General features: G+C 41.6%; 3 protein-coding genes across 3 annotated transcripts; 2 read left to right on the top strand and 1 right to left on the bottom strand.

The window, feature by feature from the left end:
• The first annotated feature begins 16,856 nt into the window (after positions 1 to 16,856).
• On the top strand, positions 16,857 to 26,399 carry LOC132899463 (E3 ubiquitin-protein ligase MARCHF2). Its single transcript, XM_060941346.1, has 6 exons — positions 16,857 to 17,040; positions 17,651 to 17,891; positions 18,300 to 18,495; positions 20,253 to 20,462; positions 24,972 to 25,168; positions 25,832 to 26,399. The coding sequence occupies exons 2-6, from the start codon at positions 17,716 to 17,718 to the stop codon at positions 25,833 to 25,835; spliced, it is 783 nt and encodes a 260-aa protein (XP_060797329.1). The 5' UTR covers positions 16,857 to 17,040; positions 17,651 to 17,715; the 3' UTR covers positions 25,836 to 26,399.
• A 4,542-nt stretch (positions 26,400 to 30,941) lies between these two features.
• Positions 30,942 to 64,399, bottom strand: tdrd5 (tudor domain containing 5). The gene is made up of 16 exons (XM_060941345.1): positions 64,171 to 64,399; positions 61,553 to 62,020; positions 58,511 to 58,656; positions 53,974 to 54,057; positions 53,819 to 53,875; positions 52,370 to 52,526; positions 48,076 to 48,206; positions 47,595 to 47,809; positions 46,927 to 47,136; positions 46,685 to 46,751; positions 45,984 to 46,181; positions 44,784 to 44,930; positions 37,105 to 37,194; positions 36,877 to 37,017; positions 34,659 to 34,809; positions 30,942 to 31,140 (listed from the first exon to the last, which is right to left on the bottom strand). Exons 1-16 carry the CDS (start codon positions 64,397 to 64,399, stop codon positions 30,956 to 30,958), a joined length of 2,676 nt encoding a protein of 891 aa, XP_060797328.1. The 3' UTR covers positions 30,942 to 30,955.
• Positions 64,400 to 68,318: 3,919 nt separating this feature from the next.
• nphs2 (NPHS2 stomatin family member, podocin) lies at positions 68,319 to 71,819 on the top strand. The gene is made up of 8 exons (XM_060940530.1): positions 68,319 to 68,640; positions 68,742 to 68,845; positions 68,925 to 68,997; positions 69,329 to 69,411; positions 70,519 to 70,722; positions 70,966 to 71,021; positions 71,136 to 71,214; positions 71,553 to 71,819. Exons 1-8 carry the CDS (start codon positions 68,319 to 68,321, stop codon positions 71,817 to 71,819), a joined length of 1,188 nt encoding a protein of 395 aa, XP_060796513.1.
• Positions 71,820 to 72,089: the final 270 nt, after the last annotated feature.

Raw genomic sequence — 72,089 nt, 5'->3', positions numbered from 1 at the left:
TGCATGTTCTCTTCATGCCTATGTGTGGGTGCTCTGGTTTCCTCCTGCGGTCCAAAGATATGTGGATTAGGTCAAGTGGCTACTCTAAATAACCTAGAGATGTGAGTGTGAAGGGTTGTTTGTCTCTGTATTAGCCCTGCAATAGACTGGCCACCTGTCTAGACTGTCCCCCACCTCTTGCCCAGTGTCAGCTGGGATTGGCTCCAGCTCACCTATGACTTACAATGGATAAGCAGTTTGGAAAATGAATATCTCATCTCATCTCATCTCATTATCTCTAGCCGCTTTATCCTTCTACAGGGTCGCAGGCAAGCTGGAGCCTATCCCAGCTGACTACGGGCGAAAGGCGGGGTACACCCTGGACAAGTTGCCAGGTCATCGCAGGGCTCACACATAGACACAGACAACCATTCACACTCACATTCACACCTACGGTCAATTTAGAGTCACCAGTTAACCTAAACTGCATGTCTTTGGACTGTGAGGGAAACCGGAGCACCCGGAGGAAACCCACGCAGACACGGGGAGAACATGCAAACTCCACACAGAAAGGCCCTCGCCGGCCACAGGGCTCGAACCCGGACCTTCTTGCTGTGAGGCAACAGCGCTAACCATTACACCACCGTGCCGCCCGAAAATGAATATAATAAACAAATTTAAAATGTTTTGTGATCTAATGAATAAAAACATCAAGTCATGGTTTTCTGTAAGGAGACATTTATATAGCATTTGTGGAAGGATGATCAGTGTTACAGTCAGTTTTCTGCTGAAGAAATCTTCAGGACAGGACATTGTGCTGTCTAATTTCTTGCAAATGCAACAAGCTGTGTTTTCTCATCTCATCTCATTATCTCTAGCTGCTTATCCTGTCCTACAAGGTTGCAGGCAAGCTGGAGCCTATCACAGCTGACTATGGGTGAAAGGCGGGGTACACCCTGGACAAGTCGCCAGGTCATCACAGGGCTGACACATAGACACAGACAACCATTCACACTCACACCTACGGTCAATTTAGAGTCGCCAGTTAACCTAACCTGCATGTCTTTGGACTGTGAGGGAAACCGGAGCACCCGGAGGAAACCCATGCGGACACGGGGAGAACATGCAAACTCCACACAGAAAGGCCCTCGCCGGCCACGGGGCTCGAACCCGGACCTTCTTCCTGTGAGGCGACAGCGCTAACCACTACACCACCGTGCCGCCCGAAAATCTCATCTCTCATCTCATTATCTCTAGCCACTTTATCCTTCTACAGGGTCGCAGGCAAGCTGGAGCCTATCCCAGCTGACTACGGGCGAAAGGCGGGGTACACCCTGGACAAGTCGCCAGGTCATCGCAGGGCTGACACATAGACACAGACAACCATTCACACTCACATTCACACCTATGGTCAATTTAGAGTCACCAGTTAACCTAACCTGCATGTCTTTGGACTGTGGGGGAAACCGGAGTATCCGGAGGAAACCCACGTGGACACTGGGAGAACATGCAAACTCCATACAGAAAGGCCCTCGCCGGCCACGGGGCTCGAACCCGGACCTTCTTGCTGTGAGGCGACAGCGCTAACCACTACACCAACGTGCTGCCCTGCCGCCTGAAAATGAATATAATAAACAAATTTAAAATGTTCTGTGATCTAATGAATAAAAACATCAAGTCATGGTTTTCTGTAAGGAGACATTTATATAACATTTGTGGAAGGAGGATCAGTGTAACAGTCAGTTTTCTGCTGAAGAAATCTTCAGGACAGGACATTGTGCTGTCTAATTTCTTGCAAACGCAACAAGCTGTGTTTTTTGTCTTATTATCTTCAAGAAAAAGAGAAAAAAGTGGCTGAGGGAACGACTGTTTATAGCTTCTGTAAATGATAACAGGAACTAACTTATCTGATGGAACATTTCACAATATTTAATAAAACTACACCGCCTGGCAGAGCATTTTTTAAGGATTTTCCACTAGGAGACCGACTGGTCTGGGCAATACAATCACAGGCCCCAGAGTCCATGCGGCTGCACCGCTGCGGCATATTCTGTGATGCAAAATGGTTCACCAATCACCATACAGACAAACACACTACAGTGACTACACAGCTATCAAGAGCAATTACCAAGCACAAATGTTATGTCAAAGACACTCAAAGTTACACAGTAATGACATCGGATTCTGACATCAGCCATCTCAGCAACCAAATTTTAGTTTTGTTTTTCTTAACCAACATGATCTTGTGTGTATATCTTATAACATAGATCTTTGTTTTCCTTGTTAAATGTATACTTACATGGTACTTGGTTAATAGGGTGCATCAGTTGCCCCCTAAAAATGAAAAGTTCCTCCGATCATGATGCATTTTTGTTTTTATGTTCCTTTTGGTGGCAGCACGGTGGTGTAGTGGTTAGCACTGTCGCCTCACAGCAAGAAGGTCCGGGTTCGAGCCCCGTGGCCGGCGAGGGCCTTTCTGTGCGGAGTTTGCATGTTCTCCCCGTGTCCGCGTGGGTTTCCTCCGGGTGCTCTGGTTTCCCCCACAGTCCAAAGACATGCAGGTTAGGTTAACTGGTGACTCTAAATTGACCCTAGGTGTGAATGTGAGTGTGAATGGTTGTCTGTGTCTATGTGTCAGCCCTGTGATGACCTGGTGACTTGTCCAGGGTGTACCCCGCCTTTCGCCCGTAGTCAGCTGGGATAGGCTCCAGCTTGCCTGCGACCCTGTAGAACAGGATAAGCGGCTAGAGATAATGAGATGAGATGAGATGTTCCTTTTGGTAAGAAAACACACTGGGTGAAATATTTTGACAAAATTCAAAAGTTTAATGGTGGCACCAGGAGCTCAAAGTTATGGAAAAAGCTGCTATTTTATGACTTTTATGACAAAATTTCGATCACTTTTCATGAAACATTATGGCACCTTATAGAGTATAGCAAATATCTTAGATACACATTTTTAGTACATATTCTAAATATATTATCCAGCACAGTTTGAGTTTTAGCTGTTCATTGAATCATTGTTCAACTACTTTTAAACAATACAAATGTATTATGAATCACATTAATGCTTCTCAATCCCTTGCAAAGGTTCTTAACATGATCTCTGGCTCACAAGAAATCAATAAATGGAGTCCAACATTGTGATTCAAACCTTACGCAAAAACATAAAATAAGCGTTTTTTGGCAAAAAATGAACCTCATGGTGCCACCATTAGACTTTTGAATATGATCAAAAAATTGTACAGGATGTCTTTATTGGTGAAAAGGAACACCCAAACAAAAATGCATCAGATTTTATGAAAGTGAGGGCAACTGATGCACCCTATTGTTTAATTAATTGCAACTGATTGAACCAAATGATAAGATATAACTTGGTTTAAAATTTGGTCTCCCAGTGAAGCTGGTTTGGCATTGACTAGGAGACCAAATCTGCCCACTTGGTCTCCCAGTAACTACCGTAAAATACCAAATAATAGCCCGGGCGATTATTTGTCTCAATCACGTAAGAGACCCAGCGCGTAGGCGGCTATTTGGAACAGGCGATTAATTCCTTCTTCACAAATACCTTCCCCAAAATCTACCTCAAAACGGGGGAAAAAATCATTCTCAGATAGGCCTACTTTTAACCAGTATAACTTACAGTTTGTTTAGAGTTAGATTACAGATAGCACGGTGCCGACTTCGGGGAATTTTGAAGACGCAGAATGCATCTTCGCATGGCACAGTCGGGGTGGATAAAGGATAAATCACACACCTTTTCCTGTTAATGACTAGTTAAGCGCATGCTTTACAAAATAATCAAGAAACCACACCATTGTCTGTGCGCAGCACTGTGATTTAATTACTCTGCAAAGTTATGGTCACTTGCTATCACCCTCACCCATGCAGCCTCCACCCTTTGCGCTTCGCGATGTCTGTCAATCTGAAATTGCATGGAGGGCGCGACGTTGAAGCAACATAATTAGGGTGCGAAGTGTCAAACCAAAGGGTTTTTTCTTATGCTGAAAAATAAGTGACCTGCAGTGGCTACATACTGTCATCTTGCATCACGTTTCTCTCCAAGACGTCTCCCTATTTGGCCGATATGAGCCTATTCCCCGAGTGAGTTGGTACGGTGGCTCGACCCCGTAGAAAACTTAAAGTTCGGATGAAAGTTAGTTGAATAGGTTACTGACTTGTAGGCCTACATGTTGCCTGCCTGACGCGTGCTTCTGCCCAACTTGCACGACAGATTACTTGTTGAAAAGGCCCCTTGGATTAGATTGGCCGCGAGCAGACTGAAATGCATGTTAGAACGCTCTCACCTTTTTTGTAAAGCGTCTTCCAGATCCGAATGGGTAAGGGCAAGTGAAATGGTATAAGGTCTTTAATAAAACTCAGTGTGTGCTTTGACGCATGCATTCGGCAATTTAGGTCGTTTAACAGAAGCAGCAGTCCAACCTTGGAAACCCGCAGTCCTCAATGTCACCACACACGCTGGCTTTCGTTGGGTATACCCAAAGGGGTGGCTAAGACATCTGTCAAAAGTTACGGAGTTGCATTCCTCAAGAAATATTACGGTAGACCAAGATTATAACATTGAAATGGCATGTTTATTATCACGTAACAAAATGTTGTAAACAGTATTATAGAAATAATTTCATTCATTCATTCATTCATTCATTCATTCATTCATTCATTCATATTGTTTCGGTAGAAAACTATGCAATGCAAAATCGTTTAAACACCAGAAAACCAGAAAAGTGCTGGGCCTCAAGATTCTAGATAGAACGTTCGGACGCTTTTTTTTTTTTTTAGACCCCGGCGAGTATTCGGAACCGGCCTTTATTTGTCACAACACACGCGTACACCCGGCCGTTAAAGGGAACTCGGCGGTTAATTGGAACTCGGCTATTATTTGGTATTTTACGGTATGTTAAAAAATGCTCTGCCGCCTGGCCAAAAAAGAGCGCTGTTTGGATTTAAATAAGCAAACACTTAAGAGCCTTTAACTGGAGAATCACTGCGATGGTTTACAAAATGCGGATCACGGACTGCAGATTACGGAAACAGAGGTCTAAAAAAAAAAAGAATACGGAGTGGTTGCGGATTTTAATACGGATGCCAGTAATTTACAGATTGGTCAGGGACGTTTCAGTATATTACGGATTGGTTACGGATTTCAGACGGATGGCGCATCACGTGGTTAATTTTACGGAACAATGACACAGACGTCACAAAGACTGTCTCCATGGTGACGGTACATGATGGAGGCAGAAGCGCCAGATAAAGTTGAACCAGTACTCACTAATCGGCAGACGAGTCTTTCCATAAGAGATGTGGGACAGCTAATAACATACAGAGGACACAACTCTGAAATGCAGTTTTTGCCAAACGGAGGTGAAGTTTACAGATTTCACACAAATTCTGATGTAGAAAAGTAGTTTGAAAAGAAGTTTACGTCCCGGTGTCGACAAACTTTAAGAACATCACAGAGTATACAGTGGTGCTTGGAGGTTTGTGAACCCTTTAGAATTTTCTATATTTCTGCATAAATATGACCTAAAACATCATCAGATTTTCACACAAGTCCTAAAAGTAAATAAAGAGAACCCAGTTAAACAAATGAGACAAAAATATTATACTTGGTCATTTATTTATTGAGGAAAATGATCCAATATTACATATCTGTGAGTGGCAAAAGTATGTGAACCTCTAGGATTAGCAGTTAATTTGAAGGTGAAATTAGAGTCAGGTGTTTTCAATCAATGGGATGACAATCAGGTGTGAGTGGGCGCTCTCATCTCATCTCATTATCTCTAGCCGCTTTATCCTGTTCTACAGGGTCGCAGGCAAGCTGGAGCCTATCCCAGCTGACTACGGGCAAAAGGCGGGGTACACCCTGGACAAGTGAGTGGGCGCCCTGTTTTATTTAAAGAACAGGGATCTATCAAAGTCTGATCTTCACAACACATGTTTGTGGAAGTGTATCATGGCACGAACAAAGGAGATTTCTGAGGACCTCAGAAAAAGCATTGTTGATGCCCGTCAGGCTGGAAAAGGTTACAAAACCATCTCTAAAGAGTTTGGAGTCCACCAATCCACAGTCAGACAAATTGTGTACAAATGGAGGAAATTCAAGACCATTGTTACCCTCCCCAGGAGTGGTCGACCAACAAAGATCATTCCAAGTGCAAGGCGTGTAATAGTCGGCCAGGTCACAAAGGACCCCAGGGTAACTTCTAAGCAACTGAAGGCCTCTCTCACATTGGCTAATGTTCATAAGTCCACCATCAGGAGAACACTGAACAACAATGGTGTGCATGGCAGGGTTGCAAGGAGAAAGCCACTGCTCTCCAAAAAGAACATTGCTGCTTGTCTGCAGTCTGCTAAAAATCACGTGGACAAGCCAGAAGGCTATTGGAAAAATGTTTTGTGGACGGATGAGACCAAAATAGAACTTTTTGGTTTGAATGAGAAGCATTATGTTTGGAGAAAGGAAAACACTGCATTCCAGCATAAGAACCTTGTCCAATCTGTGAAACATGGTGGTGGTAGTATCATAGTTTGGGCCTGTTTTGCTGCATCTGGGCCAGGACGGCTTGCCATCAGTGATGGAACAATGAATTCTGAATTATACCAGCAAATTCTAAAGGAAAATGTCAGGACATCTGTCCGTGAACTGAATCTCAAGAGAAGGTGGGTCATGCAGCAAGACAACGACCCTAAGTACACAAGTCATTCTACCAAAGAATGGTTAAAGAAGAATAAAGTTAATGTTTTGGAATGGCTATGTCAAAGTCCTGACCTTAATCCAATCGAAATGTTGTGGAAGGACCTGAAGCGAGCAGTTCATGTGAGGAAACTCACCAACATCCCAGAGTTGAAGCTGTTCTGTATGGAGGAATTGGCTAAAATTCCTCTAAGCTGGTGTGCAGGACTGATCAACAGTTACCGGAAACATTTCGTTGCAGTTATTGCTGCACAAGGGGGTCACACCAGATACTGAAAGCAAGGTTCACATACTTTTGCCACTCACAGATATGTAATATTGGATTATTTTCCTCAATAAACAAATGACCAACTATAATATTTTTATCTCATTTGTTTAACTGGGTTCTCTTTATCTACTTTTAGGACTTGTGTGAAAATCTGATGCCGTTTTAGGTCATATTTATGCAGAAATATAGAAAATTCTAAAGGTTTCACAAACTTCCAAGCACCGCTGTCCATTACATCGGTGATGAATCTGTATCTAAACCGAAGGCACATGGAAATAGCATAAAGCAAACAAAAATATCCGTAAGACCAAGGCCTTCTGTCATTAAAAAGATGGAGAAGATGGTAAAATGTAACACAGACTGAACTACTAATAAATTATACAAAGCGTCTGTAGCCACAGAAAAGAAAGCAGAAATCACGGACATGCCACGGACTGTCCATCAAATTAATTTTCTCAAAGAGACGAACAAAACAAGGCCGATGAAAGATGCCCTAATACATTTGCAAGCAATTGCATAAAGAATTTGTTAATTTCATTGCAACTTTTCCGGATCTTATTGTAATTTTAGGCATGGAAGACATGTTGAACGAATTAAACCAAAGTCTTCAACTTCAACTTCTTAAAACAAGAAGTCTAAAACAATTAAATGTTTGGACTGCCGCAGTTCATAATTAAAATATCTTATCTGCATTTAAATGTTTATTAATTTACTATTGATATTTCACAGAAAATAGGGTGGCACGGTGGTGTAGTGGTTAGCGCTGTCGCCTCACAGCAAGAAGGTCCGGGTTCGAGCCCTGTGGCCGACGAGGGCCTTTCTGTGTGGAGTTTGCATGTTCTCCCCGTGTCCGCATGGGTTTCCTCCGGGTGCTCCAGTTTCCCCCACAGTCCAAAGACATGCAGGTTAGGTTAACTGGTGACTCTAAATTGACCGTAGGTGTGAATGTGAGTGTGAATGGTTGTCTGTGTCTATGTGTCAGCTCTGTGATGACCTGGCGACTTGTCCAGGGTGTACCCTGCCTTTCGCCCGTAGTCAGCTGGGATAGGTTCCAGCTCGGCTGCGACCCTGTAGAACAGGATAAAGCGGCTACAGATAATGAGATGAGATGAGATTTCACAGAAAATATCACATATCCGTGAATAAAAGATCCATACTTTGTATTATCCATCCATCCATTATCTGCAGCAGCTTATCCTGTTTTACAGGGTCGCAGGCAAGCTGGAGCCTATCCCAGCTGACTGTGGGTGAGAGGCGGGGTACACCCTGGACAAGTCGTCAGGTTATCGCAGGGCTGACACGGAGACAAACAACCATTCCCACTCACATTCACACCTACGGTCAATTTAGAGCCACCAGTTAACCTAACCTGCATGTCTTTGGACTGTGGGGGAAACTGGAGCACCCGGAGGAAACCCACGCGGACATGGGGAGAACATGGAAACTCCACACAGAAAGGCCCTCGCCGGCTGCTGGGCTCAAACCCGGACCTTCTTGCTGTGTGGCGACAGTGCTAACCACTACACCACCATGCCGCCTACTTTGTGTTATATATTTTTTTATTTTCCATGAATCCGTATTCTGTGACTTGTCTGTATTTTGTAAACGGTGAATTACTTCAGCGATTCATATGTTTCAGCTGGCAGCAGTTATTTTAAGCCTACCTGATGCAGTGAGTAGCTTCTTATTTTTTAAACAGCCATGTTCAAAGATGTATCCTGTGCTCATGGAAAAGATGTTTCAGAAGGGTCAAATAATTGGCCTGCAGCAAGCAAAGAAAACAACTAAGGAGATTTGCTGAAATTACTGCAACTGGGTTAAGAACTGTCCAAAGCATTAAAACCTGGAAGGATAGTGGTGAACCGTCAACTTTGCTGAAAAAATGTGGTCTGAAAAAATCTTGACTGAGCATGATCAGAGATCGCTTAAATGCTTGGTGAAGTCGAATTGAACTCATGATTATGTTTAATAGTGAAAGTAAGAGATAGCATTGTCACACAAACAATATGATGATGAGAACTTGTAGGATTGGGACTAAACAGCTTTGTGTCCATAAGAAAATCACTTGTTAGTGAAGCTAATTGGAAGAAAGGGCTTCAGTTTGCTAGGAAGCATAAAGACTGAACTCTGGAGCAATGGAAAAAAAGTCATGTGATCTGATGAGCCCAGATTTACCCTATTCCTGAGTGATGGGCGTGTCAGGGTAAGGAGGGAAGCACATGAAGCGATGTACTCTGTGCATTGTGCATGCATAGTGGCCACTGTACAAGCCTCTGGAGGCAGTGTTATGATCTGGGGTTACTTCAGTTGGTCAGGTCAAGGCTCAGCAATGCTATGTGTCAAAAAAATGTAGTCAGCTGATGACCTGAATGTACGGAATGACCAGGTTATCACATCAATAGATTTTTTTTCTTCCCTGATGGCACAGGCATAAAATTAGGATTCAAATTGTAAACGAGTTGTTCAGGAGCATGAGGACTCCTTTTCATACATGAATTGGCCACCACAGAGTCCTGACCTTAACCCCAGTGAAAGTTTTTGGGATGTGCTGGAGAAGAGTTTGGAGCGCAGGTGGCCAAGTGGTTAGAGCGCTTGACCGCTAAGCGAATGGTCCCTGGTTCGAGCCTCGGCTCGACGGGGATCTGGGGCTCGCTCCCTGTCCACCCAGCAGTGAATGGGGACCTGGTGGAAACACTGGGGAAGTTAAAGGCGGCGAGGAAAGGAACTGGCCACCCTACCTCACTATGCCGATGGCCCAGGACAAGTGCGCTCTCTAACAGGCACTCCCCCAATGTACGAATTGTATATGGGACTCCCCTTTTTTTTTTTGGAGAAGAGTTTACAGAGTGGTTTGATGCTCCCTTCATCAAGATGATGTCATGCTCCGCCCCGGAGATTACGGTTCTCCCACGTCAGCGCCGATCCGGATCCGGGACGGGAATTCCATCCTGCCTGCTTCCCTGTTCAGCGAGTACTCATCTGAACTCACTTCCTGGTTTTCACCTCTGCATATTTAAAGACCGTTCTCAGACTCTGACTTTGCCAGAACGTCTCATTTGCTACTCTAGCCGTTTCTGTGCCTCTATAGAGATCTTGCAGTCACGTGACCGGAAAGTACACAGCCGCCATCTTGTCGGTAAAAAACACAGCTGAATACTGCTGCACTCGTGTACAGAATGGATAAATTTCAACCGACGGACTACACAGCTCATTTTTCTAATGAACAGATAACTAGATATAGGTCTAAAATAAACGATCTACAGATTAGTGACCCTTATGGCTTACCGGACGTAGTTTTCACAACTGTGTCAGTGGATATTGAACTGCCAGAGGTGGAATACCCAGACGTGTATAATTACCTCATTAACTTTCCCTCGCTGTTCAGTGGTGAAGCACTGCGTGCTTATAAATCTCTGGACAGTTATCTTTACAGAAATTCAGGATTTGTCAGCGACTCAGATGTGGCATCTTGTAAACAAGAAAAAAACAATCCTCACTGGACGGGTAAGTCACTTAAGTATTGAGTATAGCACTGACCTGCCGATTATAGAATAGAATAAGGTAATTCCAGCTGTAATTCCAAATCGTCTGTCTTGTTTACCATGGATCTGGCGTTGGAGAGATAGAGGCTTAGCAGTGGAGATTTGAGTGGCTGTTTTCTGAGCTTAGTCAACAGGCCAGCTCTGCAGCCTCGCTTTTGCTTCCGCTCCCGACGCCGCCTCCTTCGCTTTGCTTCCGATAACAATCCACGGAGACCCTGCTGGTCTCGTTATCTCGTCTGGAATGTTGTGCATGCGATGGAAATTGCTACAAACCGTCATTTTCTGCTGGAAACCAATGTCCAGTAAGTCCATACGGTTGTAGTGGATATTGAAGTCCGGTACAGACGAACAACACGCAAAAATGCACACAAAAAAACATAAAAAACATGCACAGGTAGGGAGAGCTTGTAGCCGCAGCCATTGTAGTAGAATTGTATATAGTAGGGTTTTCCAGAAGAAAAGGTAGAAGTAAAAGCAGAAGTAGAACCAGAAGTAAAAGTAGAAGGCGGAATATGGCGTTTGACCGACAAGATGGCGTCTGTCACAATCTGGATCAGCTGTGACGTCACATGCAAGTGCTCCATTGGGTCTCATGGTTTTTTGCTCAAGCTATTTTTCTTGTTCATGGTTTTTTGCACTAGCGTTTTTGTCTTCGCCTGTCTCGTGTTTTTGTCAATTTTTTTGTCTCTTTTTACCCGGACTATTTTTGCCATTTGTTTTTTTTGTCCTGTTTGTTTACCTTTTGCCACGCCCTTTTTTCCCTGGATTAAATCACCTTATTTATTGGATTACTGTCTGTGTTCTGCTTTTGGATCCTTATCTCACCACACCTCCACCACCCCTAACAGTACGTTCTGGCCAACATGGATCCAGCGGAACTCACCCATCTGAGAATGGCCATCCAGTAACAAGGGACTCTCCTTGGGACCCACCAGCAAGACCTCCAACAGATTACCCAGAACCTCGCCACCCTGTCCAACTCACTCAACCTCCTCACCACACAGATGCAGCACTATCAAGCCATGCCTACCCCTGCCCAGCCATCTCCAACTTCAGCTCCTGCCACTGCTTTTCTCCACGAGCCGAGACTTCCAGCGCTTCAGCCCTACAATGGAGAGCCAGGTACTTGCAGATCATTCTTATCTCAATGTTCATTGATCATGAAGCTGGAACCTCTGACCTTCCCCACAGAATGCTCCCGGGTGGCATATATCATCACGCTCCTCACCGGCAAGGCCAGGGAGTGGGGGACAGTGGTCTGGGACGCCGATGCTCCCTTTTGCTCCTGTTTGAAAGATTTCTCCGAAGAGATGAGGCGAACATTCGACCATTCTCTTTCCGGCCAGGAGGCGGCTAGGGAACTCATGGAGCTGCGGCAGGGGTCCCGATCTACCTTGGACTACGCCATCGAGTTCCAGACGTTGGCGGCATTGTGCAGTTGGAATGAGAGCGCCCTGGTCGACACGTTCCTGCATGGCTTGTCCGACGCCATTAAGGATGAGCTGGTATCGCGGGAACTGCTGTCAGACCTCTCCAGTCTCATGGACCTTGCCAACCGCATCGACACCTGGATCCTGCAATGGAGGAGAGAGAAGACCCACCCCACCTTCACCTCCTCTCCACCTCCCGCCTCGTCCGTCGAACCCATGCAGGTAGACCGGGTACGGGTGTCAGTGGAGGAACGACAACGCCGGCCGAGCACAGGGCCTGCTTCTACTGCAGTCAGCGAGGACACATCTGCCGAGCCTGCCCACTAAAAGGACGAGCCCACCAGTGACTCGAGGTGCCCTGGTGGGCAACGCTCGGAACCAGCCCTCCGCTGATCGTCCGTTACTCCCTGTAATCATCATCCACGGCAACCATCATCACCATCTCCAGGCCCTCGTTGACTCGGGGCGGACAGGGACATGATCTACTCCGCCACCGCCAAGCGTCTGAGAATCCCGCTATTCGCCCTCGACGTCCCTCTCACTGTCCTGACACTCAATGGCACCAGCTTGACCAGCATCACCCACCTTACCACCCGGCTCACCCTGAGGATTTCCAGTAACCACTCAGAAACCATCCAACTCCATGTCATGAATGACCCCCACATACCCATCATCCTAGGATTACCCTGGTTAACACAGCACAACTCCCACCTTAACCGGGCCGACAACACCATCCTAGACTGGAGCCATTCCTGCTTAGTTTCCTGCCTGAACTCTGCTCTGCCTTCCGCCAAACCACTGCAGCCTTCAGCCAGCGAGTTTCCCGACCTCTCTCACGTGCCTCCGGAATATCTGGACTTAAGACTCATGTTCAGCAAGACCCAAGCAGTGTCCCTCCCTCCTCACAGACCCTATGACTGTGGAATCGACCTCCTGCCCAGGACGGTGCCACCCAAAGGGTGACTCTACTCTCTCTCTCTCGTCGAAAGGCAAGCCATGGAGAAGTACATCTCTGAGTCTCTGGCAGCTGGGATCATCCACCCTTCCTCCTCCCCAGCAGGGGCGGGATTCTTCTTCATGGAAAAGGACAAGTCGCTCCGCCCCTGCATTGACTATCAAGGTCTCAACGCCATCATGGTCAAGAACCGCTACCCACTACCACTCATGACCACAGCCTTTTAACTGCTCCAGGGAGCCAAGATATTTACTAAGTTGGATTTACACAATGTCTACCATCTCGTGAGGATCAGGGAGGGGGACGAGTGGAAGACGGCCTTTAACACCACCACGGGCCACTATGAGTACCTCGTGGTCCCTTTCGGCCTGACCAACGCGCCCGCAGTCTTCCAGGCACTCGTCAACGATGTCTTAAGGGACTTTCTTAACATCTTTGTGTACCTGGATGACATCCTGATCTTCTCTCACTCCCTGGAGGAACATCGGGGCCACGTCCTGCAGGTCCTCCAGCGCCTGCTAGAGAATAAATTGTTTGTCAAGGCAGAGAAGAGCGAATTCCACCAGAGCTCTGTCTTGTTTCTGGGGTTCATCATCTCCCCAGCTAGGATCCAGATGGACCCCCTCAAGCTTGAGGCAGTCGCTGACTGGCCTACCCCATCCTCGCGACGAGAGCTCCAGCATTTCCTGGGGTTCCCCAATTTCTACAGGCACTTCATCCGTGACTTCAGCATGGTGGCCAGACTTCTCATGGCGTTGACCTCGATTAAGACCCCATTCAAGTGGGGGGAGGAAGCAGAGAAAGCCTTCTCCATGCTCAAGCGCAAGTTCACCACAGCACCCATTCTCACCATACCCGATCCAACCAAACAGTTCATCGTGGAGGTCGACACTTCCGAGTCCGGGGTCGGAGCCATTCTCTCCCAGAGGGCCAATGATAACAAGGTCCACCCCTGTTCCTTCTTCTCTCGACGGCTGTCCCCTGCTGAACGAAATTACGACATCGGCGACAGAGAGCTGTTGGCCTTCAGGCTAGCCTTGGAGGAGTGGAGGCACTGGCTCGAGGGGTCGGCTCTCCCCTTCCTTGTCTGGACTGACCACAAAAACCTAGAATATCTCAAGTCCACCAAACGCCTTAATTCACGGCAAGCCCGATGGTCTCTCTTCTTCTCCCGGTTCTGATTCACACTGTCCTACTGCCCAGGCTCCAAGAACGGTAAACCCAACGCCCTGTCCAGGATATTCTCTGCCCGCCAGGAGTAGTCTAGTACACCCGAAACCATCCTACCTCCACGCTGTCTGGTGGGGGCCGCCCTGCTTGAGGTAGAGACATTAGTGCAGAAGGCCCTGGAGCAGGACCCCGGAGAAGGTAACTCAAACAACATACCACCTAACCATCTGTTTGTTCCCTGTTCTGGTCGAACCCAGGTGCTGCAGTGGGGTCATGGCTCCAAGTTGGCTTGTCACCCGGGAGCTGCTCGAACCCTGGCACTCATCCAACAGCGCTTCTGGTGGCCCTCCATCAAGGAAGATGTCCAGGAGTTCGTGGCAGCCTGCGACACATGTGTCCAGAACAAGACAGCCAATTGACCCCCTGCTGGCTTACTAAGACCGCTCCTGACTCCTCACGGACCCTGGCCTCACATCGCTCTGGACTTCGTCACAGGACTCCCCAACTCAGGTGGCAACACATGCATCCTCACAGTTATTGACCATTTCTCCAATACAGTCCATTTCATCCCTCTGCCCAAGCTTCCCACAGTTAAAGAAACCACCGAATTACTCATCCTTCACACTTTCCGCCTACACTGACATCGTCTCCGACCGGGGTCCTCAGTTCACTCCGCAGTTCTGGAGGGCCTTCTGCAAACTCATTGGGGCCACCTGTAGTCTCTCCTCAGGTTTTCATCCTCAAACCAACGGCCAGGCGGAACGGGCCAATCAGGATTTGGAGATGGCACTCAGGTGCATGGCGTCCAGGGATGCCGGTTCTTGGAGTAAGTACTTACCTTGGGTTGAGTACGCTCACAACACTCTCCCTTCATCTGCCACAGGTCTCTCGTCCTTCCAGTGTTCCCTAGGTTACCAACCACCACTCTTCCCCAACCAAGAGGAGGAGGTTGCCGTATCCTCAGCCCAGACCTTCATACGCCGCTGCAGGAGGACGTGGGTGTTGGCCCGGAGAAAACTCATTCGTTCCGCCCTAGCATCCAAGAGGCAGGCCGACAAACGCCGCTCTAAGGCACCCGCCTACCGGGTGGGGCAGCAAGTCATGCTCTCCACACGCCATCTGCCACTCAGAACTGTCTCCTGTAAGCTGGCCCCTAGATATCTAGGACCCTTCCTCATTAGCAAGGTAATCAATCCATGTTCCATCAGACTGGCATTACCACTCACCATGCGACGTATTCACCCCACTTTCCATGTGTCACAGCTTAAACTTCTGGTTTCTAGTTCTTTGCATGTAGCTAGTGGCACGGTGGTGTAGTGGTTAGCACTGTGGCCTCACAGCAAGAAGGTTCTGGGTTCGAGCCCAGTGGCCGATGGAGGCCTTTCTGTGTAGAGTTTGTGTGTTCTTCCGGTGCTCCGGTTCAAAGCTCCCCCACAGTTCAAAGACATGCGGTTAGGTTAACATGGGGCAGCCTTGGGCTGAAGTGCCCTTGAGCAAAGGCCTCTGCATGCTCTTGCGACAAGGCTTTCGCAGTTAGCTTTTCGCAGACAGTTGTAATTTATCGTTGAACGGGGAGTATAGGCGTGTATAGGCGTGCGCGATGTTATTCACCGCCACAACTCAAGGGGTTGCGAAGTCGCGAAATCGCTAGGAGTAGTTGGTGGGTGTGGTTAGTGGAGTGTTTATCTTCCGGTTACTGAGCAACAGGTCATTCAACACCGCTGTCCTTATAATGCGCTGTCCTTATAATGACTTGAACTGGAGTCATATAGATGTACGTACTTCCTCACTTCCTCGATCAACCGCTCTTCGTGCTGCTCCATCTTTGCTCGTGTTTTTAAAAATGGCGGTTGTGAAAACAAACCAAACCGGGGAAGTAGGGAAGTGGAAGTGTGTGTACAGCGGATGTAGAGTGGACCAATCAGAGCCCTCTTGTCTGCGACGCTGTCTGCGAGGCTGTCTGCGGTGGTCACAAATTTTGGGAGGTGCGCGCAGAGCATCTGCGAAGGGGAGGGGCTTCACAGACGCCATCTGCGAGGACTGGGTTGTCAGCATAAATTGGCCCCAAGGCACCTAACCCCTGGGTGCTGCAGTATAGCTGCCCACTGTTCTGGGTATGTGTGTGTGCTCATTGCTCACTTGTGTGTGTACATGCGTGTGTTCACTGCTTCAGATGGGTTAATGCAGAGGACGAATTTCACTGTGCTTGAGTGTGCGTGTGAGAAATAAAGGCTTAAAAAGATTGTGTGACTTTTTTTTGTCTGGGCATTTAATGGACCACATCATTCGTGAATAAATTAAATATTATAATGGTTGGCAAATTGCTGTGGTATAAAGGAAATAAAGCACTTTGGGACACTTATTGGAAATAATCAATTTTGGGGTAGTGACAGTAACTCCGTTTTGCATCAGGTCACATCATACGACCACACTATGACATCACACATCAACTGTCATTGATTATTTTCCATAAGAGCCTGACCTCAAGTGTTTTATTCTTTACTTTATAGTCTTTGTTTTAGCTCTCATCTGTGAAACCCTTCGCTATATGAATTATTATTACATTGTTATTATTCATTAATAATTGAAATAAGTTCGCCAACAAAAATATAATATATGGGAATAGTATTTTTTCGGTGTAGCGCTTTTCAGACCAGCCAGAGTGAATTGTAGTTCATGTTCAGCATTCTTGGACATACGAACTACACTTCCCATATTACTGCAATTCACAAAGAGGATTAACGCACTCGCCGTGAGTAAAGTAGAACAAAAAATGTTCCCCTTTACGCTTTTTGCGTACGCTGAGCAGAAATTGGAACCGTCGGAGGAGGCCGACGGTCCGTCTGTCAGACTGGAAAATAACTCAGTCTGGAGGATAGCCAGGCCAAAACAAGAGGAGTTATTTGTAACCTTACAGCTCATTGTTTTTATTTTAAGGAATTAAGGGCTTGACAGGATAAACAAATATGAAACTACAAAAGGTGAGAGGTTGAATTTTTACGAGCTGTTATGGTGGTAAAAAGTGTAGTATTATTTCAGGTAGCGTATTAAGCTAAGCTAAGCTAAGCTAAGCTAGCTAGCGGTGCCGGCTAGTCTTAGACTGTTTTATAGCTGTGAACACCAAGCATAACGAATTTTGCATCGACGTTTACATTTCTTGTTCGGTTATTTGGCATTCAAATGTACGTGGTCTTAATCTGTAGTTAGGAAGATGGTATTAGCTGATTTAGCTAACTAGCTCTGCTTCTCCTTGTTTTGGTATGACTGCCTTGCAAAACTAATTGGCCTTGTTTAGCTTATGTGGCTAAATAACGTTATTTCTTTAATGATCATTTATTTAGGTCACTTTAATATACGATGTTTACTATATGCTGAGAAAGTCTTCATTTCTGTCCCTCACAAATAATGCTTGATTGAGTCAGTGAGAGGTTTTAGTAACCACTGTGTGTGTGTGTGTGTCTGTCTCTCTGTCTGTGTTTCTTAGATAAAGCAAACGGGATGAGCAGTTATGATCCAGGAAGTCTCAGAATAATGTAAACTATAAGTGCCTTTTTTATTCAAATGCCACTCTTGTTGGGTTTCTCTGTGAAGCTCTAGGACCCGAGTCACCTGATTTGAGGGAGCAGAGGTCCTCTGTCCCCCTGGACGGATCAGACATGACAACAGGGGAGTGTTGCCACCTGCCAGGCTCGCTGTGCGACTGCTCTGGCAATGCTGCCCTGTCCAAAACCGTGGAGGAGTCAGATGATCGCAGGGCGCAGTACGTCACACAGGTCACGGCTAAAGACGGACGCCTGCTCTCCACTGTCATTAAAGCCCTGGGCACACAGAGGTGAGCTGAGTGGCATGTGTCTGAGCTCGAGGTGATCTAAAGGGATGGTTTGAAAAGGATCTATTGTGTAGGAACATGCACAACCAAAACCACACCAACAAACCATGACTGCTGCTGAAGAGCTTTAGGACATGTTTGTTATTGAGGACATTTAGTTAGATGAGCACACGACTAATCCAGGTTGAGTCATCAAAAATAAAAAAAAATTCCAGGAAGTGGCAAACTATAAAATTGAAAAATGAGCATATTTGCAACAATTTAAAAAAATTTCTTCTCGATGTTTTGTATATTGTATTGGTGTCCAGAACACTAGGGGACAGGTACAAAAATGTTGAAATAGCCATTTTGATTTCAGGGGCAGTCTAACTAAAAGCTAACAAAAAAACTACATTAAACTCTTTCTCTCAGTGATGGTCCAATTTGCCGGATCTGCCATGAGGGGGCCAACAGTGAAGGGCTCCTTTCGCCATGTGACTGCACTGGCACACTGGGTACAGTGCACAAGAGCTGCTTGGAGAAGTGGCTGTCTTCCTCCAACACCAGCTACTGCGAGCTGTGTCACACAGAGTTCACCATCGAGCGCAGGCCGAGGCCTCTCACAGAGGTAACATGACTTATTTCTAGCTGTTCGTGGGTGGGAATGAGGTGGTGGTGTGGGCATGTATGAGATTGAACTCCTGGTGTTTAGTGTTTTGGTATTGTTGATTTTGTAGCCAAGTGGCAGTTAATTTGTAAAATCCTATTTAAGGTCAATGTGCATAACTGTCACAAACACATAAGGGATGCTGTGATTCAATAATTAACACTGTGACATGAAACATGTGATTTGGATGGCTAATATGTGTAGATTTTTGAGATGTGTTGTTAAGATTGAAACAATGAAAGGTTTTTCTTCCAAGAAATGGTGCAAGCTTGTTCAGGGTATTTCTCACCAGGATGCAACAACACAATCCTTAACTTTTGGTTTAAAAAAATGTTTGGAAGGTTCAGTGAGAAATCAAATGTAGCACTTACCCAAAATGTATTTGATCAGCCATCAGATTAAGGAAATCAGTCTCACTCAACTCATTCATTCACTCATTCATCTTCAGTCACCGCTTTATCCTGGTCAGGGTCATGGTGGGTCCAGAGCTTATCCAGGCTTACTCCAAATCTCTTCCATAAGCACGTGCCAAAATCTTCTCCTACATGCTTCCAAAAACCTCATGAAACTACATAATCTCACCTTTAAATAAATTACTTTGTAAAGTAACCCAGATTTTAGTGTGTTCAAAGTTATTAAATTGTATGAATTTAAACAGTCACACCTCTTGTTGTCCTGTTGATACCATATTACACTAAGCACAAAATAGTAGCTGTGTCTCCGTGGCATACTGTGCACTATATACTGTACTTGAATGTATAACACATACTGTGCAAAGTAAACTGTTTGAGACACAGCCAGTGCTTTTGTCCAAGATAACTATGCCATAAAGTTACAGCATCAAAGTGCTGGAAATGGTGCCCTACTCACTGTGCACGAAATAGAACAAAGTTGGTAATTTTGCATATGAGTGATTCCACGCTTATGGGTACTGAAATGGGGACATGAACTTATTTACCTAAATAATCCAATAAATAAACCTAAATAATTCACCTTTTTTTACCATCAGGTCACAAAACATGTAATCTTTAATGAATGATATGTTAAAAGATAACTTTAATTTTCTGAGATGTAATAAAAACATATTTATATGCCAAAGTCAAGCCTATGAGTTCCAAAATGATGTCTGTTACATTACTTCTGTTACGATTGTCCATCTCGCGTCTGTTACAAATTAATTACAATCTAGCTATATACCATGTTAATCTTATTGAAAGAATGTGTATGTTTATTCTACTACACATGTTTATTAATTATATTTGCTAAAACATCACCTTCCTATGTTTCAAAAAGTAATTCTACATTGTTAAAATTGAGAATATATATGTCCACAACACTTCTGTTATGTTCTGACTTTGGCATATAAATATGTTTTTATTACATCTCAGAAAATTAAAGTTATCTTTTAACATATCATTCATTAAAGATTACATGTTTTGTGACCTGATGGTAAAAAAAAAAGAAATGGTTTTAGGTGAATTTTTAAAAATAAGTTCATGTCCCCATTTCAGTACCCATAAGCGTGGAATCACTCATATAGAACATTATAGCATTGCACATTTTTGTTTTTCCTTAGTAAGCTCATTAACCTAGATTATATTTGACTTTAATTCATTAGTTTTGTTGATCAGGAAAACTGTTACAAAGTGCGGAACCACTGAGCTACACAATCTGTGCTTAATCCACGTTTAAATTACTTTCCCCTTGTTTATCTACAGTGGCTTAAGGACCCTGGGCCGAGAAACGAGAAGCGCACACTGTTCTGTGACATGGTGTGCTTCCTGTTCATTACGCCCCTGGCAGCCATATCAGGCTGGCTGTGCCTGCGAGGGGCTCAGGACCACCTACACTTCAACAGTCGTCTGGAGGCAGTAGGCCTCATCGCGCTTACCATCGCTCTGTTCACCATCTATGTCCTCTGGACCCTGGTAATGTCTGCTTGACTACCTGCACACACTACAAAACACTGTTTAAAAGCTCACCTAAACAAAATGGTTTGGCTCAGAACCAAACTTGCATAACCGATATGGTCAATCAGCTGAGACATGCCCAGCGCTCACCATTCTTTATTTTTGCAGTGGAACAAAGATGCTCACATTTAAAACTGCATCTATTTTTTTGCGAAATATCACACAGATTTTGGGTAAGATCGCTTCCTCATTCTTTATTTGAGTGTGACACTGTGCAGCTCAAGGACACAGTAAACTCAGGGTGAGGTGATTGTACCCTTGCAGGAAGGGAAAAAGGCAAAGCACACACACACACACACACACACACACACTAGAAAATTGCCAGCTTTCCAGTGGTGCCACTCTTTTTTTCCTCTCTTCTCCTCTCTCTCTCATACCCCCTACACACACCTACTACTACTACTATTACTACTAGCTGGTTTTACTTCTCCACCGGGAGGCGGGTATGACATTGCATGGCAATTTTGTTTTTTCTTTTCCATCCCAGTCTAGCCAATGTGTCAAAGGCCTCCAGCTTGTATTCACGGAGGTCACTCTGGATGACCTCCACCCAGGTTTTTCATGGCCTGTCCCTAGGCACCCGTCCCTCCACGCTAAGGCTGGTCACCTTGGCAATCCACGAATTGCTGTGTTGCATGTGTCCAAACCATCTTAGACATCTGCCTGAAATGACTGTCTTCAAGTCTGCAATTTCAAGCCATTCAAGCAGGGAAGAGGTTGGGATGTTATTGTCTCCTCTCACTCTGCAAATCCACCTGACCACTGATTGCTCATTCCTTTGCAATCTACAAAAGTCAGCCTTCTTTAGGGCTCAGCACTCGCTGGCAGTAAATACTGCCCCAGTTCTCATGGAAAGGCTTTTGCTTGTCAGGATGGGTAGAAGTTCATGGAATTTACCCCAGGCAGTTCTCACTTGAGTGATGGTAGCAGCCTCTCAGCCACCTCCAGCTGAGATGGAGTCTTCTAGGTAACAAAGAGTCAACCACCTCTAGTTTGCCCCATCGACCATGTAATGGTTGAGGAGCACATGTTGTGCCAAGGCAATGGCTGCATTTAAAGCCAGGGTCAGGAGTCAGTCTGCCACTGGTATCGGTGCACCTCTTGTGAACCTGATGTTTACAGCAGTGGCAGAAGATGGAGTTCATACCAACTCTCTTCTTACAAACACCACAAGGGTGCTTGCCAGAGTCCTTCAGAGAGCCTAGGTTGGGGCCCGATATCATTAGCTTGGTCCTGGCCATATTTACCCACAACCCTTTTGCCTCAAGCCCAGACCTCCAGAAACACAGCTTCTCCAGGAGATCATCTAGGTAGTCTGATGCTAAAACTAGGTAATCTGCGTATAGCAACTCCCAAGGGCAGCTAGTGCAAAATTCATGGAATAAAGCCTCCATGACTATGACAAACAGCAGCAGACTTAAAACAGAGCCTTGGTGAATACCAACTTGGATATCAAAATCTTCACTGAAGGAGTTGTTAATGCAAACTCTGCTCTTTGCATTAGCATACATTGACTGGGCTACACCAACCAGCCACTTGGGCACACCTCGTCGCCTCATTGCCCACCATAGTACACCATGTGGTACACAGTCGAAGGCCTTCTCTAGATCAACGAAGGCAAAGTAAACATTCCTTTCCTTGGCAAGGTACTTCTCTTGTAATGGCCTTAAGATGAAGATTGCATCACATGGTCCTCTGCCACTCATCTCATCTCATTATCTCTAGCCACTTTATCCTTCTACAGGGTCGCAGGTAAGCTGGAGCCTATCCCAGCTGACTACGGGCGAAAGGCGGGGTACACCCTGGCCAGGTCATCACAGGGCTGACACATAGACACAGACAACCATTCACACCTACAGTCAATTTAGAGTCACCAGTTAACCTAACCTGCATGTCTTTGGACTGTGGGGGAAACCGGAGCACCCGGAGGAAACCCACGCGGACACGGGGAGAACATGCAAACTCCACACAGAAAGGCCCTCGCCGGCCCCGGGGCTTGAACCCAGGACCTTCTTGCTGTGAGGCGACAGCGCTAACCACTACACCACCGTGCTGCCCCTCTGCCACTCACAAAACCAAACTGCATCTCTTTAATATCCACAATATCTCGAATGATTTTATCCACAACTCTCTCAGACTTTCAGACAACGATCGGTTAACTTCAAACCTCTGTAGTTCCCCCTCTCCGTCGCGTCTCCCTTCCCCTTGTACAAGTTGATAATGTAACTCTCAGTCCAGCCATCCGGTATCTTTTTCTCAGCTATGATGGTATTAGTAAGGTTGCATAGGATAGGACAACTGACTTCAAGTGATACCTTAAGCATTTCATTTCACCATGCCCAATGGTCCGGGGGCTTTACCTTGCTTCATCTTTTGCATTGCTTCAGCCACTATCTCAGGTGTTATGAATATAGGGGGACCAGCAATAGGCTCAGCGGGGAGGGAAGGTCTTCAGCAGATCAAGGGAGTTCAATAGACGTAATCTAAGTCTAATAATAAACTGATTTTTAAAAAGTTTTTATATTTAAAAAGAAAAACACAATCATTGATTTGGTCTTCAGTAAGGACCCTTTTATTTAACATTTAATGGAAAGAATCTCCAGTGTCCGTGCTTTGTAACGGTCAGTAAGCTTCCATCATGCGGAAGTCTTAAGAAGAGAGCAGGGTTTTTTTTTCAGTTTGATAACAGGTCCAGCTACATAACTCCAACATGTCATTGATTTTCACCCCTGAGGTTTTTTTTCTTTACATATCTGTCAGAGGGAAGGAGTTGAAATATGACGCGAATTGGATAAAATGGGTGATTTTCCTGATGTGTTTGGTGTACAGGAAGTAAACAGATGGCAGGTCACACCCAGTTATTTTTGTGAGCAGGTCTTGCCATCATAATCAGACAGTGATGCTGTTGGAATATTTTACACTTCTTTAACTGTCTAAAGAAATGGATGATAATGTGTGAGGTTATGTGGCAAGGGTTTGTATGCCATTTAAGTGAGATCCTGATGCGTGTTTTAGTTAAATCTATAATTAATTTTGGATGGTTTTGGATTCTGATGGCCTCTTTGAGATTAGGCGAATTCCTCAGATCATTATATCTTGGTTTTGGAGGATGAGATCATTTTCACACCATGTTACAATGCAGACCACATCATAGTGTGATGACTCCTCATTTCCTGAAACTAGTCCAGTAATGGTGGCTTCTTTGGTGTATTTGAGCTGCACTTGTGCAACTGTTTGTGAATATAGAGAACAGGGGGGTAGGAACACAACCCTGGGGATTTCCTGCACTGAGAGACAGGACTTGTGATTTTGTATTGTTTATATTAAAATCTGTGTTATTTTTTTAGTAGCAGTACTAATATCCAGGAGCAGGATGCTGGAATTTGAAGAACGTTTTCACAGGATTTACTGTGTTAAATACCGAGCTGAAGTGAATAGGTGTTGGGAGACTCCAGATGTTCCAGGATGTGAAAGAGTGCCAGACTGATGACATCAGATCCTTTGGCTCTGTAGGCCGACTGTAGTGGATCCATATGTGGTCGTGTCCTTAATTCCAGGCAGTTTTTCATGGCCACAGATGTGAAAGCAGTGGGCTTGAAGTTAAGATTTTGCAGCTGGATTGATGGAGCTAGGAGACTAAGCACAGTCTCAATGAGCCATTAAAGATGTTTGTAAAGGCAGTGGCGTCAGCACAGTGATTAAACCGTAGCAGAAAGAAAGTGATTTGGATTAGGCGTCTTTCTTTTGTTTAACCTGTTAAAATCAGTTTGTACTTAAAAATGAATACTGGACATGGATTAGGACGAGGGATTAGGATTGAGGGACAAGAGTAGCATTGTTCTTTTAAAAATGTGCAAAACCTGGTTGAGATTATCTGGTAAATGAGGTCATCTTCAATATAAACTCAGTTCTGGTTGACTTTTTCCTTAATGGTTTGGTGACATGAGTATAGATGGATTTTTTTTTTAACATATAGATGGAATTTAATTCAAGCTGTATGTTATGGGCATGGCTTTCCTGAGGGCAGATTGCAGTTGCTATTTAGTAGATTTATATGACCAGTTGTTACTAATTACCACTGGTAGTGCAGAGTAACACCAGCAGAGGTGTTTTGTGGTTTGGAACAGAGGTTTCCTCAATCTGCAAACATGCCGACTCATCGTCAGCTCCGGCCGTCGCTTCCGTTTATAGCAGTAGGTTGTTCAGGTTCAACTTCAAATACTCCCGAGAATTACTGTCTCGTAATTATTTACGGTCATATTTAAAGAAACCTGTTTACGACTAATCAGTAATACCTTAAAAAGCAAAACGGAGACCAACTTAATAGCAGTCATCTTGTTAGCTACATAGCGCAAGAGTAAAGAAGCAGACTTTCAGGTTTTGGCTGAGTAACAATATTTGAGATTATTACATTTGTTCCTTTATTTTAGCTGAAGCACCTTTTGAGTGAATGTTCTTTGTCCACAGGTGTCATTCCGCTACCACTGTCAGTTGTACTCCGAGTGGAGACGAACCAATCAGAAAGTGCGCCTGATCATTCCTGATGCCAAGGGTGCCCATTCTACCCAGCATTCCTTGCACTCCACGAAATTGCATTCCTTGCACTCCACGTATATTTCTGACCGATGCACATGCATCGGTTGTATCGGTCTGGATCCATCCCTGTATGTATAATACAATCCTTTTGAATTAATTCCACTAAAATGTTCAATCACAAGAAACACATTTCATGAAATTTAGGCTGACTAAACAGGTTATATATTAATATTGACATCACTGAGAGTTTATTGATTTTACAGTACATTTTAAAAGGGACAGAACATTAACTGTTGCTACTTTTTCTAAATATTCCACATATCTTCTCTAGTGGGCTTTTATAGTTCATCAAGGGCTGAAGCAGCTGTAAACTGTTATATAGACCCCTTGCGCATGTCACGCATCACGTGATAATTTCACCTGGGGGTCAAACAGACACCGTCTTTCGTCTAAGCAAGGCTTAATCTGTCTTCAGTATGGTTCATTTTTGTGCTGTTTTTGGTTGTTCAGATCGAGAACTAGATCAAAAGGTATTACCATCTCACCGCTATCAAGAAAAATGTTAAAGAGAAGTAAATGCTTCAAGAACAGTGAAGAAATTAGTGGTTAAAGAGAATACGATGAGAGGAGCTAAGCATGAAAACTCCAGAGAAATTCGCGATTGTATTTAAAATGTATTTTAAAAACAACAGAAAGTCGTAAATGAGTATGGAAAAGTTTGTTTAAGAATCTCATTTTATTTCTGCTCACATTCGAGTTAGCTTCTTCATGAAAGTATTTCATTTTCACAGGTGAACCAGCTTCCTTATTCAACACGGAAAACCCAGACTGGGCAACAAGCAAACTCGGACATAACTCTGTAAAAAATCCAACAAGGAGTGACATGCACGATACATCCTGAAAGAATAGAAAAGATTAAGAGCAGAGAGCGCTGAAGCTTTACTTCTGTTATCAGAGGAACCCAGTCCTGTGCAAAATGTCACCATGGAGCCAGAGTGTAGTAATGAACCCACAGTTCGAGAGTGTTCGACACACACAGACTTCACTTTACAACAGCTGCATGCATGTGAAATGGAAATAAATCGACTAAGGCAGGAAAAACTCTTTTGGATAAAATTATTATTGTCCAGTACACACTTATCAACCTGTGTGATTCAGTTATGCCTTTTGAATAGAGAATAAATTAAGAGGGAACTGAACATTAACCGTTCATTGAAATTATTATTATTATTACAAGGGTGAGTATAGTTCCTATATGACTATAGCTACAATTGGAATGTGTTGATTCTGTTAGCGTTTGTAATTATTGTACCATCCACTGTTAGATAAAATTAAAATAAAATCTTACATTATTTGAAAGTCTAGAGCAAGATGTTATTTTACTAATAACACTTCAGATATTGTTTTAACAGTAATAAGTAACATTGTATAAATGATAGTGTGCAAATAGCTCTGTAACTATAAGTCCTTAGGGTTGTTGAGACATGGAGGGCCGGGAATACCATCGAGCCCACAGTTCAGGTAGGAGTCCTTTGAGAGTAAATGCTTTGGCTTTCACAACATTCTGTTCCCAAAAGCTGATGTTGAGGGGGAAAAAAAGTCTTTAAACAAAGGTTTTCTTGCTTTTGTAGTTTTTTAAACTGTTCTTCCATGTTAGGACTTTTTTGGGGAAAAGAAGGTATATTATGACCTGGCGACTTGTCCAGGGTGTACCCTGCCTCTCGCCCGTAGTCAGCTGGGATAGGCTCCAGCTTGCCTGCGACCCTGTAGAACAGGATAAAGCGGCTACAGATAATGAGATGAAGAAGGTATATTCCAACATGTAGCTAACGCTAGGCCACAAATTTGCACCGTCACTCCAGTTGTTTCAAGGAATTTTGTACAGATCAGGACCACCAATAAGCTCTAATTTCTACGTGTATCTATCATTCATGTCTTTCTGACTAAGATTATCCAAGTAATCAGGTAGTAAAGCTTTTTAGCTGTTGTTTCTTTAGGACAACAGCAATGGATGTCGGACATCTTCACTTGGCTTCAGTATGTGAACAGTATGTAAAGTTCGCTTGTTCCCCAGGTCTAGGGTAGCGACAGTTGCTAACATAAATGTGACGTCAGTGCAAGGGGTCTATAGGAAATAGTCCTACTTTTCGGCAATTCTCTAGAAATTCATTCATGTTTGGTCAATAGGTAAGAGTTAATATTTTGCATGTAGTACAAGAGACGTACAATTTTTTTTTTAATCCCCCGCTGGCCGAAAGGCCCAAAGGGGGATTATGTCGTGGCGATGTCTGTCTGTCCGTCCGTCCTGGGAAGGGTGCTCATCTTCTGAAATCCACTCCTCTCACAATTTTTGGTTGGAATTTCACAAAACTTGGTAGGATTCTTTGTTATATGTCGTCAATACGCATATTGCAATTTTGTTAAATTGGGTCACATTTTACCAGAGTTATGGCACAGTTGCCAGCGGGGGATATTGTGCTCTTGGAGCACTCTTGTTTAATGTAACTGTTAACAGCTGACTTCATGTACAGTTGTGCTCATAAGTTTACATACCCTAGCAGAATTTTTGCTTTCTTGGCCTTTTTTCAGAGAATATGAATGATAACACAAACTTTTTCCCCCACTCATGGTTATTGGTTGGGTGAAGCCATTTATTGATAAACAACTGTGTTTTCTATTTTTAAATCATAATGACAACAAAAAACATCCAAATGACCCTGATCAAAAGTTTACATACCCCAGTTCTTAATACTGTGTATTGCCCCCTCTAACATCAATGACAGCCTGAAGTCTTTTGTGGCAGTTGTGGATGAGGCTCTTTATTTTCTCAGATGGTAAAGCTGCCCATTCTTCTTGGCAAAAAGCCTCCAGTTCCTGTAAATTCCTGGGCTGTCTTGCATGAACTGCACGCTTGAGATCTCCCTAGTGTGTCTCAATGATATTGAGGTCAGGAGACTGAGATGGCCACTCCAGAACCTTCACTTTGTTCTGCTGTAGCCAATGACAGGTCGACTTGGCCTTGTGTTTTGGATCGTTGTCATGTTGGAACGTCCAAGTAAATCCCATGCGCAGCTTCCGGGCTGATGAGTGCAAATTTGCCTCTAATATTTGCTGATAACCTGCTGCATTCATCTTTCCTTCAACTTTGACCAAGTTTCCTGTGCCTTTGTAGCTCACACATCCCCAAAACATCAGCGATCCACCTCTGTGCTTTACAGTAGGAATGGTGTTCCTTTCATCATAGGCCTTGTTGACACCTCTCCAAATGTAACGTTTATCGTTGTGGCCAAAAAGTTCAATTTTGGTCTCATCACTCCAAATTACCTTGTTCCAGAAGTTTTGAGGCTTGTCTCTGTGCTGTTTGGCATATTGTAGGCGAGATACTTTGTGGCATTTGCTTGGTTTTAACAGAGCCCCTGATTTTCCATTTGTTAATCACAGTTTGAACACTGCTGACTGGCATCATCAATTCCTTGGATATCTTTTTGTATCCCTTTCCTGTTTTATACAGTCCAACTACCTTTTCCCGTAGATCCATTGACAATTCTTTTGCTTTCCCCATGACTCAGAATCCAGAAATGTCAGTGGCTGGATGAAAGATGCAAGAGTCTGTCTGGATCCCAGAAACTCACTCAGCTTTTATGCACACACACTGATTACAAGCAAACAGATCACAGGTGAGGACGTTGCCTTTAGTAGCCATTCAAACCCATTTGTGTCAACTTCTGTGCATGTTATCAGGCCAAAATCACCAGGGTATGTGAACTTCTGATCAGGGTCATTTGGGTAGTTTCTGTTGTCATTATGATTTAAAAAGAGAAAACACAGTCGTTTGACAATAAATGGTTTCACCCAACCACTAAGCATGAGTGGAAAAGATGTTTTTGTGTTATCATTCACATTCTCTGAAAAATGGTCAAAGAATCATAGATTCTGCCAGGGTATGTAAACTTATGAGCACAACTGTACATTGGTATTCTTTTGGTGATGTTATTTTTGTGCCAAACAAAACTTCTGGGACACTGGAATAGGTTTCATCAGACCATAACGTGTTTTACCACATGGTTTGGGGCAATTAATTTGGGCGTGAATTTATTTATTTATTTTTTTATTAGAAAAGGGATTCCACCTACCCACCTCTACCCCATAGCCCAGATGTGAAGAATACAAGAGACTGTCACATGCAGGGAGTAATCAGTACTTGTCAGATATCCCTGCAGCTACTTTAATGTTGTCATTGGTCTTTTGGCAGCCTCCCTGATAAGGGTTTTTTTTTTTGGTAAATTTTGGAGGGATGTCATTCTTGGTGAGATCACTGTATTGCTCCATTTTCTCCACTTGTTGATGTGCCATGGAACACCATGAAGGCAGTCTTAAATTTTGTACCCATCTCCTGATTGAGCTCTATGCTTTTGTAAGCTTTTTGAGGACCATGGCTTCAGCAGTTGGATGAAACCAAGATGATGTGAAGATAATCCTACAGAAACAGCTCACCTTAATTTGGGGTTAATCAGAATAATTTAATTGACAACTGTGTGAAAATTACTTTTGAACATGAAATTGGTTCATGCTGAACACAGCCCCATCCCCAGTTATAAAAGGGTATACACACTTATGCAACCAGGTTACTGTAACTTTTTTCCTATTTTCCCTGAAAATTGTTTTTCACTTAAGATTTATACTTTAATTTCACACTGAGAGCAGAAAATTACATGATTTATCTCCCTCCCCTCATAAAACTCTGCCATTTTAATAGGATTTAGACACACTATATGCACTGTGTATTTACACATTTTTGTACCTCTTTAGCTTCACTTAGCCTCATGTTTCCTTTAAGACTAGAACTCATGAAGCCTGGATGAGGTACTGTATTATCTTTCAGCTCCTTCCTAAAAGGCCAGGCCTCCTGTGGGTCTTGTGGAAACAGGCCCATTAAGCTCCTATTAAAATCAATAATTGGCTAAATGAGGATTCAGTACAAGAGGCATTGGTCAAGTTGCTAAAGGCTAAAATTGCTGACCAGAGCCCCCTGAGCCGGGCTGTTTGTCTTTTTCTAATACAGAATTATGGATGTGGTTGGAATATTGACATGCTGTTTGGGTAATTTAATCTTCCTCGTGGTGCTCAGAGGAGCAGAGGTCCTCTCCCAGTGAACACTGTGTTAAGGTGAATATTGCAAAAGACAGACAGCAGCACACTGATGAGAGATACATTCCTGATACTAGAGCTAAAAAAAAAAAAGGTTAACACAACCCACACACTGAGCCTGTAAGTGGGAGGATGAGCATTTTGTAGATGGATTTTGATTTACTTCTTGCTTGCTATTTATTACTGCAATCTAATTAATGAATCTGCTGAATGTTTGAGTGCAGACAAGATACAACATGGAAATGTTTATAACAACTTAATGTTATGATTTTAAATATTCTTCCCCCTGGGGAAAAAAAACAAAAACAAACCCAAATTGAAATATTTACACTTTAGTATCTGCCACAGTCTTAAGTTTTCTCCCGACAAAGGAAATTATTGCAATGCAAGATAATGAAACACAACTTTACTTAAAACAGAAAAACAGATAAAATAGGTAGGCTGAAAAATCAGAAACATCAATTCAGAATTTGACCTGATAAGCAATAATAGTAAATTGGTGAGAGAGACTTAGTTTAAAACAATTTGTCAATCAATATTCAATTTCTCTCTCAATACTGTTTAATAATTTGACATTAAGCCTGGGTGGGCTTTTTAAATGTTGCCAAGAACATAAAAGAAAAAACATCAAACTACACTGAACATAATACAAACACTGAAAACTTTCAGAACAACATCTGCATAACAGTACAGCTTTCGAAAATCATCTAATCAGCTGGTTCAGGTCAGTATGTGCAGACACTAGAAGGGACAGTCAGTCAGTTTGTTTAAACTGATTTGTGTGTGTACCAGTGGAGGAGGCTGGATCCGGCTGCCATGCGGGCTGAGGGGCCCAGTGCAAGAGGGGACGTGTGGCGAAGAAAGCGTGCGTCCTGAGTCAGCCTGTCTCCAGCGCTGAACAGAGAAAACATCAGGCTGGAGTGTAGAGGCTGGAACAATTCAGCAGACATGTCTGAACAAAAAAAAAAAAAGTTGGGACACTGTGTTCTCTCTCATCTCATTATCTGTAGCCGCTTTATCCTGCTCTACAGGGTCACAGGCAAGCTGGAGCCTATCCCAGCTGACTATGGGCGAAAGGCGGGGTACACCCTGGACAAGTCACCGGGTCATCACAGGGCTGACACATAGACACAGACAACCATTCACACCTACGGTCAATTTAGAGTCACCAGTTAACCTAACCTGCATGTCTTTGGACTGTGGGGGAAACCGGAGCACCCGGAGGAAACCCACACGGACACGGGGAGAACATGCAAACTCCACACAGAAAGGCCCTCGCCGGCCACGAGGCTCGAACCCGGACCTTCTTGCTGTGAGGCGATAGCGCCAACCACTACACCACCATGCCGCCGGACACTGTGTTAATGTAAATAAAAACAATGCTATGATTTGCAAAATCATGGAGACCCTATATTTCACTGAAAATAGTACCAAGACAACATAAATGTTGAAAGTGAGGAATCTTATTGTTTTCTGAAAAATATACGCATATATGCTTACTTTGAATTTAATGCCAGCAACACGTTTCAAAAAGTTAGGACAGGGACAACAAAAGACTGGAAAAGTTGTGTAATGCTTTATATACAAAATTACATGAACACACATAAAAAAACAAAGAAAACCCTTATTAGGATAATTAGCAACAGGTTTCAACCCAGAGAGGCTGGGGGTCTCAGGAGTAAAGATGGGGATGGGTTCAGCACTATGAAAGCCTGCATGGGTAGATAGTGTAAAAATTTAAGAATAAAGTTCATCAGTGTAAAATTGCAAAGAATTTGGGCTCAAATCATACCAGATCACACATCATTAAAAGATTCAGAGAATCCAGAGAAAACTCTGTACAAAAAGGACAAGGCTGAAAACCAATCCGTGATCTTCAGGCCCTCAGGCGACGCTGCATTAAAAGAAGACACGTGTCTGTAGTGGAAATCACTGTATGGGCTCAGGAACACTTCAGAAAACCATCTGTGAAAACAGTTCATTACTGCATCCACAAATGCAACTTAAAACCAGATATAAACGATATCCAGAAACACTGCTGTCTTCTCTGAGCCCGAGCTCTTTTACGATGGCCTGAGGTGAGGTGAAAAACTGTCCTATGATCTGACGAATTAAAATTCTTTTTAGAAATCATGGACACCATGTACTCCAAGGTAAAAAGGAGAGGGACCATCCGGCTTGCTATCAGTGCACAGTTCAAAAGTCAGCATCTGTGATGGTATGAGGTGCATTAATGCACATCTGGGAAGGCACCATTTAATACTGAACGATATATACAGGTTTTGGAGCAACATGCTGCCATCCAGACAATGTCTGTTTCAGGGAAGGCCTTGCTTATTTTAGCAAGACAATGCCAAATCACATTCTGCACATATTATGACGACATGACTCCATAGCAAGAGTCCAGGAGCCAAACTGGCCTGCCTACAGTCCAGACCCATCTCCCAATGAAAACATTATAGTGCATTATAAAGCGAAAAATACGAGAATGGAGACCCTGAACTGTTGAGCAACTGAAATTGTATATTGGGCAAGAAGGGAACATTTCACTTTCAGAACTACAGCAATTGGTTTCCTTAGTTCCCAAATGTTTACAGTTTTGTTAAAAGTAGAGGTGATGCAACATAGTGGTAAACATGCCCGTCCCCACTTTTTTGAAATGTGTTGCTGGCATCAAATTCACCATGAGCATATATTTTTCAAATAACATCTCAATTTCAGGGCGGCATGGTGGTGTAGTGGTTAGCGCTGTCGCCTCACAGCAAGAAGGTCCGGGTTCGAGCCCCGTGGCCGGCGAGGGCCTTTCTGTGCGGTTTGCATGTTCTCCCCATGTCCGTGTGAGTTTCCTCCGGGTGCTCCGGTTTCCCCCACAGTCCAAAGACATGCAGGTTAGGTTAACTGGTGACTCTAAATTGACCGTAGGTGTGAATGTGGGTGTGAATGGTTGTCTATGTGTCAGCCCTGTGATGACCTGGCGACTTGTCCAGGGTGTACCCCGCCTTTCGCCCGTAGTCAGCTGGGATAGGCTCCAGCTTGCCTGTGACCCTGTAGAACAGGATAAAGCGGCTAGAGATGATGAGATGAGATCTCAATTTCAACATCTGATGTGTTGTCTTTGAACCATTTTCAATGAAATATAGGGTTTCCATGATTTGCTAAATCACCACATTCTGTTTTTATTTATGTTTTACGCAGTGTCCCAATGTTTGGGAATTGGGGTTGTATAACAGCATCTACAGAAATTTTAAAAAGGTTTAAAAATTACTATAAAACAAGGCTGTACAAGTATTTAATCATCTCATCTATACATTCAGAAAAATGTTTTAAAATTTTGCCCCAAGGAGTGTTTTCACTAAAACAGAAAGGTGTCAGCATTCACTTTTTCAGCAGTTTGTGCTCTTCTGTGGGATTAGACCATATGGGCTAGCCTTTGTGCCCCATGTGATTCAATGAGCCTTCTACACCCATGATCCGGTCACTGGTTGTACTTCCTTGGACCACTTTTAGTAGGTACTAACAACTGCACACCAGGAGCACCCTGCAAGATGTGCCATTCTGGAGATGCTCAGACCCAGTCATCTAGCCATCGCAAACTGGCCCTTGTCAAAGTGGCTCAGATCCTTACGCTTGCCCATTTTTCCTGCTTCCAACGCATAAACTTCGAGAACCAACTGTTCTCTTGCTGCCCAATATCTTTTGACAGGTGCCATTATCATGAGATAAATCAATCAATGTTATTCACTTCACCTGTCAGTGGTCAATGTTATGGCTGATCAGTGTATAATTTATTAGAATGAACACTTTAAAATAATCATCTTTTGGCTGCTCCCATTAGGGGTCGTCATAACAGATCATCTGCTTCCATTCCATCCTGTCCCGATCTATGATCCGCATATTTGAACTGGCACAGGTTTTACACCGGATGCCCTTCCTGACCCCCGTCTATCTGGGCTTGGAACAATGAGCGCTTTAATATATCCAGTCAAAAATCAAGAATTCAATAGTACTGCTGTATATCTGTAAAATGCACCACAAACACCAATTTTAAGAAATTAAACTCAACACAGAGATAAAACTTTAGTAAGTACTGGTATTTCTGATCAGATATGTTGATTGATGCAATCAGCAGTGCAGGTTCGAGTGGATCAGGCACAGCAGCAGTGTCGTTGTGGTTTTAAATGAACACTTCATTTATTGGCCACTTAGACACACCTACTTTGTTGATTCACCTTGTACTGATCAATTTTGCATGCACTATTTGTTTTAATGGTCCTCTAACTTCCATCAGTTTCTGACCATGGCACATTGCTGACTGACATTTGCTTAAAAACCTCAGCAGTGCTGTCCTGAAGTCTGTCTGTGGGAGGTTACTCTAGCATGCCAAACTGAAACTGCTACGAGACAACCCAACTGTAAGCTACAATCTACATGACACACTGGATTAGTGTGTGAAGTGTGTCTGTGCTATACCTGTGTGGTGGCTGCAGCTGTGGATCAGACCTGGAGTTTGATCACTGAGCATGTGTAGGGTCGATGCAGGCTTCGGCGTGTGCTTGTTCTCAAAAACAGGCTGTTTCTCCGCATCAGGTTTGATAGATGGAACATGTGACAACAATGCAGTCTGCATGACAGAATGAGAAAGTTTGCAACAGGATTCAGAAATGGTTCAACATGGTTTCATTACCCGGGTGGCTACATTAATCTCTGAGCGGTAACATAATTATCTCGGAGCCATTCGGCTCATAAGCCAAGGATAGACAAGAATAGTGCGTTCTTTTTTAATGATTCATCAGACAAGCTTAATGCCCTTTTTAAATTAACAGTTAACTGGGACTGTGTCTTAAGGGACAGGGAATTACAATGCATGACAAGGAGATGAGTAGTGGGTGCTAATACAAACTCAGCCAAAACAACTCTAAGGAGAATGAGACAGCATTAAACACTGACAGGATGCAAACCCTGTGTCTGAAGACAAATCAAGAACTTAACCTTTTTAACTGTAAAATACCTGTAAAAATTACATTTAATATTAGTATTCATTTTGAGTCTGTAATTTTATACCTTTTTACACAAGACTCTTCATTTTAGCTTTGTCACCCAACTGTACCACAGCCGCTCATACCTTATCGCTCGATTCTGTAATTCACTCACCTCGCCACTTTCTACATGCTGTTCCTGCTCCCTGCCTATCATCTGGGGCAACTGTTCCTGCTGAGTTAGACAAATTATTTCCAAAGAAAAATACTTTCATGAATGAAAGTGCTATACTGGAGTGATTTGGAGAGTAAAACGGCACATGAACCATTTATAGTCCTAATGGATTTATAGTTGTCATTAGAAAGTTGGATAGCTTATTTCTTCTTTCTGTAATTTGTTTTCACTCACCTCTCCACTGCCTGTCACTACTTCGTGTGTTGAGTGAAGTACAGTAATAGACTGATTGCTTGTTTGAAATAACATGTAAAAAAATAAGTCATTTTCTATGGCTAGTTAACTTGAAGAGGTTTACAAAATATCATATTCCAACATGAGCCCACTGTGAACACTCATAACATAGCATTAGCTAACGTAATAATGTGTGTCTGAAGACATTATTCACACTTTTTTCCCCCCTCCTTCTTAAAAAAGTCATAGGTCCTCCCATCTTTTGCCAGTTCTGACATTGCTAACTGTTGTCTGAATCAAAGTGCAGCTTGAGCAGGGGATGTTTCTGTATGGTCCTAGTGCCTGCATCCTCCCATGTTTTTGAGCAGGTGCACTTTCTGCGTGGTCCCACCTGCACTGCTCACCCCTCCGGACCGTGTGTGTGTAATAGAAAGCACCCCTCAATATAATGGTAGGGGAAACACCGAGTAATATCCTTTATATAATCATGTCAGTTTTTAATGTAGTGCTGCTTGAGGGATCGAAGGTAACGGGGGTCCAATGTAGGGTTTCGGCTTTGCCCCTTCCGTGAAGAGCCGTCTCTGGATTCTCTGAAACTTTTGATAATATTATGAATTGTCAATGGTGAAATCCCTAAATTCCTTGTAATTGTACATTGAGAACCATTGTTCTTAAACTGTTGGACTATTCGCCCACGCAGGTTCTCACAAAGTGGTGAACCTCACCTCATTCTTGCTTGTAAATAACTGAACCCTTCCAATCACCCTGTTTCCCTGTACAATGCTCCAAACAGGTTTTTTTGAGCATTCCACAACTTTCCCAGTCTTTTGTTGACCCTGTTCCAACTTTTTTGGAATCTGCTGCAGGCATCAAATTCAGAATGAGTGTACATTTACAACAACAACAAAAAGTTGATCAGTTTGAATATTAAATATCTTGCCTTGTATTCAACTGAATATAGGTCGAAAAGGATTTGCAAAATGATTGCATTCTGTTTTTATTTACATTTTACACAGCGTCCCAACGTTTTTGGAATCAGGGTTGTATATTTAATTAAAAAATGGATCATGTGAACACACAATATGCTTTTTTCCAGATCCATTTTTATAGATCAAAAACATTTAGGAAACACATGCTAAAGTACTTGGGTAAGTTAACTAAATATGAAACATTTAGTGAATATGTAAATATTTTGGAAATTGAATTCGTATTCAAAAAGCGAGATGTGTGCCTAATGAAACGATTTGAACACAGACTGCACTCACTAACTGAGGAATGTAATAGAGATGAAGACCGCACTTACATTTGCACCCTCTTCTTGCCCATTCTGAAGAGGTCTGGACTCCTCATCTACACTGACCTTGGTCATCCATCCCTGATCCCAGTTACCAAAGTTCGCTGAATCTTTATTCAGCAGTGTCTCAAATGGGTCAGAATTTTCACCCTGGAACAATATGTACACAGCATGACGCCATGAGCTTGACAAAACAGTACACTAGTGTAAGATCTGTGGAATTTTGTCAATCCTGACCTGAGCCACATCAATGAATTCCAGCTCAGGAAGATCCAGGAGAGTCATTTCTTGGCGGTGCTGTTGATTCTCTACACTATGTGTCAAAAGCTGGAAGATAAACATGCTCATATTCAGTGTAAATTATGAGTAAACAAAAAAAATGCCCTATTGATTACATACCAGCTAATTAAACATCAACAAATGCATTACATAATTCTGAGAACAGATCAATACAAGTGATAGTCTTGATGCGCAGTGGGCACTTTGAGCGACAGGTGATCTATGGATCCTAAAAACAGATTGAACTGCCGTCCAATACTGCGTCCTACTAATTCCTCACTTTACTGTCTCAGCAGAAAGCAGCTGGCTACATGCCACTAGTCCTGAGGATCTGAGTAATTTACAAAGAGCCAGGAAATAATTGGCCTGTTGCCCAGTACTCCTTCCTGAGGACGTTCAATACATTAAGTAATGGTAGCTACAATAAACTAGCAAATTTGGTTCCGGGTTATGGCGGCCACATAGAAAGACGCATGTCTCACCACTCTGCTGCTAACTGCTATTAAATCTTCCTAAACCACCCTTATCTGCAATAAAGTCATTGAGCGCTGCAGAGGGGAACCATCAAGGCCTTCAGAGAAGGCTCAAACATATCAGCATTTCAGAGGTTAGATTTAATTTCTTTCATAAAGTTCACTATAATTATTCTCTTCTAATTTGGCCTCAATCAAATTTGCTTCAGAAATGAAAGGGTTACTGTCCTGAAAACATTAAAATAGAGTTATCCAAAGAGATTTTTTTTGTTTGTTGTCTCTAGGCTAAGAAGAGTTTAGAGCTGGCTCACTCATTGGTTAGGACTTCATTGCTGGGACAGAAGGCCATGGCAGTGTACGTTTATGTAGGAAGTGAGAGATGAATTAACCAAATCAGATTTTGATTTATAGTGAGAAGAGCAAAAAAATAAATAAAATTTTGTACTAAGGCCTGCTCGAAAGCGAACGCGAGCTGGTGCCATCAGCGCAGCAGTGACTTCCAGCTGGTGTAGCGTTCATCAGTAGTGTTAGCAAATGCTAATAAAGCAGTCAAGCCAGTGCTATCGATAGCAAGTAGCACAGGCTAACGACTGAGAAACTAAGATTTCTGTCTCCAGACTCTTCTTCCACACACATGCAGCAATATCATAATTTCATATGAATAATGTTTTGGGGTTTTTGTGAACTTCCCCAAATCCCTCTATTGTAAAATATGTTAATTTATTGAGTTCCGTTAATGGTTCTACTATTATTTTCTGATATTGTTTAGTTAATTAGTGTAACACACCTGTGGACATTATCATGCTTAGGATGTCTGGAAAGGGGTAAACTGGCTTTGTGAATCCTGCATGGACAATATTCATTAACACAGTATATATTGTTTATTTCCCCCCAAAGATATGTTTATTTTTTGATGCAAGAATGTTTTGACACACATCTGCTGTTTGTATCGGATCAAATATGTAAATTAGCGTCATAAAATTGTGTGAAAAGTCGAGTGTTTATCTGAGTAGCCATTTGGCTGGGTGTTAACTGGTGTATTATGTTGTAGGGACGCCAGAATTCTTTCCCCTGTCTCCGTGTGTTGATAGCCCCATCATTCATTGTTTTCCAGGTATGTTTTCCTGACTATGTTAAGAAAACTCTTAAGATCTGTCAAAATATTTGACTCATTACCATATGGTTCATTTTATTTATTGTACATTGTAAACTACACTACACGATCAATATTAAGTGCACGAATATTATAGTCTGTTTTATCCCACAATGTAATGTAGCCATCCTACTGTATAGCCTACAGTATGTAATTTTTTTTTTTTTTAAATTGTGCTTGGAATGTCAGAATTCTTTCCCGTCTCTATTTGTTGATAGCCCTGTTATTCATTGTTTTCCAGAATAAATGCTGACAGATCAACTCTTCGCCTTCTCTGCATCATCCATTAGCCACACAGAGACTTTTAATTATTATTAGAATAACTGACTGGTGATAGTCAGTCACATACACTCGCCCCAGTATTTTTCACTCAGACTTAAGTATGCATTTCCTTGTATAAATTTACTTAGTTACTTTTAAAAATCAACATCGACAACTACACACAAAACGGAGTGACCTGGCACCCTGCCGCTAATCCCTTGCAAAATCCTTTTGCCCTGTTGCTTTTTTGGTGTGTCTGGCTAAGTTTTGGCTGAGCTGAAGTCCCAGCTCTAATAGTAATGGTTCGCCACTAGAGTGCTGATATAATATAATGCAGAGACCCAGGAAATACAATAAAGAAGAGTGTAAAATGTCAAAGCAGCCAAAATTAATGGACTTTGGAGCTCACAGTGAAACACAAAGCTAACGAAGACATGGCAGCAGGGGCTGGCAATGCAGTAGGTGAACTTGGTGGTGAGAAAGTGGATGCGATATTGGCCACAAAAGGCTCAATAAAAAAAAAAAAAAAACAGAAATGTGTGTCAAGATTTGATGTTATGGAGACTATAGAAAATATAAGGAGGGAATTAAGTGACTGCACCAAACGTGTGTCACAAAAGGAGCTGCAGATATCACACGCAGAGGATGAGGTAATTAACCTGCAAGCTAAACTACAGAAGCTGGAGTAAAAAAAAAAAAATTTTGGAAGATAATCTTTTGGACCTGGAAACCAGATCACGAGAAAATAATTTGAGATTTGTTAATCTACCGGAGGGTGCAGAAGGTCAGGACCTGTGCTCTTTCTTGGAAAAATGGATCCCAGAGAAGCGCTGTATACAACAACTCTGCAACACACGGTGGTTTTGGAGAGGGCACACAAATTGGGCTGAAAAGGGATACCGGGGCAGCACTGAGAACATTAATAAATGAGGTTTCTCAACTATAAGGTCAAGCTAGCAGCCATCACGGGCCAAGAAAGAAGTTCGATATAAGGACCATCAAGTGTGCTTTTATCCGGACTTCGCTGCAGGAGTACACCATCTGAAGAAACAATTTGACCTGGTCCATCAGGAACTGCGCAACCTCAGGATCCGACAGAGTAATGCATCCTGCAAGACGGATGGTTACTCAAAGACTGAACTTATACCTTTAAAACTCCAGCAGAAGCACGAGAGTTTGTGAAGAAGATACAGAAAGAAGCTGGTGGGAGCTAAGTACTGGTATAAACTACTTCAACAGCAAATCGTGTGAGCATGACTGTGTACGATTGGAAACTTTGGGCTAAAACACAGGACTGTTATAGAACTATTGGTCAATACATCAGACATATACTTACGGGAGACGTACACGTGTGTTGATAGAGACCCCTTACTATACACTGTATGTTGTATTAATAGATGGATCAAATATACACAATAAGAATACAACACATTAAGCTCCTACTGAATGCTGTATTTAGCGTGTCGAATGAAGTAGTTAAATCGTTATGATGTTTAGCTTTAGAGCAGGGTTACAGCAAATGCTGGTTATAAGTGTAAAACGTCATAATGCAGACAGCAGTGGAGACTTTCTTTCTCCTTTGTTTTTTGGTTAGTAGGAAGTGGACAGACTGATCCTCGCTAAGTGAGGAACTGTCGTTAGCGACTGAACATGAAATTCATGTTCAGTGTGTTGGAGGTTTGTTATGCTCCTCTACAAGTTTGTTTTTGTACAAGATAATCTCACTTTTTGTTTTAAATGTCTTGAGTAAATCTTAGTTTTATTTCTTGGAACTGCAGGGGTCTGCAACAACTTAGAAAAGTGAAGCAGGTCATGCACATGATAAAAGACAAAGACTCTAAAATTGTTTTCTTACAAGAAACTTATCTTCTAGATGAGGACAATATAAAAAAATTCAAATAAAAAAAATTAAGAGGTGGTGGCAGGGTAGTGTATTCACAGCATCAGTTTTGTCCCGGGCTAGAGGAGTAATGACTTATTCATAACACTCTTGAACTTCAGGTGAAAAATATTATTAAAGTGAATTTGTATAGACCGAATATAGATGAGGGGCGGCACGGTGGTGTAGTGGTTAGCGCTGTCGCCTCACAGCAAGAGGGTCTGGGTTCGATCCCCGTGGCCGGCGAGGGCCTTTGTGTGTGGAGTTTGCATGTTCTCCCCGTGTCAGCGTGGGTTTCCTCCGGGTGCTCCGGTTTCCCCCACAGTCCAAAGACATGCAGGTTAGGTTAACTGGTGACTCTAAATTGACCGTAGGTGTGAATGTGAGTGTGAATGGTTGTCTGTGTCTATGTGTCAGCCCTGTGATGACCTGGCGACTTGTCCAGGGTGTACCCCGCCTTTCGCCCGTAGTCAGCTGGGATAGGCTCCAGCTTGCCTGCGACCCTGTAGAACAGGATAAAGCGGCTAGAGATAATGAGATGAGATGAGAATATAGATGATCCAATTTTTTGAAGAACTGTTCCTTATCCTCTCAGCACTGGTAGGACAATTTATAACAGCAGGAGATTTTAATTGCACGCTAAACCCCAGGATGGACAGATCCACAGGCAAAGATCAAGCTCATAACAGATGGAAAATAGTTATAAATAATTTTATGAAAAAATTGAATTTGATGGATATATGGAGAGAAGCGAACCCACAGGCTAAAACATGCTCGTTAGTCTTCAGTTTTCCAGACATGGTCCCAAATTGATTATTTTTTAAATATCCTCAGACCTACAGTACAAAATTCAGAATTGTGATCCCAGATCATGCACCATGTTGTTTAGTATACGTGTATTAAAAAAAAATTGACAAGAGACCCTCCTACATGGCATTTCCAGCACAAATGGCTACAAGATGAGAGTTTTACAAAGTATATAGGAAGGCAGATAGATTAATTTTTTGAATGAAACACAACACAAACAAACATTGGCATGTACAAAGTGGGACGCATTTAAAGCTTTTCTTAAGGGACACATTAGTAGTTATATAGGCACAAAGTCGTCAAAAAAAAAAAAAGGACACGTGAGGAGAGATTACAATAAGGCCTCTTCAAGAAAAGGTGTATGAGAAAAGTAACCCACAAATGGAAAATTATTTACTGATTTTAAAGAACAGAGTATGAAAAATTATCTGTTTCCCGAGCTGCTGCTAGTCTTTTAAAGCTAAAACAAACATTTTATGAACAGGGCGATAAATCTGGTAAGTTATTAGCACAAGAGATCAGATAATTAGACAGTAAAACAACAATTACAAATATATCTAGAGGAAATTTTTTGGTGGATCCCACAGAAATTAATGAAGCCTTTAGAAATTACTAAGAATTGTATAGCTCAACAAATGAAAGTGATTTACAAGACAATTTTTTAGACAAACAAGATATACCATGTATCCTGGCTGAATGGGGAGAGGATCTGGAACTAGAAGTTAATGGTGAAGAAACTGGACATGCCATTGACAGTATGAAATCAGGAAAAAGGGCAGGACCTGATGGTGTTCCAACTGATTTGTATTAAATAAATAAGTAGATAAATAAATAAATAAAAATTTAAGAACAAGCTGATAACACCACTTTTGGAAACGTTTCAAGAGGCATTTCAGAATGATAGTCTCCCACCCTCTGTTCTGTGAATAATGCATTGATTACTCTGCTGCCAAAGCTACATAAACCATCTACAAATGTGAGAACATGAGACCCATAGGTTTGCTTAATTCTGATCTTAAAGATAATAGGTAAACTTTTGGTAAAATGTTAAAAAAAAATTTTGCCCAAAATTATTAATAAAGATCAGAATGGATTTATAATGCGAAGGCGGGGTTCCATAATGTAAGAAGGGTATTAAACATAATTCATTTTAACAAAGAAGTGCTGTATCTGGCATTTCGATCACTGGATGCCGAAAAGACTTTTGATAGGGTTGAATGGCCTTATCTTTTCAGTGTTTTAGAAAGATTTGGGTGTGGGAATAAGCTCATAAAATGGGTTCAGATAATATATAAAAATGCCACAGCAGAAATCTTGTCAAACAGAAATATTTCAAAACCTATACAAAATCAGTAAAGGTTGCCGACAAGGGTGCCCTCTGTCACCACTATTGTTTAGATTAGCAATTGAACCTCTTGCAATAGGGATACGTTTGCATGCACAATTCAGGGGAATAACAGTAGGATTGAGAGAATAAAAAAAATTGCCCTTTATGCAGATGACAATTTTATTTGTGTCCAATCTAAGAAAATCAATTCTGGCCCCATTACTACTAATAAAAATATTTGGCAACGTGTCTGGATATAAGGTGAATAATAAATAAAGTATTACTACTTAATGCAAATGAAAGAATGAATCTGATTCCTGAAGTAATCAAACTGAATGTTGTAGAACAGTTTGAATACAGTTTGTGGGCGGCACGGTGGTGTAGTGGTTAGCATGGTCGCCTCACAGCAAGAAGGTTCGAACCCAGCGGCCGGGAAGGGCCTTTCTGTGTGGAGTTTGCATGTTCTCCCCGTGTCCACATGGGTTTCCTCCGGGTGCTCCGGTTTCCCCCACAATCCAAAGACATGCAGGTTAGGTTAACATGGGACGGCCTTGGGCTGAGGTGCCCTTGAGCGAGGCACCAAACTCCCAACTGCTCCCCGGGTGCTGTTAGCATGGCTGCCCATTGCTCTGGGTATGTGTGTGCGCTCATTGCTCACGTGTGCGCGTGCATGTGTGTTCACTGCTTCAGATGAGTTAAATGCAGAGAGAGGAAATTTCACGAGCGTGTGATTGAATAAAGTTGTTCTTTCTTTCTTTCTTTCTTTCTTTAGTTCAGATTTTGCCCAAATTGGAACATGTTGTTAATGCCAATTATGAACCCTTGATGAGGGAAATTAATGAGTCCCTTGACAGATGGATGCCATTACCAATGTCTGTGATCGGAAGAATTAATATCTTAAAAATGAATGCCTTACCAAAATTGCTTCATTTATTTCAAAACATTCCTTTGCCACCTCCTTCAGGTTTGTTTAAAAAAAAATTACACACACACACACACACACACACACACACACACACACACACACACACACACACACACACACTACTGTACCTACCATCGATGGGGTTTAAAGTGTCCAAATTTAATGTGGCACTACTGGGCAACACAGCTGAGATCTACTTAAAAATTTTATTGGATCCCAAACCTTTCCTGTTGGGTTTACATCCAGGAAAACATGCTTATAGTAAAAACGATCAAGCATTTATAGACCTCAGCTTGATTAATGCAAAAAAATCTATTGCGCTGTTATGGAAATCAGCTCACAGACCAAGTACCAAACAATGGATAAAACAAAATGTCAACTTTACCATTAGAATAGATAACTTGCATATTAAAAGGGTAAACAGACGACATTTGAGGGCATATGGACGCCCTTCATTAATTATGTTAAGGATTTAGATTTAACAGATGAAGAACAGAATGATTGATTGTGTGTGTGTGTGTGTGTGTGTGTGTGTGTGTGTGTGTGTGTGTGTGTGGGCAGCTATACTGCAGTTCTAAGCTTATAAAACTTATTTTCATCTAAATGTTTGCTTATTGCAAATTCTCATTTGATATAGATTGCCATGTGTTAGAATAAGGAGCATTTTGTTGTTTATGTTTGTTCTGGTTATCGGAATGCAGCTACTTTACACTATACCGTACTTCATATGATATGAAGATCTGCAGCTGTATTGTATATGAAGATTTCAATTAAAAAAAAAAAAAAAAAGGCAAATTTACCTGACTGCATACTGTGGAGGCATCTGGCTGAAATGGTTGTGTAAGGTTTTGCCCATTTGTGACACTAAGAGAAGTTGTCACTGCTACGAAATGTTCCTTTATTTCCTCCAGCTGGCCATCACCAAAGTAAAGTGTTACAGGGCTGAACTGTTGTAACACCTAAATACCATTACAGAACCAATGTAGACATTAGAAACAAACATTTATAAATTATCATCCATTATAGACAACTCATTTTAGGTAAAATATTCAAAGTCCTTAAATACTTAGGGATACATCTCACTCATGACTTCTCTGATCTTTATAGAAAGAATTTCAAACACCTCAGTCAACTGGAATACTCCTACAGGTAGAGTTAATTGTATAAAGATGAATGTGCTACTTAGATTCTTGCTTCGGTGTCTTCCAGTCTTTCCGTCAAAATTGTTTTCAATCATTAGATAAGGCGATTTTTACATTTCTATTGGATGGTAAAATTATTAGGATTCGCAAAGAGTTCCTACAGAGACCTAGGATACAGGTGGCTTAGCACTTGTTAATCTTAGGAATTATTTTTGGGCAGCAAATCTACAAAAAAAAAATTATATATATAAAATTATTTCAGTCTTCAGAAAAAGAATTGTGCAAAGTTGAGGCAAACTCCTGTACGTCAGCGTCGCTCTCTGCCCCAATTACAGCAAAATTACCTTTTCCACACCACAACATACTTCATGTCCTGTAGCGGGGTGGCATCAGAGACATACGTCTTCAGATTAATGTCGTTTGTCAAAGAAGACACATGAATAAGGAGTTCCTGCCTCCTGGGAGGTTTAATTTAAGCCTCAATTTAGTCCTGGAGTAGCTCTAATCTTCCTTCAGGAAATCAGCTTAGTTAATTCAGGACTAGGCCAAGTCTAAGACTACTTCAAACCATGACTGAGAAAGCAGATTTCTGTGAATTTAGCCATTAAAAAAAGGCCATTTAAGTCTAAGACTAGGCTTAATCTCTGTCCGGGAAACTGCCCCAAAGAGTTTCAGTATTATTTGACTGAAATTCTGGAAAGTAGTATTTTTAAATATTTTCCCAATTATAAAACATTGTAGAAAAAAAATAGAAAAACAAAACAATAACTATAAACAGGCCTGATTAAGTAAGTCTGATTTTGAATCTGGATTTTAAAATACCTATAGCGCTTGGTTTAGGGGCAATATATTAAAAACATGATTTCTCACCAGCGTGTTAGTGGCAGCACAGGCTACAGCATGACCCTCGGCCTGAAGTTTACTATGGATGTAGAGGTCCTCATCTGTGTGAGTATCGCACAGGAAAAGTAGTAGGAAGTCGTGCTGGTAGCTGTGAATGGCAGCCACCAGGGTGCGGTCATAACACAGCTTCTGGAACAAGCTGGTGGCTTCTTTGGACCAAATACCCTGTGGTGGGTCAAAACAGGAGGAAGTATGGGAACTGATGCAAGGACACTGTGGTACAACATTAAAATGCAAACTGTATGAGTGTTAATCATGTTGGATTGGTCCATATGAAAGAAGCCCAAGATACATTTTGATACCATCTTGGTTTTTGATATCATTCATCAGTTTAGAGTTACTGTATTGAAACATACAGTAAGTTACTGTCAATTTAGTCGTTTCATTGTGAAACTGAGTGCCATTTCATACCGACTGCATGCCTGCAGCACAATTTAAGAAAGACGACAGTAAATCTCTTCCAACATCAATGATATAGTTCTGTTTGTAATAAGTCTTGTATGTAAAATATGAACCAAACTCCATTTTGTTGTAACCATCCAGACCATACAGTCTTAGAAATCTAGGCCAACATAACACTATTAGCATAATATTGTTGCCTTGCTTCTCCATCTGAATTCAACTGAAAATAAAAATCAATATCTAGTTTTGTGGCGTTACAATACTACCTTAAATGGCTTCACTCCAACAAGTACAGATGGAACAGCTTGTGCTGGAAGCTCAGCATAGCATGACCTATAGTGGAAAAAAAATGAATTCAAGCAATATTATGTCTGGCATCATATCTGAAACACAAAACTCACTTTGTCTGTAAACCATGTAAACATACTGGGTTTTAAAATTTTTTGGGGTTTGTGTTCATTTGTTTCTTAAAAAGCAGGTTATTACACAAGCATTATAAAGAACTGACTTCAGGAATTGCAGCCTGTTTCTGCCGACAACAGTAAGGTCTCCAAAGTCCACATAGTACACTTCCACCTCTGTGGCACTGAGGAGCCGGCGGATTACCACCCGGTAGAACCACATTTCTCCTGGGGCCACACAGCACACCTGTCCAGGTCGCACATATACATCTGGGAGCCGGTAGCGTTCAGCCACATCTCGGCAGGAATAACAGCTCCTACAAAAAAACATTCACTGAACAACGTTGAAAACAGCTTCCTATACTCACATAGCAACTATTAGTCAGAAGTTTCAAGGTCACATTTATTCTACCATGCTGTAGTTTGGGAAATTTATGAGATGGTTCCCCATAACTAATGTCCTTTATTAGATAAAAATTTTAAATCATTTTATATATATAAACTCTGATAACTAACAAAACCTAACAGGTTAGCTCGTGTTGGGCTTTCTGAATTGACAGGCAACAAGAAACCCAACATTTTCCTGATTAGTTTAATGTTGGAAGTCCACACCTTTAAGTTTTGCAGTGCCACAGAGACCAGAGTTATCTTTAAAGAGATATTTATTGACAGCTGTCCAAATGTGTGGAAAAATCCAGCAGTTATTACAATGCTCTGACTTTTAAAGTGACCTCACCTTTAAGCCATTTGTATCACTGCAAAATAAAAAAATAACCTCATTTCGAACATCATGTTCTCTAGGGTGCGGGCCTCCTGGTCTTCATAAAAGCGGATGTAAAAGTTACTGGGTGACTCAATCCTCTCCACCACGACAGGCACCAGTTCCCTGTCTCTCCTGCGAGTAGGAGGTTTCAGCTTCTGGCACTGCACTGCATCCAGAGGAACCCTGAAGCCATGGCTCTGAACCGTGACTGGGAAAATGTCCACTGCCTGCCGGGGTGGGGTGGGGTGGACGACACACAACACGACCATTACTAATAAATTATATAGCAAGGTTTCCATACAGCCTAGTGTTTCCTAATATACTGACTGCTAATTGTTATTCTTATTTATAGTATTGGCCTTTACAATACTGATATGAAAACGCTACAATATGCAAATGGGCCCTTTAACAAATGCCTAAATGTTTTATTGTTTGCATACGTAGTAATAAGATCACCATGGTATTTTGACCTGAACCAAACACTAAAATGCACCTGATGGATGATCTTGTTGGCGATTTCAGTCTCAGTGTCGGACTCCATGGATTCTCCATCATCCTGACACTCCCAGGCTGTCTCATTGCAGCTGAAGTAGTGTCCCTCGGTGGAAGGGTTCAGAGACAAGGCTGGAAAATACACACCAGTTACTAGGAGCACAGAATAACTGGTACTGGGTATTGAATCATCTACACTTCCAGTCAAATGTTTTTCAACACCTTGAGTTCCTTATGTTTAATCAGTATTAAATGGTGTAGACCAAAACAACATGCTACAGAATAGCAATTAAATAGAGAAAGTGGTCCACTAAAATAAAAAGTAGCTTCTCATATTCCACAATATAAATCGATTCACACATAATATGGTCAACATAGAGATTTTGTCGCTAGAGACACAACTCTAGAAACTTTTTGAGCACATATTAGTGACCGTTTTGAACTCCATTTGGTTCTTAACCTGTACACAATTGTGTACATCACTTTCTACAGTAATATAATGTCTGTATTGTGATTGAAGGGGCTAAAGTCACAGCTGCTGACATACCAGATCAAAGTTGACTCACCATCAGTGTGTAATGCTTGACTGTGTTACGCTTGCAACCAATCACTACTCACAACTGTTCCCAGTAACTAATCACCACTGTATCCCAAAGATCACTGTTCACCACTTTGTCCCACCTTCGCACTTCATTTTAAGCTCTCTTCTTAGAGATATTTAAAGTAATAAAAGCAAGTAACTGTTTCCTTCATCACTGCTCACTGTCACTGCTTCTTTTGTCTGCATTCTTGATAAAGTATAATGATTCCCTCCCTCCCCCCCCAATGTGCAAAATTCAGTTTGTGGTACCATGACCAAAGAGGTCGTCATTTTATAAGAAGTAAATTATAATTTATTATTTTCTATTCTGATAAATCTCCATTCTATTCTACTATATTATAATAAAAATGTTCCTTCATGTTCCATAATTTGTTATGTCAGTGACCACGATGAATAATATCCATATCTAGGACATCTTGTTACTTCTAATGACTTTTTGAGCATGGTTTAGCTACTTTCTTCTGAAAAAAGTTGGCAACATTGCTTATACCTATTCCTTGGTTAGATTTTAGCATATTTAAAATTAGGTCTTTAAAAACACAAAATGCTATCACATAGGGTGTTCAAAAAGTTTGAATGACACTATATTCTCTGACCACTTTAACAGTAACACCTGTACCCCTGCTAATTCATGCAATAATCCAGTCAGCAGCTTCAGTTAATCTTCACATCAAACATCAGAACAGGGGAAAAAATGCGACCTCAGTGACTCTGATCATGGCATACACGGCTGTTGATGCCACATGGACTGGTCTGAGTATTTCAGAAACTTAGGATGTCCAGGGCTTTTCATGCGCAACAATCTCTACAGCTTACACAGAATGGTGCAACAAACCAACACCACCCAGTGAGCAGCAGTTGTGCCAGCAGAAACAGCTTGTTGGTGAGAGAGGGGTCACAGGAGAATGACCAGACTGGATTGAGCTGACAGAAAATCTACAGTAACTCAAATAACCACTACGCGACTAGAAAGGCATCTTAGAACACACATCAAACCTTGAGGTGGACTGGGTACAACAGCAGAAAACCATATCAGATCCACTTCTGTCTACCAAGAACTGAATCTGAGGCTACAGTGAGCACAAGAAAATCGTCTCATCTTTTCCAATCTAGAACCATCCAGTTTCAGCAAACATTAGCTGAAGCTCTTCACATGTACATGTGTGATTTTCTGCACTGTGCTGCTGCCACAATATTGGACTGCACGAATGAGCAGTGAATAGGTATTCCTATTAAAAAGTGGCCAGTGAGTATATATTACTGCATGATAGTGTGCAAAGCAGTCTCATTCTATACAAGATTAATGCCGACACATCATGCCTGAAATACTGCTCATGGTTCTATTCTGTTGCGATATACACCCTAATGTAGATTGTGTTAAAGATGCTGACTGCAAAGTCATCTGAAATTTTCAAAAATTTTTTAAAATTTTGCATACCCTCCTTCTTGAGGTAAATAGTATGGCCCTATGGAAACAGCTGAATGCAAGAATTTTTAACTAATTAGCATAACTATGGAACTGCGTCACACCAAGATGACGACGCGCGGAAAACATTGTGACTCTGCATCGATCTTGGAGAGTTTTGAGTTGTAGGGATGTAATTTGTGGTTGACATTCACGAATTGATCCATGAAACAAAAGACGAATATCTTTTCTCCGTTACTGCTTTTACGCTATTGGTTCTTTCTCTGCAAGATCAAAACAGGTGTACAACTCCATACTCGCTACCATGGAGTCGAGCTCATGCATTCTAAGGCTAAGATCAGAGACTCAGATTGTTTTGCAGGTCAAGGGGCCCACAGGACCCCTCCTGGGAAAAAAACAGGGGCCCATTTCTACAATGGGGGGCCCAGTGATTATCCTTCAGTTGAAGCGAACCTAGTGAACGAAGCGAGCCCAATGAACAGCTGGGGCAGCCCAGGGGCTGTTTTTTTCTTCTCAATTCTGGTTTTTTTTTTGGTATTAGAAGCCATATGAAGCAATGCAGATGACAAAAATCAATGCTTCAACCAAATATATTGAGATACTGTTTAATCAGTGGGAATATAATTGGAATTCAACCACAGGCCACTATATCTCACATCTATATTATCTCCTCCTTGTAAATTACAGCACAAGAATGGGTTTGTTTTTTGCATGCTGTGACGGTCTAATTCTGCTTGTCTCTAATCATCTCTACTTCTAATTTCAGAGAATCAGATGGGATGCTGAATCTTCAATCTTGGGTTCAAATTCAGGCTATGAGGTTTGAAAATTAATAAATGTCTGATACTAATGATACAACAGTTGATTAAATCATCAGAATCAGGATGTGTGTATATGTATGTCTATGATTGTTCTGCATGCTGTTCAGTATTTTGTGATGATAGAAAATAAAATAATTGAACTCAATCTCTGAACATTTCTTTAATGTTTAACAACCATACTAACAACTTATACAAGTAATGATCAGATCATCTGACATCATCTTAGTTTTGATTGATTCAATTTCTGGTGTGTTGCTGCCGGCACTACACTGTACAACCAATTTCAACCATTATTGGTCAATGTTTTTTTTTGGAATCCACATGATCCATAACACCATCCCACTCAGATTCCTCAATAATACTGAACTTCTATGAGATATAGTAATATATACACCAGATTCTTTATCATAAAAAAATTCTCTCAACATGATCAGTGACAAATTGTCAATGAAACCCTGAAACTTCTGGACTAGATATAATCATGATAATATAATACAGTAGTAGTTGTTGTAAATCTAGTATGACTAATTACTTTGGGTATCAGGGGTATCAGTTTTTTCAGATGAATGTACTCTCCTTCTGCCGAAGAATGACAAAATAGATGTATTTTTCTTTTTTTTTCTTATCCATGTTTTCCTGTCTCTTTCGAATATTCGTACATAGACCGTAAGACGCCACCTAGCGAAAGACTTGGATCAGGTTTTACTCGCTTGGGACGCTACAAACAGGGCGGCGTAAATACACGAACGGGTCCGACGTATATTCAATATGGCGGCGGTCAAAACAAATTCATCTGATGCTGAAATCTGTTGAATATCCAGATAATTATGTTGGAAGTTGCATATTTGTGCAAGATTTTCGATATTGAGACCATGAAGTCAAATAATACGCCACGAAACGTTCCAAATAGGGTATAAAATGCTCGCGTCCATATTGGCCCCTGCCCCTCTTGACAATGCGTTCATTATTCGAAATAGTGCATCTTAGACGTGGGCGTGCCAACAATCTGAGTCTCTGCAAGATAGCTAAACGCTAGCTAGAATGTTTTAGTTATCTGTCCAGAAAAATGACACGTCGTTGAACCTTGCGCTATCTTGTAGCTGCACTCACTAGGTAGCCTTTCCTTTTCTGATGGCTTTTAGCTGGCGGGAGAGCAGAGTCCACACTGACTTGTTTTGGTTAAAAGTAGTCAAACATGCCCCATGGTGGTCACGTGATATTGTTGCTCACTTGCTTTGGCAATCTCCGGAATTGTGAAACGCAGGACGCATTTTATCTCGGCAAAACATTTACACATAGGATACACAGTGTGTGCCGCAGCGAAACATCCCGAAACTTCAACAGCAATAGAAATGGAACATTTTGCTCAGAATTCAACTTTGCAGTCAGAACCTTTAAGTAAAATGTGGCCATCTCACTCAGGTGGAATGTGAAGTCGGTGTAGAACCTGGCTGATCATTTGATCTCAGCTCCATAATGAGCAAGTGGTTTGCTCCTTCCTCAGTGCTTGGCTGCACAGAGAATGTGTCGCTGAGGGCTCCAACCATCTGTGTCACACTCAGGAAGCCACACTGAGCCAGGGGCAAGTCCTCACCATACATTTTCTTAAGAGTGGAAAACGAACAGAAAATATCTTGGTATGAGACAAAGAGGAACCATATTTATACCTTGTATTAACAATAGCAAGAGACAAACTGACAAGCATGTCACATGGAGATGCAATTTCAGTGAAACCAACAAATGATATGGAAACAGAGTGATAAGCAACATGAGTGACATCACAAAGGTACTGTTTAATAAGTAAAGAGACTTCTAGGACACATGATATGTATCACAATATACAGGACTACTAACAAGCTGCCAGCAAAACAAGTGTGTTAGAAGAAAAATGCATCCAGTGATGCTTTTATTTAAAGCTAGGGCAAGTAATTTTTATAAGAATTTGTTCTTTTTCTTGAAACAGTGTTTACATCCTGACAACAATGAATAAATCAAATACTCTGGCCGTTTATTTAAAAAAAAAAAAAAAAGAGAGAGATCTGTCATCTGTGGCAGTTGCAAGGCTGTGAAAAGCCTGTCCAATCATTTCATTTGAACCTGGCTATCTGCCTACCTACCTGCACACATCCTGCCCGTGCACGTGACCAGTGTCGTCCATAAAACTTTTACGCAGACATATTGATAAAGTCAGCAAGCTAGTAGACAGCTATGAGTATTAACAATAGCCATGTTCGTTGTTTACATTCATTATGAGGTGATCATGATTTTCGGTTGGATAGTTTCAAAATCTAGCATAATCTTGCTGGTTTCTCCAAAATGACCTACCCTAGAGCTTTATCATCTACAAAAGACTTAAAAAACACAGTCCAGTAAATTCTAATAAGTAAAAGCTTTCAAGATTCTCAAAAAAACAAAAACAAACAAAAAAACCCTAACATCAAATCAGCTGCTTCCAAAGTAATTATTTTTAAAAATGCATGAAAAACAATATGACAATGCCTTCAATATCTCACAAAGGCATATTCTCACATATCAGCAACATGATGAATATCATACTGCCCAACCCTACAGCCAATTTAATATCTACCGGTACTCTATTTTGTAAAACTCTGTCACTGTATTACAGGGGTAAAATGATTGCCTGCAGTCCAATCCTACCTGTGTCCAGTTCCCATTACACAGTGCTTGTTGAATCCATATAACTGGTTTCATCGCCACATTAAGATACATTTAAACAGAATTAGGGTGACTTTTATAAGTTATATAGTAGGCTGCATATGTTTTGGCCACTAAAATGTCTTTTAGAGACTTTATATTTAAGGAAAAAAAAAGAAAAACCACACAACACTCAACAGGTCACACCTACGAGCATCAACAACTTGCTAGCATGAATTACCTTGTACTCTGTAGGAAGATTGTGAATGGCCATGCCTTGACTGTGCTCAGCAACAACCTGAAAAAGATATACTTAAAGAGTTATGCAGTAACTATTATAACTTTTAACAATGATAGCTTTTTAAATTTCATGAGGGTTTTCGTTCCCAGGCTAACCTTTCGAAGCTTCTCCTTCAGTTCCTGACTGACCGTGCCTGCATCTCCACTTTCGGTAATCCTCTTCCTGAACTCCTCCTCAAGCTGCCACACAAAACCAAGTCCATTTTCATATATTTCAGAACACGGCAATAAAGGTCAATGTGTTTAAAACAATTTATGCCACATCAAAGCAAAGAAGCATTTGGTAAATGTGACTAACTGTAAGGAAAAGCATCACTCAGAGATCACTGCTATTCATAAATACAGTGGCCCTTACTCATGAAATAATTAGAGATGAGAGCATTGTTAATGATGTATAAAAATTCTGGTAAACTGAAAAGTTGACTGATGAAGACAGAAGTCAAAGGCAAGTAGCAATGTGCTTTGTAGCTGCGATGATAAAGCGGAAGATTATGAGTTCAATGCTTTATTATACACTGCCCAGCAAAAAAAAAAAAAAAGTCTCTCACACTAATATTTCTTTGAACCTCTTTCAGCTTTGCTTACACACACTTTTGCTGTGGCATTATTTCAATAACCTTATGCAACATAACATTTATTTCTGTCCAGAGTTGCATATATTTTTCGCCCAGATCCTGTTTTGACGACAGGAGAGTTGAACCACTCCGTAATGTCTTCTTCAGCACATTCCCCCCCCCCCCAATAAATAAATAAATAAATAAATAAATAAAAAAATTACAATGGGGTTAAGGTCAGGACTCTGGCGGCCAATGCATGTGTGAAAAGGATTCCTTGTGCCCCTGAACCACTCTTTCACAATTTGAGCTCTAATTTTATGCTCAAGCCATCAGGGAAGAAAAATCCATTGATGTGATAACCTGGTCATTCAGTACATCCTGGTAGTCAGCTGACTTAATTTTATTGCCAAATAACATGTCTGAGCCTCGACCTGACCAACTGAAGCAACCCCAGATCCATGGATTAAAGCAAAAAAAAAAAAATCATCTGACTGAAAAAAAAAAAAAAGAGCTCCATGTCGTTGGCCCCTACCACGTCAGCAATGCGTCAAATTTTAAACGCCGTGTTGTCCATTATCCCCTCGGCCCCTACTTATAGTACATTTACATAATTTTAACAATGACTAAAGCTAAGGCAAGACTTGACCATTGTCATTACTGGCTATTCATGATGAAACATCAAGTTTTCAGCACAAAGTGCAAATTTATTTCAACAATACTTTAGTAATGCACAGCAGTGGTTAAGAGAAAAGTGCAAGTGCAGTCGAACTTGAACCATGCTTTCAAAAGGGTGGAACAGAAAGAAAAATAAGAAAATCTGTTGAAATAAAGCCAGGAAACAAGAAAAGTAAAGTGAAAGTTCACTTTTTCTGCTTCTTTGCAGTGAAGCCAAAGGCATCTAGTTTGGCAACACCTGATGCCTGTTTTTGTTTCTTTTTCCTTGGCACAGCAGCAGGAGCTTGCCATTATCGCCCATTTCATTTCGCCAAGCCCATCTCCACTTATTCTTTACCGTTTTGTCGATGTCTGACACATCTGTGCCTTCATTTAAAAGAAGTGTGTCCATGCTGGCAAAACCGAAAGTAATTTGACGCGCTCTAGTGATGGAAATCGAAGGGCCTATGTCCGGTGAAATATGGCCTTATACGCAGTACTCGAGTTGAGGGGGGATGTGGGGGGAGGCATCCCCCTTCTGAAATAAAAATCTCAAATCATCCCCCTTATAAAACGGTCATCCCCCCCCATCACATCCCTTGAGCCATTTTACCAATTAATGTGGAAATTAGCTTACTATTATTTAACAAATATTACTACCATTTCAACATTAGAGGCTTTGCGCAGTGATAGCCTACATGTAGCCGGATAAAAAAGACGCATATTTATTTATTCGGTTGCACCTCTCATTCACACCTATACGGAGGTTTCAGTCACTGAAAACAGCTACTTTTGCAAACTCTGGGCAGAGTGGAGATTTCTGAAAACTCCATCTTCAGACACTCGTGTAAATCGGGAAAACGAAGCAACAGTGGGCGAGAGGGCGCGCGTGAATATAATGAGTCATAGGTGTGAATCTTTCACCGAATGCCAATTGTCCCGGTTCTTCATGAAATCGCACGCACACGCACAAATTCATTAGGTTAACTTTCAAATAACTGTTCTTGTGCACTTGCGACACCGGAGCCACTTTTCTGAATTTTGAGCTTCAGAGTATTGGCTTCTTTATCTATTTAATCAATAGTAATACATAGTAATACTAATGTAAAGCATTAGTAGCCTATTTAAGCAATAGCTGTTTTCTCCACTGTTTTCCGACCTTTTGTGCTTAGTGAATGAGACACTTCATTACACTCCACTGACCGACTTCCAATTCCGGACTTTTTTGAAAATGTAAAATATAGGCCTACGAGATGTTTTTTTGGCACTTAATTCGCGTTGGTCCTTCACTATTAATTTTTGAGACTGACGAGGCACTAAATACTGTGGAATTATTTTCTCCTTACTATGAAGTTTGGCATCTTAAACAAGTGTCGGGAAATCTTGCAGCCCGACTCTGCAGCCTCCAATGTTTAAGCGAACTGCTGAAACCATAATGTTTAAAGATTAAATCGTAGGCTAAGCAAACCAAAGAAAAACACAGCCTTTCCAGAACGTTGTCTGCCGAAGCCTGTTTAACCTACAAAAGGCTTAATAGCATAGATCTTGCTGCGGCTTCAACAGGGCTGTTTAGATTTTTCACCTGATCGCCTTTCAATAGGCAAATATTATTATTACAATAGGCCTAGTATTAGTAGTAGGCAAGTAGTTAGTAGGACAGCCAGATTGTTTCATCAGTGGAGCCGCCGTTAAAAGGAAACTGATGCGGAGCGCCGCGGCTTGCCTCGGGGTGAATCGCGTCCCGAGGCGCGGGGCTGGCCCGCCCTGGCAGCGGTGGTTCGTTGGGGAGAGGGCAGAGGTCGCTGGCTGCCAAGTTTGGAGAGGCTGGGACCTCCCCTGGTCGAGTTACGAGCGTGCAAAGTCGGGCTGGAGCCGCCGATAAAAACGAAACTCAAGCCAAGCACCGCGGCTCGCTGCCTATGCCGAGCCTCCCCGGGACTAGACAGTAGCGGAGGCTGTATTTATTTATTTAGGCCTATCTAGCGCAACAACTTATTCCTTTACATATACTCAAACATAGCACAAGAAAGGGTTCAACAACAGGCAATCACAGCAGCTTGGTGAAGTTCTAAATCACATCGGTGTCAGACCTATGGGCCAACCCCCTTTTTTTTTCCTCGGATCTGCATCACTCATTACTGACCTTTAGCGCTCCCAGTTGACGGAAATCCGTCATAGCGACGGAAAACTTTAATCCATGCAGATCATAACACTGCCTCCAGAGGCTTGTACAGTGGCCACTATGCATGAGGAGTACATCGCTTCATGTGCTTCCCTTCTTACTTTGACATGCCCATCACTCAGGAATAGGTTAAACCTGGACTCATCAAATCATATGACCTTTTCCCATTGCTCCAGAGTTCAGTCTTTATGCTTCCTAGCAAACTGAAGCCTTTTCTTCTGATTAGTTTCACTAACAAGTGGTTTTCTTATGGACACACAGCTGTTTAGTCCCAGTCCTGCGAGTTCTCATCACATCAAGTGTGGAAGCGCTCTTAATTTCACTATTAAACATAACAGAGTTCTGTTATTTTTTTACGATTCGATTTCACCAAGCATTTAAGTGATCAGTCAATCAGGATTTTTTTTCTGACCATATTTCTTCCAAAGTTAATAGTTCACCACTATCCTTCCAGGCTTTAATAATGTTTTGGACAATTCTTAGCCCAATTTCAATAATTTCAGCAGATGTCCTTTAGTTGTTTTCTTTGCTTGATGCAGGGTCTTGATGCAGAACCATGGGACATGTCTTCTGACACAGCCATTTAAAAAAATGAGAAGCTACTCACTGCATCAGTCAGGGTTAAAAGAAGTGTAGCCAGATGAAACAATCACTGCAGTAACTGTTCAATCAAGGGCTCTTAAGCATTTGCTTATTTAAATCCTAATGGTGACTCTTTTTTTTGCCAGGCAGTGTACATCCAGGGACAAGAGTCAATATGGAGTTGGCCCTGTTCTCTTAATGGAAAGAATAATGTTCATGTGCACAGAATAATGCAAGTACCACTCTCTTCCTAGTGCATTTCTGAGACACTGCTTGAGCAGCAATTGAAAATGATACCTGGGTTCATGAGCCCAGGAATGTGCATTAGCCTTCATGTTTACTGGTTGGTTGTGCAATAGAGAAGAATCAACTAGGGAGTAAATATAAACAAAACAGGCATAGAAAAATTAAAAGAGGAAATAAATAATACCAAGAACGACCAACTTATAATTACAGTCTGGGGACTAGACAATGTTATGACTATCAACGATAAGGAATAAGGGCCAGTGTTAAATGATGCAGAGTCACTCTATATAACTGTAAAACAAGTGTTATAAAGGACACCAAAAATAAGAAAATCTTGGACTGACAGTGTAAACCGTAAATAAGGACTTGCCCTCAATGTGCTTTATAATTTTTTTAGAAAATGAAATGAAACCTTTGAAACGGACTTCTCAAATGACTTTTCTTGCATTAAAAGAGTGGCAGACTCAATCTCCTGTACTCTGATGGCTGCAGTGTCCTTGGGTTTCTGCTGGGCTTCAGGTTGAATATTGCTGAGCACCGCTGTTTCTCGCAGTACTTCTGCGGAAACAAATGATCATTTCCTTAATCATTAGCACACAACAGTTATGGTACATCTATTTCAGTATTTCAGTTATATGGCTTTGTGCACTTAGATTATACAGTGGTGCTTGAAAGTTTGTGAACCCTTTAGAATTTTCTACATTTCTGCATAAATATGACCTAAAACATCATCAGATTTTCGCACAAGTCCTAAAAGTAGATAAAGAGAACCCAGTTAAACAAATGAGACAAAAATATTATACTTGGTCATTTATTTACTGAGGAAAATGATCCAATATTACATATCTGTGAGTGGCAAAAGTATGTGAACCTTTACTTTCAGTATCTGGTGTGACCCCCTTGTGCAGCAATAACTGCAACTAAACGTTTCTGGTAACTGTTGATCAGTCCTGCACACCAGCTTGGAGGAATTTTAGCCCATTCCTCCGTACAGAACAGCTTCAACTCTGGGATGTTGGTGGGTTTTCTCACATGAACTGCTTGCTTCAGGTCCCTCCACAACATTTCGATTGGATTAAGGTCAGGACTTTGACTTGGTCATTCCAAAACATTAACTTTATTCTTCTTTAACCATTCTTTGGTAGAACAACTTCTGTACTTAGGGTCGTTGTCTTGCTGCATGACCCACCTTGTCTTGAGATTGCAGTTCATGGACAGATGTCCTGACATTTTCCTTTAGAATTCACTGGTATAATTCAGAATTCATTGCTCCATCAATGATGACAAGCCGTCCTGGCCCAGATCCAGCAAAACAGGCCCAAACCATGATACTACCACCACCATGTTTCACAGATGGGATAAGGTTCTTATGCTGGAATGCAGTGTTTTCCTTTCTCCAAACATAACACTTCTCATTCAAACCAAAAAGTTCTATTTTGGTCTCATCCGTCCACAAAACATTTTTCTAATAGCCTTCTGGCTTGTCCACGTGATCTTTAGCAAACTGCAGACGAGCAGCAATGTTCTTTTTGGAGAGTAGTGGCTTTCTCCTTGCAACCCTGCCATGCACACCATTGTTGTTCAGTGTTCTCCTGGTGGTGGACTCATGAACATTAACATTAGCCAATGTGAGAGAGGCCTTCAGTTGCTTAGAAGTTACCCTGGGGTCCTTTGTGACCTCGCTGACTATTACACGCCTTGCTCTTGGAGTGATCTTTGTTGGTCGACCACTCCTGGGGAGGGTAACAATGGTCTTGAATTTCCTCCACTTGTACACAATCTGTCTGACTGTGGATTGGTGGAGTCCAAACTCTTTAGAGATGGTTTTGTAACCTTTTCCAGCCTGATGAGCATCAACAATGCTTTTTCTGAGGTCCTCAGAAATCTCTTTTGTTCATGCCATGATCCACTTCCACAAACATGTGTTGTGAAGATCAGACTTTGATAGATCCCTGTTCTTTAAATAAAACAGGGTGCCCACTCACACCTGATTGTCATCCCATTGATTGAAAACACCTGACTCTAATTTCACCTTCAAATTAATTGCAAATCCTAGAGGTTCACATACTTTTGCCACTCACAGATATTCAATATTGGATCATTTTCCTCAATAAATAAATGACCAAGTATAATATTTTTGTCTCATTTGTTTATCTGGGTTCTCTTTATCTACTTTTAGGACTTGTGTGAAAATCTGATGTTGTTTTAGGTCATATTTATGCAGAAATATAGAAAATTCTAAAGGGTTCACAAACTTTCAAGCACCACTGTAGATAGGTGTGTATGTGTGAGACAGAGAGGTGTTCAGATGGTATGGAAAAAGGGGGGGGGGGGGGGGCAGGAATTTCTTGACTCCGTGCAAACAGTATGAACCCAAGATATCTCATGTTGTCTGGCCAACTTCATTTCATTTAATACACATCCATTCCTGCATTTCAGACCTGCAACACATTCCAAAAAATGCTGGGACGGGGTAACTTAGGGCTAGTAATGAGGTTAATGACTAAATTAAATATTATTTGAAACAGGCAAATGTCAGCAGCTGAGTATAATCATGATTTGGTACAAAAGCTGTGCCCAGGAAAGGCCTAATCTTTGAGGACCAAAGATGGGTTGAGGATCTCCAGTTTGTTAACAAATGTGTGAAAAAAAGTTATTGGAAAAAGGTTTAAACACAATGATCCTCAAAGAAAGATACAAAGGGATTTGGATTTTTCACCCTCTACAGTACACATCATTAAACAACTCAAGGAATTTCAGTACATAAAAGGGCAAGGGCACAAACCTAAGCTGAACACCCAGAAAAATATACAGATTTTGGAGCAACATGCATTGCCTTCAAGACAATATTTTTTTTCCAGGGATATTTCAACAAGACGATGCAAAACCACATTCTGCACACATTACAAAGGCATGGCTATGGAACAAGAGGGTGCCTGTCCCCTCTGTCCCCAGTAGAGAATATGCACACCTTAATATCTGTCTGCAGGAAGAATGGGACAAAATAATAGCTGAAACGCTTCATCACTTGGTGTCTTCAGTCCCTAAATATCTTTTCAGTGTTGCAAGAAGGAATGGCAACATTGTAAAATGCTAAATGCTTTACTGTCCCAACTTTTTTGAAATGTGTTGCAAGATTCAAAATTTAAATGAGAGTTTATTTTGGGGAAAAAAAAGAAAAGAAAATTCACGAGGTAAAACATCAAATGTGCTGTTGTATTGTTTTGAGTGCAGTACAGGTCTAGGATTATTTACAAATCATTGTTTTCAGTTTTAAGTTCAATTTCATCATACCATCCCAACTTTTTTCTGATCTGGGGTTGTATACAGAGATTAATTCACTCAGTGATTTATTCAGACTAAGAATAACTGACAGCTCTTACCTTAAACAGTCCATGTATTTGATGGAATACAACAATATCCTGCCCAGACACAGATCATTTTATTAGCTCACCTGAGTTAGTGGACACTCTGGATATTCCTGCAGGCTGTTTAGGGAGAGCAGCAGTACTACCGAACATCTGTTTGACTGGTGTGATTTCAGGCTTTAGCATCAGCTGTGACCCCATGCGAGTCTGCCTCACCGTGATCATGTCTGAAGCAGCAGCCAGCATCTCAACGATGGAGTAGAAGCCGTAGTCCATGACATAGAGAGGCCTGCCAAAACGGACTGCATAGCACCTCTCCAGCTCAGACAGCCTTATGGGGCCAGTTGTGAGTAACTGCTTGAGCTGTGAGCGCAGCTGAGCAGGGAGAGCAGGGGGAGCATGGCCTCGACGAGGGAGAACAAATGAGTGCTGGTGACGGATGGAACGTGATGAGAACAAATCTGTGCTACCACTTTGTGACTTGGTCTTGTGCCTGTGGGTCCTCTGCTTAGAGACGAGCTCCTCAATGCCTCTTGTGGTCTCATCCCCAATTGCTAGAAGCAAGAGGATGTACACAAGTAAGCACAATTTCTTACTCCGTAAGATTTCTGAAACAAAAAAAAAAAAAAAGAAGTGTCTTCATCTGGTGGACCACAGTCCGACCCAGCACGGCATTTCAGCAGGCTGAACTTAGCATTCAAAAAAACATACCCTAGGCAGAAGCAATCGATGTATGAAAAGATGCAAAATATGCATAGGCATCACATAAAAATATGAAATGAAAGAAGAGAATAATTTATTCTGTAGACATTTTGAAATAAGATGCACACCCCCCTTCAGCATCTGACATGTCATCCTCACAGCTTCCCCCCCCAACACACACACACACACACACACATACATCTCATCGTTCATTAACACACTGAACTCAGGGACCGCACATCTCACTTTACCTCGCCCATTTGCACTATTCCGCACTACCTCATCTTAACAGCTGCTAGTTTGTTTATACTGCTTATTTCATGTTTACCTGCTATACCTCAAGTGCCCTTGACTGTTTGGTTATTTGAACCAATTTATGTGTGTATATATGAGTGTTTAGCCTACGTCTAGTTCATATCTAGAGTGTTTATACTGTTTATATTGTCTGAGTGTTTAGTCTGTGTGTAGTTCTTATCTAGTGTTTACAATGTTTTGAGGCACTTTTAAGACATTTAATGTATAGATTTATGTGTCGTTTAGATAGGTCTGAGAATGCTATAATTGAGGCCTTGGCCAGTCCGCTAAAAAGCTGTTACCGTTTTACGTCCAGGCTTAGGAGGCATTGGTGCAAGAGTTTATATTTTTTATAATTGTCCTTACGTATGTGCTTGTTGAGCAATTCCAGCGTTATGGACGTGACACTTGAACTCAAAATGGCAACAAATGACCCAGTGCATGTTTTATTGTCTCCCAGTATTTAAACAGGTGTTGCATATTTTAAGGCTGTACCATACTGGAGAAGTGACAGAACAAGAACAATTCCCATAGTACATCTAGGGCATGCCAGAAAGTGCCAATAAAAGATGCGTTATGGATGTGACAGAAAAAGTATCACTTTTCTTGGGTGACTGTACATTTTTATCAAACTCTGTGAAATTGTAAACCTAATGTCGAAATGGAGATATCCATTTGATAGAGGGGTCCAAGGTGAATATTAAAAAAATCTTTGTTTAAAATATTTTGTATTTCATGCAGAGTTTTGGAAGGAAAAGTCAGTGTTATGGATGTGACGAAATTCCGTTACGGATGTGACGCGTCTGAAATAGACATGGCGTATGTTTAGAAAATCAGCAATTTAACCACCATAACCCTTTGAAAAACTCTCTAAATATCAGCTAAAACTATCAAAGTTCTTAAATAATATTTAGGATGGCTATTGTTTTGCTGTTTTGTGGATTTTAGCATACATTTCTGTGGCTTGTGGCAATAATATAGAATTGTACATGATCAAAGTTGATTTTAGCTTGGGTTTTACATTATAAGAAAAAGACTGACAGTGACATATTAGGTTGGTTACAAATTGGTTCAACTTATTCACATCTGTAAAATACAGGCCTAGGTGATATCTCTGGGAGTGGTTTTGATGTATGACATGTTGCTTTATTTTTGCATGGTGAGGTTGACATTTACATGGACTTGCCCTGTTGTTATTTCTTTGCTTTTATTTTTTGTCTTAATTTATCATTTATACTGTTTTTTTTTTTTTTAATATATTTAAATGCTATATGGACTTCTGGTGTCTGAAATAAAGTTTATGTTTATATTGTCTGCGTGTTCAGTCTATGTCTTGTTCTTATCTAGTGTTTATACTGTTTATATTGTTTTGAGTGTTTAGTCTGTCTAATTCCTATCTAGAGTGTTTATACTGTTTGTTTGTTTTTTCAATTATTCTATTTTTATTTATTGCATTGCCTGTTTGCACCGTGGGTCAGAGAGGACTGATATTTCATCTGTGCTGTATGCCGAGCATGGATAGCATATTTGACAATAAAGTTGACTTGACTTGATAATGGCACTCTGGTGAAAATCTGAAATTTGGGACAGCAGAAGAAATGAAATCTGGGATCACCAAAATGTGAAAGAATTTGCCAGAGCTGCTTCAACTAACCTTGAAAAGAAAAGAAAAAAAACCTGGACGACTGAGAACACAAACAGCTTTTACCTTTTAACACTACAACGCCATTGAGGGCATAATCCAAGTGCACGACATCGGGCATTTCCTTGACCATGTCCAACACAGAGTGAAAACCAAGGACTTTGAGGGGTATGGGGTGGCCCAGCATGTTCTGGTAGTCCTTCCTGAGCTGCTCTGGAGAAAGGCCATGCTTGGAGGAGATGAGGAGAGAGCGAACATCCTTCTTCACACTTGAAAGAAGCTGCTCAGGATCCATAATCACACTTTATACTAAAAAGACAAACAGATTGTTTGACAGTGGGGGCTTAACGAGCATCATATCTCAAAGAATATTTGTTATTTAAACACGAATACATTTCATATTTTGTTTTAACTTCACTTCATCTTTGCCACTAGAAAGTCAGGCAGGCAGCAGCTGTCTGTCTGTCTAAAGATAGCTACTGGAACTAGCCGACTGAATTAGCGTCCAATATAACTATACTCATAATTTACACACAGTTATAGTGTGCTAAAACGGTTTACTAAAGAAAGAAAGAAAGAAAAATACTGTGAAATTACCTGGCTAGCAAAACAAGTCCATTCCCCGCTATATACAACAACACAACCAGTTAGCCGTAGCTAGCTAACGCCAACATTTGAGGTCGGGTCTCATTAGTTTTAAAGGGAATTTACGGATTTTTCTAAGAGCGTTTACCTCTTAGACTTGTTTTCCGTGAAGTCCTCAGAATTTCTGTGACTCAAACATTAACACTTTTCTTCAGGGGAAAGCGATATATTTCAATTTTTGAACCACTAGCGGCGTAGCTTGGACTCGACACTTAGCAGGTTTGAGTCACTGCACTGAGACTGTGGGAGAAATCACCCACCGGACACTGAGCATCACTTCCCTGAGGGTTTAATTGTGACCTAAAAGTTTATTAATATTTGAACTGGGTGGACAGCTTTCTAATTGCATTTCTAATTGAAAACTTGGGGCGGAGGTTTTCTCAGTAAACAGAGAAGTGCTCTGTCAGCAACTCTCTCACACACTCATCCTCATTCTACTGAGCCTCCACATTCCCACACAGCACACACCTCACATGTAAAGAGAACACAGTTGCACTGATTTATTTTTAATCTTTTTTTTTTTTTGCTATATTTTCTGTTCCAGACCATAACTGATTCTTGAAGAATAACTTTGTCATCAGCCATAATTTGCAATAAGACTAAAGCTGGTGGTAGAGCAAGTAGAGGATAAGAACAGAAAAGCTATTTTAGTGTGCATATAATTTCCACATTATTAACATTAGCTCTTTTGAAGAAATTACTATTTTATGCTATATTATTACAACCCCGATTCCAAAAAAGTTGGGACAAAGTACAAATTGTAAATAAAAACGGAATGCAGTGATGTGGAAGTTTCAAAATTCCATATTTTATTCAGAATAGAACATAGATGACATATCAAATGTTTAAACTGAGAAAATGTATCATTTAAAGAGAAAAATTAGGTGATTTTAAATTTCATGACAACAACACATCTCAAAAAAGTTGGGACAAGGCCATGTTTACCACTGTGAGACATCCCCTTTTCTCTTTACAACAGTCTGTAAACGTCTGGGGACTGAGGAGACAAGTTGCTCAAGTTTAGGGATAGGAATGTTAACCCATTCTTGTCTAATGTAGGATTCTAGTTGCTCAAACGTCTTAGGTCTTTTTTGTCGTATCTTCCGTTTTATGATGCACCAAATGTTTTCTATGGGTGAAAGATCTGGACTGCAGGCTGGCCAGTTCAGTACCCGGACCCTTCTTCTATGCAGCCATGATGCTGTAATCGATGCAGTATGTGGTTTGGCATTGTCATGTTGGAAAATGCAAGGTCTTCCCTGAAAGAGACGTCGTCTGGATGGGGGCATATGTTGCTCTACAACCTGGATATACCTTTCAGCATTGATGGTGTCTTTCCAGATGTGTAAGCTGCCCATGCCACACGCACTAATGCAACCCCATACCATCAGAGATGCAGGCTTCTGAACTGAGCGCTGATAACAACTTGGGTCGTCCTTCTCCTCTTTAGTCCGAATGACACAGCGTCCCTGATTTCCATAAAGAACTTCAAATTTTGATTCGTCTGACCACAGAACAGTTTTCCACTTTGCCACAGTCCATTTTAAATGAGCCTTGGCCCAGAGAAGACGTCTGCGTTTCTGGATCATGTTTAGATAAGGCTGCTTCTTTGAACTACAGAGTTTTAGCTGGCAACAGTGGATGGCACGGTGAATTGTGTTCACAGATAATGTTCTCTGGAAATATTCCTGAGCCCATTTTGTGACTTCCAATACAGAAGCATGCCTGTATGTGATGCAGTGCCGTCTAAGGGCCCGAAGATCACGGGCACCCAGCATGGTTTTCTGGCCTTGACCCTTACGCACAGAGATTCTTCCAGATCCTCTGAATCTTTTGATGATATTATGCACTGTAGATGATGATATGTTCAAACTCTTTGCAATTTTACACTGTCGAACTCCTTTCTGATATTGCTCCACTATTTGTCAGTGCAGAATTAGGGGGATTGGTGATCCTCTTCCCATCTTTACTTCTGAGAGCTGCTGACACTCCAAGATGCTCTTTTTATACCCAGTCATGTTAATGACCTATTGCCAATTGACCTAATGAGTCGCAATTTGGTCCTCCAGCTGTTCCTTTTTTGTACCTTTAATTTTTCCAGCCTCTTATTGCCCCTGTCCCAACTTTTTTGAGATGTGTTGCTGTCATGAAATTTCAAATGAGCCAATATTTGGCATGAAATTTCAAAATGTCTCACTTTCGACATTTGATATGTTGTCTATGTTCTATTGTGAATACAATATCAGTTTTTTGGAATCGGGGTTGTAATTATTATATTATAAATAGGGTGGCATGGTGGTGTAGTGGTTAGCGCTGTCGCCTCACAGCAAGAAGGTTCTGGGTTTGAGCCCAGCTGCTAGCGAGGGCCTTTCTGTTTGGAGTCTGCATGTTCTCCCGTGTCTGTGTGGGTTTCCTCCGGGTGCTCCGGTTTCCCCCACAGTCCAAAGACATGCAGGTTAGGTTAACTGGTGACTCTAAATTGACTGTAGGTGTGAATGTGAGTGTGAATGGCTGTCTGTGTCTATGTGTCGGCCCTGTGATGACCTGGCGACTTGTCCAGGGTGTACCCCGCCTTTCGCCCGTAGTCAGCTGGGATAGGCTCCAGCTCGCCTGCGACCCTGTAGAACAGGATAAGCAGCTACAAATAATGGATGGATGGATGGATGGATGGATGGATATTGTAAATAAGCAAGCTTGCAAGCCCACTCTTTCTAGGATGGGCTCTGCATCCACCACAACCCCGACCAAGATAAAGTGCTTCTGGAAGGTCATACAGTAAGTGCTTTACAATAGTCAGAGTTGCAGTGGATCCAGAGCCTATCCCAGGAACACTGAGTGCCAAGCAGGAATACAATCTGGATAGGGTGCCAGTCCATCTCAGGGCACAGTGTGCATACACATTCACACCCTCATTCATTTACATCTAGGTACAATTTAGAGTAGTCAGTGTATCTATTTTCACCTTTTAGGGAGGTGGGAGGAAGCCCAGGGGAAATATGGACGCTGAGAGAACATTTGAAATTTTGCAGAGATGGTAACACATGCCCATAGCCTTGGAGCTGTGAAGTGTTAATGCTACCTGTTGCACCATCATGCCACGAAGGTTTAATTATTGTATTATTAATTGTACAGGATAAAGCCGAACAAAAAGTATGCCATATAAATACGTATCTATTTATATAAAGTGTTTCTGACCCACCTTGGTTTACTTTTAGTATTTTGCTAATCATAGTGCAGTACTCAGTGGACATTATGTTTAGTTTAAATTCCAAATGTGCATCAGGAGGAGGGAGCAGGAATTAGGTTTTAATGCATTGTTTCCGCTTGTTTTATTTATGTTCTGTTATCTGATGTAAATCAATTTTTTTTTTTACTTTATAGGTCCAATGATGTAACATAAGTGTGATTGTATTGTGTCATCTCCCCCCTCTTTGTTTGTCCTAAGTCATACTCCTGCCCCTGCCTCAGCCACAAAGCACACTGTACTGTAAAAGGATTGCAGGCTGTTATCTAATCCCAGCAGCTCAAAAAACAACCTTCTACTCATGACTTCACCAAACAAGGGACAGATGCTCCTGATGAAAGACAGTGAGATGGAGAGAAGGACAGAAAAAATATCTCCACCACCACTTCCAAAAGCTGCTAGGACCAAAAGAGAGACAGCACCAACAGCCAGAGAGAGGAAGCACAAAGAGGGTAAGGCAGTGAAACTCCAGGTACCACACAAAGGGAGAGAGAGGATGGAGGACAAAGAAGCAGGAAAAGCACACCGTAATGAAGACAAAAATGAAGCATCGTCCACCGTGATCAATGTAGACAGTGTGCGACAGAGGACAAATAGAGAAAGTGAGGAGTTGCTGGGCCTTTTGGACAGCGAATGGCATGAAGAAGGTGAGTTAACAAATGCAGTGCACATAGATGATATACTCACAAATAAACAGGGTAGAACAGCCATTTACTGAATCAATGTTCAACTTTAATTTGCAACCCAGGCTTGAAGCCGCAGAGCCTTGGAGTCTGTGAGCTGCTTCTCATTATTATAGCTCTCGCCGCAATAATATTCTTCTTTCCCATATCAATTTGGTTCTGTGTGAAGGTAAGTGTTGATTAATATTCCTGATATTTATTATTAATTAAGTTATTAGTTGAAATTATTGTGAGTATAATGTTACCAGATCGTGCGAGAACATGAGCGTGCTGTGGTGTTTAGACTTGGACACCTGCTACAAAGAAAACCCCAAGGACCAGGTACATCTGTGCACACATAATTTAAAAGCAATGGGCAGCACAAGAACTCCAAAAAGTCCCGATCTTTAGTCTTCACAGGACAATACCTGACACTGTGTTGGGAGTCTCAATACTATGTCTTTCCTACCTTTCTGTTACCTGGGAAAGTGAGTAGTGGTCTGACAGACTTGTATTGTTCTTCTGAGTATAGGTTAGATTTCTTCTTATGGTGTGGAAACTTTCCTTACTTTTTATCCCTTCATATATTTAGTGATATTTTGGATATTATTATTATTATTATTATTATTATTATTAATAATAATAATAACCATTATGTTTGATATTGTTACAGGGCTGCTCTTTTACCTCCCATTTTTGGATGTTTGTCATAAAGTGGACATTCGGTTAAAGATGCTGAAGGTCCCATCTCACTCGGTAACCTTTCTGACTTTCACATGGCTGTACACTCCTCCTGTAACTGTTTTTTTTGGGGGGGTTTTGTTTGTTGCACTGTAATGCTTTGGCATAGACAGCAGCGATTATCTGAACACATACAGTAGATCTCAGCCTACAAAAATGTAAAAAAAAGTTAAAACACTGTCTTCAATGGACAAAATGATGTTTTTTTAAACCCATAACAATCAACTTTAATAATAATAATGCCTTTCTATGTCAGGTTAAATGCTTATGTGTCTATATTTAAATAAAAAAATACATTAGTTCACACCACCTTGAATGTCTCCTATGTTTTCTATATGAACTCATATATGCCTTAGCTGAGGTCATAGCAAAGGAACTCAATACTTGTATATTATCTATACCTCTTATCTGTCAGCGTCATGAAAGAAGCTGGAGCCAATCCCAGCTGACTTCGGGTGAGAGGTGGGATACAACCTGGGCAGGTTGCCAGTCTATCGCAGGACAAACAGCTATTCTCACCTACGGGCAATTTAGAGTAGTCAGCTGACCTAACCCACGTGTCATGCAAACTCTGCACAGAAAGGCTCCAGTTAGCCACAAGGCTTGAACCCAGAACCTTCTTGCTGTGAGGTGACAGTGCTACCCACTGTACCACCATGCCGCCCCTGTTATTCTTGTTCTTATCAAAAATAGTGAAAACTTCATTCAGGAATATTTTTCAGAGCTTGATGAAAAATCAATTTAAAATAAAAAATTAGATTACTTGAACTAATTTTAATGTATAAGGGTATAACAAAATTAAATAGGAGTTTGAATGATTTGTGATTGCACTTTATATCGAAACATGGGGAGAGAATTCAGATGGTTCTACATCCAGCTTTAATTCCTGAAGTTGTTACTATAAAGTTGCCCCCCCCCCCCCCCCCCCCAAAAAAAAATAAAAATAAAAATAAATAAATAAATAAATAAATAAATAAGCTGTTAATATAGTTCAGGGTCCATGCGGGCTTAAAGCTCCTAAGGCTGTTTAAAACAATCACAAGATAACATTTCAGTATGATATAATATCTTCCTCAGTGGCGACACCTTGAATTTGTGTCTGGCCTGTCATCTGTTCTGCAGGTGGTGACGAAAGACCTGGTGTGCACAGAGGCGAGTGCAGTCTGTTACTATCGCATTGAGAATGTGTCCATGTATTACTCGTCCCTGGCAGGAGTCCTAGCTGTGCTGCAGGCTTTGGTTCAGGTCTCAGTTAGGGAAGTTCTGGCCCTTCACACCTTCACCAGTATACTGCAGAACAGGAGTCAAGTTGCCCACCAGATCCAGGTATACATTACCAATCTGTTCAAAATCTGTTTCCAGAAGACTAAATCCAATACCAAAGCACAATGTTTTATTTCATTAGTTTCAGAAAGTTGCAAGTAGGTCCAAGAAAACCACCACACAGTATTATATATATATATATATATATACACATTTTTGTCTATGTATACTTATTTTTTGTACACATTTGTTATAGTATTATAGTTGTTATATTGTCTTGTGATATTTTACTTTAAATGTCCTAAGGTTACATTGGATTCCATCGCCTGCAGGTGGGGAATCAAAGTGGAGAGAGCAGAGATGTAAGTTGTCAGATAAATGCCATGCATCAATGATATATAACCAGAAAATCATAAAAAAAAGGGCCATCAGTACACACGTTGGATTGAAACATGTCCCTCTTGTTTTGATTGCAGAGAGGATCTCTGTCTCCCGCCTGAGCTTAAGCAAAACTTTGCTGTTGAGGCTGAAGCAAAGAGACAAGCTCAAATTAAAGTAAGGAAATTCAGTTATTTTTACAATTTGTTTTGTTCATAATAAACTTAACATTGAAGTTGAAGACTACCAGTATGATTCAGTTCTGAGCCTGTGATTTTAGTTATTAGCACTCATGAGTAAATTTGGATCTTGTGTTTAGCCTTAGTTCATTAACTTGTCATTTGTCGATGGACATTCATTTACTGTGAAATTGCTTTTAGCATGATGTGCAAAAAGTCTTCATTCTTTTGTGTTCCAAATTTAACACCCAGCTCTAAACAAATTAGCAAAAAAATTGTGAAATGTTCTTGTTAGTGAAGCAGCACATAATGTGTGGGTGTGTTGTGTTGTATCAGGTGATTGCAGCAGAGGGCGAGAGGGCAGCGTGTGAGGCTTTAAAAGTCTCTATTGACTCACTGTCCGACTCTCCTCTGGCCATCCAGCTGCGCCTTCTCCAGCTCCTTCACACACTGCGCTCTGACCAGCCTGCTGTACTCCTTAACCTTCCAACTGATCTCCTCAACCAGCCACTTCAGCTGGCAGACACAAGCAGCTCCTCCAAACAAAACCAGCCAGCAGGGGACATCACAGAGGAAATGGCAGAAGACTCACCAATGATGTAATGGAAGCTCCATTACTCGAGTCATCATTAGTAGTAAAACATTAGAATAATCCATTACAATAGCTCCTCTGTAAACAATGGTTACTGAAGGGACCAATTGAGGAATACTTTATTTTGAATACTGTTTGCAGAGTTTTAATGCTCAATGAAAAAATCATGGCAGCAACAAGAGTTCCTCTTTTTTTGAGCCCACCTCTAAATATACCGTTGTCTTCAGAAGTTTATATACTCTCATCATGGACATGAATGTCAAGGAAATATTGAGCTTTCA

The sequence above is a fragment of the Neoarius graeffei genome, chromosome 15, assembly GCF_027579695.1.
Source record: "Neoarius graeffei isolate fNeoGra1 chromosome 15, fNeoGra1.pri, whole genome shotgun sequence".
NCBI classification, from domain to species: domain Eukaryota; kingdom Metazoa; phylum Chordata; class Actinopteri; order Siluriformes; family Ariidae; genus Neoarius; species Neoarius graeffei.
The sequence above is the reverse complement of the archived record's forward strand: the minus strand, read 5'-3'. Positions and strand labels throughout refer to the sequence as shown.

Coding starts and splice junctions, on each gene's coding strand:
- LOC132899463 (XM_060941346.1), top strand. CDS start 17,716: ATGACAACAGGGGAGTGTTGCCACCTGCCAGGCTCGCTGTGCGACTGC. Junction 17,892..18,299: donor AAAGCCCTGGGCACACAGAG/GTGAGCTGAGTG, acceptor TCTTTCTCTCAG/TGATGGTCCAATTTGCCGGA. Junction 18,496..20,252: donor GGCCGAGGCCTCTCACAGAG/GTAACATGACTT, acceptor GTTTATCTACAG/TGGCTTAAGGACCCTGGGCC.
- tdrd5 (XM_060941345.1), bottom strand. CDS start 64,399: ATGGATCCTGAGCAGCTTCTTTCAAGTGTGAAGAAGGATGTTCGCTCT. Junction 37,018..37,104: donor AATTCATTGATGTGGCTCAG/GTCAGGATTGAC, acceptor ATATTGTTCCAG/GGTGAAAATTCTGACCCATT. Junction 31,141..34,658: donor CAGCTGCAGCCACCACACAG/GTATAGCACAGA, acceptor TTTTTTGTTCAG/ACATGTCTGCTGAATTGTTC.
- nphs2 (XM_060940530.1), top strand. CDS start 68,319: ATGCTCCTGATGAAAGACAGTGAGATGGAGAGAAGGACAGAAAAAATA. Junction 68,846..68,924: donor CAATTTGGTTCTGTGTGAAG/GTAAGTGTTGAT, acceptor TAATGTTACCAG/ATCGTGCGAGAACATGAGCG. Junction 71,022..71,135: donor AAAGTGGAGAGAGCAGAGAT/GTAAGTTGTCAG, acceptor TTTTGATTGCAG/AGAGGATCTCTGTCTCCCGC.